The sequence below is a fragment of the Nerophis lumbriciformis genome, linkage group LG18 (genome assembly GCF_033978685.3).
Source record: "Nerophis lumbriciformis linkage group LG18, RoL_Nlum_v2.1, whole genome shotgun sequence".
Taxonomy (NCBI): domain Eukaryota; kingdom Metazoa; phylum Chordata; class Actinopteri; order Syngnathiformes; family Syngnathidae; genus Nerophis; species Nerophis lumbriciformis.
This window is the reverse complement of record NC_084565.2, coordinates 23235714-23307802: the sequence shown is the minus strand read 5'-3', so window position 1 is coordinate 23307802 and position 72089 is coordinate 23235714. Positions and strand designations below refer to the sequence as shown.

The 72089-nt window shown below is 39.3% G+C and overlaps 1 protein-coding gene across 1 annotated transcript; it reads left to right on the top strand.

The window, feature by feature from the left end:
• The first annotated feature begins 14945 nt into the window (after positions 1-14945).
• fsd1 (fibronectin type III and SPRY domain containing 1) lies at positions 14946-52570 on the top strand. Its single transcript, XM_061977871.1, has 13 exons — positions 14946-15154; positions 23657-23752; positions 23838-23969; positions 32441-32542; positions 32751-32773; positions 33113-33234; positions 35586-35795; positions 35872-35970; positions 36043-36190; positions 36803-36885; positions 44174-44425; positions 49996-50084; positions 50166-52570. Exons 1-13 carry the CDS (start codon positions 15140-15142, stop codon positions 50274-50276), a joined length of 1482 nt encoding a protein of 493 aa, XP_061833855.1. The 5' UTR covers positions 14946-15139; the 3' UTR covers positions 50277-52570.
• The last annotated feature ends 19519 nt before the right edge of the window (positions 52571-72089 follow it).

The following is a 72089-nucleotide window of genomic DNA, read 5'->3' as shown; positions in this document are numbered from 1 at the left end:
GTGATTATTACATTTTAACAGAAGTGTAGATAGAACATGTTAAAAGAGAAAGTAAGCAGATATTAACAGTAAATGAACAAGTAGATTAATAATTAATTTTCTACCACTTGTCCTTAATAATGTTGACAAAATAATAGAATGATAAATAACACAATATGTTACTGCATATGTCAGCAGCTAAATTAGGAGCCTTTGTTGCTTAATTACTAATAAAAGACACTTGTCTTTTTGTCTAGTATGTTCACTATTTTGTTTAAGGTCTTAACTGCAATGAGAAACATATATTTAATGTACTAGTATTGAAAGATATGCACTTACCGTATTTTTCGGACTATAATTCGCAGTTTTTTTCATAGTTTGGCCGGGGGTGCGACTTATACTCAGGAGCGACTTATGTGTGAAATTATTAACACGTTACCGTAAAATATCAAATAATGTTATTTAGCTCATTCACGTAAGAGACTAGACGTATAAGATTTCATGGGATTTAGCGTTTAGGAGTGACAGATTGTTTGGTAAACGTATAGCATGTTCTATATGTTATAGTTATTTGAATGACTCTTACCATATGTTACGTTAAAGGCCTACTGAAATGAATTTTTTTTTATTTAAACGGGGATAGCAGATCCATTCTATGTGTCATACTTGATCAATTTGCGATATTGCCATATTTTTGCTGAAAGCATTTAGTATAGAACAACGACGATAAAGTTCGCAACTTTTGGTTGCTGATAAAAAAAAAAGCCTTGCCTGTACCGGAAGTAGCGTGACGTCACAAGTTGAAAGTCTCCTCACATTTCCCCATTGTTTACACCAGCAGCGAGAGCAATTCGGACCGAGAAAGCGACGATTACCCCATTAATTTGAGCCAGGATGAAAGATTCATGGATGAGGAACATGAGAGTGAAGGGTTAGAGTGCAGTGCAGGACGCATCTTTTTTCGCTCTGACCGTAACTTAGGTACAAGGGCTCATTGGATTCCACACTCTCTCCTTTTTCTATTGTGGATCACGGATTTGTATTTTAAACCACCTCGGATACTATATCCTCTTGAAAATGAGACTCGAGAACGCGAAATGGACATTCACGGTGACTTTTATCTCCACGACAATACATCGGTGAAGCACTTTAGCTACGGAGCTAACGTGATAGCATCGTGCTTAACTGCAGATAGAAACAAAAGAAATAAACCCCTGACTGGAAGGATAGACAGAAAATCAACAATACTATTAAACCATGGACCTGTAACTACACGGTTAATGCTTTCCATCCTGGCGAAGCTTAACAATGCTGTTGCTCACGACGCCATTGAATCTAACTTAGCTACGGACCTCGACAGAGCTATGATAAAAACATTAGCTCTCCACCTACGCCAGCTCTCATCTGCTCATCAACACCGAAGCTCACCTGCGTTCCAGCGATCGACGGAGCGATGAAGGACTTCACCCGATCATCGATGCGGTCGGCGGCTAGCGTCGGATAGCGCGTCTGCTATCCAAGTCAAAGTCCTCCTGGTTGTGTTGCTGTAGCCAGACGCTAATACACCGATCGCATCTACAGCTTTCTTCTTTGCAGTCTCCATTGTTCATTAAACAAATTGCAAAAGATTCACCAACACAGATGTACTGTGGAATTTTGCGATGAAAACTGAGCTTTTTGTATTGGATACGATGGCGTCCCAATACTTCCGTTTCAACCATCGACGTCACGCGCATACGTCATCATACCTAGACGTTTTCAACCGGAAGTTTCGCAGGAAATTTAAAATTGCACTTTATAAGTTAACCCGGCCGTATTGGCATGTGTTGCAATGTTAAGATTTCATCATTGATATATAAACTATCAGACTGCATGGTCGGTAGTAGTGGGTTTCAGTAGGCCTTTAAAGGGGAACATTATCACCAGACCTATGTAAGCGTCAATATATACCTTGATGTTGCAGAAAAAAGACCATATATTTTTTCAACCGATTTCCGAACTCTAAATGGGTGAATTTTGGCGAATTAAACGGCTTTCTAATATTCGCTCTCGAAGCAATGACGTCACAATGTGACGTCGCATCAGGAAGCAATCCGCCATTTTCTCAAACACCGAGTCAAATCAGCTCTGTTATTTTCCGTTTTTTCGACTGTTTTCCGTACCTTGGAGACATCATGCCTCGTCGGTGTGTTGTCGGAGGGTGTAACAACACGAACAGGGACGGATTCAAGTTGCACCAGTGGCCCAAAGATGCGAAAGTGGCAAGAAATTGGACGTTTGTTCCGCACACATTACCGACGAAAGCTATGCTATGACAGAGATGGCAAGAATGTGTGGATATCCTGCGACACTCAAAGCAGATGCATTTCCAACGATAAAGTCAAAGAAATCTGCCGCCAGACACCCATTGAATCTGCCGGAGTATGTGAGCAATTCAGGGACAAAGGACCTCGGTAGCACGGCAAGCAATGGCGGCAGTTTGTTCCCGCAGACGAGCGAGCTAAACCCCCCTGGATGTCTTGGCTCACACCGTCCCGAAGATGATCAAGAGAAGAATACCGACCCTAGCTTCCCTGGCCTGCTGACATGAGGGTATGTCTACAGAATATATTAATTGATGAAAATTGGGCTGTCTGCACTCTCAAAGTGCATGTTGTTGCCAAATGTATTTCATATGCTGTAAACCTAGTTCATAGTTGTTAGTTTCCTTTAATGCCAAACAAACACATACCAATCGTTGGTTAGAAGGCGATCGCCAAATTCGTCCTCGCTTTCTCCCGTGTCGCTGGCTGTCGTGTCGTTTTCGTCGGTTTCGCTTGCATACGGTTCAAACCGATATGGCTCAATAGCTTCAGTTTCTTCTTCAATTTCGTTTTCGCTACCTGCCTCCACACTACAACCATCCGTTTCAATACATTCGTAATCTGTTGAATCGCTTAAGCCGCTGAAATCCGAGTCTGAATCCGAGCTAATGTCGCTATAGCTTTGCTGTTCTTTCCGCCATGTTTGTTTGTGTTGGCATCACTATGTGACGTCACAGGAAAATGGACGGGTGGTTAAAATCAGGCACTTTGAAGCTTTTTTTAGGGATATTGCGTGATGGGTAAAATTTTGAAAAAAACTTCGAAAAATATAATAAGCCACTGGGAACTGATTTTTAATGGTTTTAACAATTCTGAAATTGTGATAATGTTCCCCTTTAATATACCAGGCACATTCTCAGTTGGTTATTTATGCCTCATATAACGTACACTTATTCAGCCTGTTGTTCACTATTCTTTATCTATTTTAAATTGCCTTTCAAATGTCTGTTCTTGTCGTTGGGTTTTATCAAATAAATGTCCCCCAAAAATGCGACTTATACTCCAGTGCGATTTATACTCCGAATAATACGGTAAACCTAAATCTAGAAAATTGTGCCTGAAAACTCAAACTTCAACTTTTCCTTATTGAATCAAATCTGGCGAGACTTTAGCTCAGTGAGCGTCAAAGGACTAACTGCAAAGATGTTTTTTAATTTGATTTCACTGTCGACCGCAAATGAAAAGTGTGACTATGACCACAGAACCGTAAATGGAACATATAGTACATAAACAACTATGACCATTTTTAACTAACAGTGAAAATGCTACAGTGTGTAAAATCTTGAGCTATGAATTCATCTGTTAAATCGAGAATGGAGACCCCACTGTCCAACTCTTCTACCCTTGAACCGCCTCACCACTACGATGTTGCCCAAAAAAGTACAACACACAGCGGTGTTGTCATTAAGTCCTAAAGTCATGTTGACTAGAAATTTCTCACATTTAACACACAATTTGAGGCCTGACAAGCACATGCGCATAAAATTTTGCAAGATTGGCCAAAAAACATAAAGCAAAACGACAATAGCAGGAACTTGTCTCTTAAAACTACATTTAATGTCATGGATAAATTACTTAAACAACTGTTTACTGTTTTATTTTGTCCCCTTGATTACATTACTAGATCAGTACTGCCTAGTTCCTATTTAACACAATTGTAGTATATTCTATAGCTTACCACTGAGTAACACCAGCGCCAACTCCTTCAGCGACATTTGCATCATCTTCTTCTCATCTTGTCTGCAGCTCTGAGGGATCTAGAAGTCGATCTGTGAGTGGGTGGGTGGAGTTTTTTTTCAACATGAGTTGAGGCTTTGACTGAGGTCGCTGTGGAGACGTGTACAAGAAGTACAGCAGAAAAAAAAGGCATTTTTCACTTACATGCACACATGATCCGGTCTACTTTACACCTAAATGTTGTGTATATAACAATATTTATTATTTACTTTCATTTTTTTTTAACATTTTAGTTGTGATGGTAATTTATTTTGAACATGTTTGAATTACAATTAGATCTACAATTACAATTAAATTACAATAAGGAGCATATTACAGTATGGTTATGCTTGGACAATTACATGTTTTTTTATTTATTTATAGGACATTTTCAAAACATGGCTGCACCACTCCATGCTAATTTTCGGCACATTTAGCATCCACAATTAAAATAACACAACAAATTTTAAAACACATGACACAATTGAAATTAAATAATAAAAAAATAAAAAACATTTTTAAATAAAAGTGCAATACATACAGAAAGTGCACGTTTCAAATGGGTGTGCAATGTTGTCAAGATACAATGTTTTAGCAGCATCATTTAAAGTGCAGTAGTATATAAAGTGCAACAGTTTTTATCAAAATCCACATAACACAGCCTACAGTGTGGTAGCCATCAGATGGTACCCACAAGGGTATCATCAACATAATGAATAATCGTGATTTAAATATGGATTAAAAATAAGGGTATCATACCCCATCGACTGTGTTATGTGGATTTTGATCAAAACTGTTGCACTTTATATACTACTGCACTTTAAATGATGCTGCTAAAACATTGCATCTTGACAACATTGCACACCCATTTCAAACTTGCACTTTCTGTAAGATGGCGTTATTACACTATTAGGCTGGTAGTCATCAGATGGTACCTGTTAAAGTACCAATGATAGTCACACACACACATTAGGTGTGGCGAAATTATTCTCTGCATTTGACCCATCACCCTTGATCACCCATCAAGGGTTGGAATTGGGGGTTAAATCACCAAAAATGATTCCCGGGCGCGGGAGGTGAGGGGAGCAGTGAGCAGTAGCGGTGGCCGCGCCCGGGAATCATTTTTGGTGATTTAACCCCCAATTCCAACCCTTGATGCTGAGTGCCAAGCAGACAGGTAATGGGTTCCATTTAAATAGTCTTTGGTATGACTGGGCCGGGGTTTGAACTCACAACCTACCGATCTCAGGGCGGACACTCTAACCACTAGGTCATATACCCATCAATCCATCCGTCCATCTTCTTCTGCTTATCTGAGGTCGGGTCGCGGGGGCAGCAGCCTAAGTAGGGAAGCCCATACTTCCCTCTCCCCAGCCACTTCGTCCAGCTCCTGCCGGGGGATCCCGAGGCGTTCCCAGGCCAGCCGGGAGACATAGTCTTCCCAACTTGTCCTGGGTCTTCCCTGTGGTCTCCTACTGGTCGGACAGGCCCTATCCTGACCAGATGTCCGAACCACCTCATCTGGCTCCTCTCCATGTGGAGGAGCAGCGGCTTTACTTTGAGCTCCCCCCGGATGGCAGAGCTTCTCACCCTATCTCTAAGGGAGAGCAGACAAAAGTCATTTTGGCCGCTTGTACCCTTGATCTTGTCCTTTCGGTCATAACCCAAAGCTCATGACCATAGGTGAGGATGGGAATGTAGATCAACCGGTAAATTGAGAGCTTTGCCTTCCGGCTCAGCTCCTTCTTCACCACAACGGATCGATACAGCGTCCGCATTACTGAAGACGCCGCACCGATCCGCCTGTCGATCTCCCGATCCACTCTTCCCTCACTCGTGAACAAGACTCAGAGGTACTTGAACTCCTCCACCTGGGGCAGGGTCTCCTCCCCAACCCGGAGACGGCATTCCACCCTCTTCCGGGCGAGAACCATGGACTCGGACTTGTAGGTGCTGATTCTCATCCCAGTCCCTTCACACTCAGCTGCAAACCGATCTAGTGAGAGCTGAAGATCCTGGTCAGATGAAGCCATCAGGACCACATCTACAAAAAGCAGAGACTTAATCCTGCAGCCACCAAACCGGATCCCCTCAACTCCCTGACTGCGCCTAGAAAATTGCCCAAATACATGTCCGGTACAATTAGTGTGAGCAGGACTGGTGGTCTAAAAACCAGTCTTTTGACAGCCTGTGAGAAGTTGTGAAAAATCTGTATTGTTCTTAGGTGTCTGGGTGCCCATTCCAATCTTTGACAGCTATGTAGGAAAAGGCTGATTGGGAGAAGACTTTCTTTTTGGAACATTACAATAGCTCCTAGATAAAGACCTCAACATTTTGCTTTTTAGTTGCGAGTGTAACTGTACATATATAGTTTAGGGGGGATGGGACATCATCATTAAGGATCTTCTTTAACAAGCGGATTTTGGAGAACCTGATCAGGTTTTCATAGCTATAAGTATATCCGTATAATATAAGTATATCCATATAAAATAAGTATATCCAGGAAATCGCAAAAAGCCGCTGCCTGACCAGGGCTCAGAAAATCTGTAGAGACTCCTCCCACCCCCACCAAGGACTGTCTTCACTGCTGGACTCTAGAAAGAGGTTCCACAGCCTCCGTAGCAGAACCTCCAGATTCTATAACAGCTTCTTCCCTCAGGCCATAAGACTCTTGAATTCCCCCCAAAAACGGATTAACTGGCTGGAATACAAAGACAATATAACATACATCCATAAACGTGGATGCATCTGCAAAAGTGCAATATATTTATTTATACAGTAATATATTTATTAATATCCGCACCTTATTGCTCTTTTATCCTGCACTACAACTAGCTAATGCAACGCAATTTCGTTCTTATCTGTACTGTAAAGCTCGAAATTCAATGACAATAAAAGGAAGTCTAAGTCTCTAAGTCTCTAAGTCTAATACTGTATTTTTTAAGTATGTTACAGTAGTGGTATCGCCAAGGCTTTTTATTGAGGATTGTCAGTGCTTCATTATGTAATGATTTAAGAGAATTTTGACTTGAGACAATGATGTGCATTACAAATAATGTGATCGTGGAGGGGGGCGTGGCCTGCGGGCCTGCCGCGGAACGGGGTGTGCCAGGACCGGCCTCTAAGACAGCGACAGGTGCGGATATGGCCCAGGTGGTTCTTGTTATCTAATCACCTGTCGCCTTTATTAGCAGCAGCCGTGATGAGATGAGTTAGTCGGGGTTGGAGGTGCTGCTGAGGGGGCGCAGCAGACAAAGACACTTTGCTGAAAAGCAAAAGCCTCTGCACCTGTTATGAAAATAAAACAGTGTTATACCCTGAAATTCCTGGATCTCCTGGCAGTGTGTGGTGGTCCGAAGGACCCACTAGAAGGCAAATTCTACAGCGATATAATCATTGCATTGAAAAATCATTTTGCTGCTTCCAGTGATAAAGAGCTTCTGCTGTGCTGGAAGTCGGTAATGTTATATTTCAGAACATGATAACATACCTTTTTGACATGATTTTTTAAATTTAGTGCAGGAACCAGTATCACACTTAGTTATTTGACTTCCTCAACATTTTTAATCTTGTCATAGTTCACATAGATATTTGGAAGAACACTCTGATTTTGTTTGTTTGAAAAATAATTTTTTAGACAATTTTATCTGTGTTCACTGTAAGCAAGGACTCCTTGAGCCATCTGTGCACACTAAAACATGCTGGGTTATTTTAATAACCCAATTTATGAGTTACGAATGTTGGGTTAAATTGTTGAGTTATTTTTATAAAGAGAGCAATCAATTTTTTGGGTTATAAGGGTATTATTTTAACTCAATTTCTGGGTTTTCAAAACAAAGAACCATTTTTGGGTTGTTTTTCAATGAGTAACGCATTTTTGGGTATGCTTTTTTTTATTAAAAAGGTACTTTTTTCTTGAAGGGAATTTTATTAAGGAGTAATCTCATTAACATTATTTACAATCAAACATCTTATGTACATGAAAATATGTGAGCATGCTGTATAGAACTACTAAAGTCATAATCCGTCATGTTTGTTTGGTTTTTGACTCTCTCAGTTCTTGTTTTGAGCACCCCTGGGTTTGTGTTTTAGTTGCCATGACTGCAGATTGTTTTCACCTGCCTCTGATTAGTGTTCGGGACGCTCACCTGCTCCTGGGCACTAATCAGAGAGGTACTTATTCCCTGCTTTTCGCCACACTCAGTGTGGCTTTCTTATTTGTTTCCACGCAACAGTTACTAATTTGATTCCTGCGCTAAGCTTCGCCTTTTCGTTTGCCTGTTTACATGCTGATCGTTTCTTGTTCGCTATTCCGTTAGCTTCCCGTGCTATCGGCACGCTGGTGCTCTCTTGTTTGTATCCGGCATGATTTATGGACAATAAATAATTTCCTTACCTGCACCTTGCCAATGGAGTCCCGTCGGCATCCTGGGAGAACGATCCAGGTCTACATGGCAATTCTTCAAAAAATGTAACTCATATCTTGCTTTTGAGTATATTTTAATGAAAGAAAAATAATTTGATCAGTAGTTGGGAAGGAGTAGGACAAACCAGCAGTAAAATTTATAATTTTTAACCAACTATTGGGTCAAGGAGCGTTAAATTGCGCAAAACCATAGTTGGGTTTGGAATAACCCAACATTGTAGTGAGCATAACTCAGCTTTTGTGTTAAATAAATTCAACCCAATAGTTGGGTTATGAATCAACCAACATTGAGTTAGCATAACTCAACTCTTGGGTTAAATAATTCTACACAATAGTTTGGTTGGGAATAACCCAACATTAAATGATCATAACTCAACTTTTTGGTTAAATAATTCAAAGCAAAAGTTGGGTTGAAAAAATTCACCCAAAATGTTGAGTTAAAATAACTCAAATAAGGGGTTCGTCCTTTTCTGAACCAGCAGTTGGGTTATTTTTTTAACCCAACATTTTTTAGTGTGTAGCCGAAACGTGTTGTCAGCATACATTAAGATCTCCACATCACCGCAGATGGAAGGTAGGTTATTGACGAACAATCTGAAGAGCAGTGGTCCAAGAATAGACCCCTGAAGTACCCCTGTGGTACAGGGATTGCGTGGCGAAGTTTTCTCATTTATTAATGTGCGCTGGGAGCGGTCTGTGAGGTAAGATTGAAACCAACAGACATTGGAAATTCAGTTATTTTGACGGCAACACTGAGTGGTTAACTGTAGATCCAGGAAAATATGCCCGAAAAGAAACCAACAGACAGTGGAAATTCAGTTATTTTGACGGCAACACTGAGTGGTTAACTGTAGATCCAGGAAAATATGCCCAAAAAGAAACCAACAGACAGTGGAAATTCAGTTATTTTGACGGCAACACTGAGTGGTTAACTGTAGATCCAGGAAAATATGCCCAAAAGGAATTAGTTTAATTAATCGTACCTCTTCTGCATGCCTCTGCAAGTAGGGATACAGTAGTTTGTTCATGTTATATACTCTTGTGACTGTTTTGGTCTTGTGTTGTTTTTGTTCCTGTGTGTGGTATTTTGAGTTACTGTCCAGTGCTCTTATTTTGTATTGTCACTTCCTCTGTCTTGCCATTGAGCGCTGGCTTCCACATCTGTCTCTGATCCGTTCCTTGCCAATCAGGCTCCTTCCTATACATGCCCTTTTGTTCCAGACAGGGATAGATCGTTGTTCACACAGCTGTTCTCTGTTCCTTGTCTTCGCATCTCCTGGGTCAGGCTACAAGCACGCTTCCTGCGGCTTGTTGCAGTTGACTTTCGATCTTCACTTCCTATTCCTGTTTTATGCACTTCCACTATTTTTGTTCTGACTATTTCAATGAATGTTAAAAACAGATGAATGAGAAATAAATCCCCTTCAAGATCACTCAAGGCACTGTTATTAACACTGCAACTTACACTTTAAAACCATATACTGTACCATTAATGTTTATATGTACATAGTACCGTCAAATGGTTATTTTATTATTGCGGGTTTGATCATCAAGTCCCCCTGTGACCATGTCGAAGTATCCTTGCGTAAGATACTGAACGCCCATTACTCCTGATGCTGTGTCATCAGTAGGTTTTGATTGATTGAGACTTTTATTAGTAGGTTGCACAGTGAAGTACATATTCCATACAATTGACCACTAAATGGTAACACCCGAATAAGTTTTTCAACTTGTTTACGTAGGGGTCCACTTAAATTGATTCATGATACAGATATATACTATCATATATACTATCATCATAATACAGTCATCACACAAGAAAGTCATCAGGGTGTATACATTGAATTATTTACATTATTTACAATTCGGGGTGTGGAGATTGGGCAGGGGGTTAGGTTTGGTTGTTATCATCAGTCATCAACAATTGAGAACAGAGAAATGGATATTGAAACAGTGTGGGTCTGACTTGGTAGGATATGTACAGCAAGTAGTGGACATAGAGAAAGAAAGAGAGATCAGAAGGCATAAGAAAAGTATCTAGATTTGATTGTTTACATTTGATTATTAACAATCCGGGGAGGGTGTTAGTTTAGGGTTGAAGTTGCCTGGAGGTGTACTTTTATTGCGGTTTTGAAAGAGGATAGAGATGCCCTTTCTTTTATACCTGTTGGGAGCGCATTCCACATTGATGTGGCATAGACAGAGAATGAGTTAAGACCTTTGTTAGTTCGGAATCTGGGTTTAACGTGGTTAGTGGAGCTCCCCCTGGTGTTGTGGTTATGGCGGTCATTTACGTTAAGGAAGTAGTTTGACATGTACTTCGGTATCAGGGAGGTGTAGCGGATTTTATAGACTAGGCTCAGTGCAAGTTGTTTTACTCTGTCCTCCACCCTGAGCCAGCCCACTTTGGATAAGTGGGTAGGAGTGAGGTGGGATCTGGGGTGGAGGTCTAGAAGTAATCTGACTAGCTTGTTCTGGGATGTTTGGAGTCTAGATTTGAGGGTTTTGGAGGTGCTAGGGTACCAGGAGGTGCATGCGTAATCAAAAAAGGGTTGAACGAGAGTTTCCGCTAGAATCCTCATGGTGCTTTTGTTGACCAGAGAGGAGATTCTATAGAGAAATCTTGTTCGTTGGTTGACCATTTTGATTACCTTGGTTGCCATTTTATCACAGGAAAGATTAGCCTCTTGAATGGAACCAAGGTAGGTGACCTCATCCTTCCTGGTGATAACAATGTCACCCACTTTTATAGTGAAGTCATTGACTTTCTTAAGGTTGATGTGGGACCCAAACAGGATGGATTCTGTTTTACCCAAGTGTATGGATAGCTTGTCAGCGAGCCAGGTGCAAGTTCTACAGAGTTCAGCACTGTGGATTTTCTCCACCTGTGACTTGTCCTTGCCGGATACCAGCAGGGCCGAGTCATCCGCAAACAAGAACAATTCACAGTCGCATGCTGATGACAAGTCGTTTATGTATTCTAGGAACAGTAAAGGCCCTAATATACTGCCTTGGGGGACTCCACAGCTCACTGAGAGTGGGGGGGGGAGACACGGTGCCGTTCACCTCTACCACCTGTTCCCTGCCGTCCAAGTAAGATGAATGTGGTATTAGTGTCAAAGCCCTTTAAATACCTTGAAGGTAGAAAAGTGTGATACAAGTATAATCTATTTACCATTTAAATGAAATCAAATTAATCACACTTGAATTTGGATTAATCATAATTCATCAAAGGTTACTCGATAGCATAATTTAAATTTAAAAAACAATTATTAGCAAATGTAAATACAAAAATTTAAACAACTTATATTTGGATGCATTCATCTCTCATAAAATCCCCCTGGAGGTCCCTCAAGGCACTGTTATTCACAATGCAATGTATACACTTTTAAATCCATAAACTGTGCCAGTAATGTATGTATATATATATATATATATATATATATATATATATATATATATATATATAAGCACAGAGGCTATTTCATCCCTACAAGCCCGTTTCGCAGGTTTCCCTGCTCTTCAGGGGATTTTATTCAATATAAAATCCCAGGTTTGTAGGGATGAAATAGCCTCTGTGTTTTTTCCTGACCTAACATATATTCCGCTCCACTCCGGTATTGAGCACTGTATAACGGATAAACCACAGAAACCTTGACTATATATATATATATATATATATATATATATATATATATATATATATATATATATATATATATATATATATATTTTAGGGCTGTGAATCTTTGGGTGTCCCACGATTCGATTCAATATCGATTCTTGGGGTCACGATTCAATTCAAAATCTTTTTTTTTTTTTCAATTCAACACTATTCTCGATTCAAAAACGATTTTATTCCCGAATCAAAAGGATTCTCTATTCAATCAATACATAGGATTTCAGCAGGATCTACCCCAGTCTGCTGACATGCAAGCAGAGTAGTAGATTTTTGTAAAAAGCTTTTATAATTGTAAAGGACAATGTTTTATCAACTGATTGCAATAATGTAAATTTGTTTTAACTATTAAATGAACCAAAAATATGACTTATTTTATCTTTGTGAAAATATTGGACACAGTGTGTTGTCAAGCTTATGAGATGTGATGCAAGTGTAAGCCACTGTGACACTATTGTTCATTGTTTTTATTTTTTATAAATGTCTAATGATAATGTCAATGAGGGATTTTTAATCACTGCTATGTTGAAATTGTAACTAATATTGATACTGTTGTTGATAATATTCATTTTTGTTTCACTACTTTTGGTTAGTTCTGTGTGTCCTCTCATTTGCTCTGTTTATTGCAGTTCTGAGTGTTGCTGGGTCGGGTTTGGTTTTGGAATTGGATTGCATTGTTATGGTATTGCTGTGTATTGTTTTGTTGGATTTTTTAATTAAAAAAAAATAAAAATAAAAATATTTTAAAAAATCAATTAAAAAAAAAAAGAGAATCGATTCTGAATCGCACAACATGAGAATCGCGATTCGAATTCGAATCGATTTTTCCCACACCCCTTGTATGTGTGTATATATACAGTGTGGCAAGAAAGTATTTAGTCAGCCACCAATTGTGCAAGTTCTCCCACTTAAAATGATGACAGAGGTCTGTAATTTTCATCATAGGTACATTTCAACTGTGAGAGACAGAATGTGAAAAAATCCAGGAATTCACATTGTAGGATTTTTAAAGAATTTATTTGTAAATTATGGTGGAAAATATGTATTTGGTCAATAACAAAAATTCAACTCAATACTTTGTGATATAACCTTTGTTGGCAATAACAGGTCAAACGATTACTATAGGTCTTTACCAGGTTTGCACACACAGTAGCTGGTATTTTGGCCCATTCCTCCATGCAGATCTTCTCGAGAGCAGTGATGTTTTGGGACTTTCAACTCCCTCCACATATTTTTTATGGGGTTGAGGTCTGGAGACTGGCTAGGCCACTCCAGGACATTCAAATGCTTCTTACGGAGCCACTCCTTCGTTGCCCGGGCGGTGTGTTTGGGATCATTGTCATGCTGGAAGACCCAGCCACGTTTCATCTTCAAAGCTCTCACTGATGGAAGGAGGTTTTGGCTCAAAATATCTCGATACATGGCCCCATTCATTATTTCCTTAACACGGATCAGTCGGCCTGTCCCCTTAGCAGAAAAACAGCCCCAAAGCATGATGTTTCCACCCCCATGCTTCACAGTAGGTATGGTGTTCTTGGGATGCAACTCAGTATTCTTCTTCCTCCAAACACGACAAGTTGAGTTTATACCAAAAAGTTCTATTTTGGTTTCATTTGACCACATGACATTCTCCCAAACCTCTGCTGTATCATCCATGTGCTCTCTGGCAAACTTCAGACGTGCCTGGACACGTCTGGCACTGCAGGATTTGATTCCCTGTCGGCGTAGTGTGTTACTGATGGTAACCTTTGTTACTTTGGTCCCAGCTCTCTGCAGGTCATTCACCAGGTCCCCCCGTGTGGTTCTGGGATTTTTGCTCACCGTTCTCATGATCATTTTGACCCCACGGGATGAGATCTTGCGTGGAGCCCCAGATCGAGGGAGATTATCAGTGGTCTTGTATGTCTTCCATTTTCTGATAATTGCTCCCACAGTTGATTTTTTCACACCAAGCTGCTTGTCTATTGTAGATTCACTCTTCACAGTCTGGTGCAGGTCTACAATTATTTTCCTGGTGTCCTTCGACAGCTCTTTGGTCTTGACCATAGTGGAGTTTGGAGTCTGACTGTTTGAGGCTGTGGACAGGTGTCTTTCATACAGATAACGAGTTCAAACAGGTGCCATTAATACAGGTAACGAGTGGAGGACAGAAGAGCTTCTTAAAGAAGAAGTTACAGGTCTGTGAGAGCCGGAGATCTTCCTTGTTTGAAGTGACCAAATACTTATTTTCCACCATCATTTACAAATGGATTCTTAAAAATTCCTACAATATGAATTCCTGGATTTTTTTTTCACATTCTGTCTCTCACAGTTGAAGTGTACCTATGATGAAAATTACAGACCTCTGTCATCATTTTAAGTGGGAGAACTTGCACAATCGGTGGCTGACTAAATACTTTTTTGCCCCACTGTATATATATATATATATATATATATATATATATATATATATATATATATATATATATATATATACACATTTTTACTGTACGTCAGTGCACAAATGAGTGAGAGACTTTAACTGGTGTGCTCACTGACTGGAGTTTAGATAGAACTGTAACTTAGTTTTGAGGAAAGAGATGACGTAAAGTAAAACGTTTTAAAATGTATACTAAAATGTCGGGTTCTTTTTTAAGATAATTGATGTATAAAGCATATGTATTTTTTTTTATTACAACCCAATACATTTCTTCTTTTTAAATAAAATATAAATTTCCTTAAGGTCCCTGAAGGCATCACCACTCAAAGCCGCAGCAAGGAGACACCACTACCCATAACTCTCCACTGGCGCATGCGCACTACGTTCCGCGGCCCTGAAGGCGTTGCTGCTCGCTTCTGCTGTCCGTTCGAAAGATGCGTCGCTCCCCGGCAGCATCAGTACCAGCTCCGCCGTACTAATTCCCGAAAAACGGGGGGGACGAGACGAGTGACTGCCGGTGCCGTTTGCGGGAGGTCGTCGGAGTACGGGCCGGTGAGATGGGAGACCAGAAGGTGAGCCTGAGCCGGAGGAACAGGTGTTTCCGATTGGGGGAGGACGTTGGAGGGCGTAGCGTACAAAGAAATACGGCAGAGAACCGAACTAAGTTGGGTCTTAATTGGTTCATTACAAGCTTAAATGAACAACTGTTATCCTGCTTTAAATGGCTGTTTCTTCCGTTTGCTTGTTTGTTATCGATGAATTGTCGTAGTCACGGATGGGCGGCCTCCTGTGTACAACATGGACGCAGTGTAATGTCTTCTTTCAGCTTCGGGATGCCAGTCGGGATCCCTCCCGAGTTTTGTGTGCTATTTGCGAGAATATCCGCTCATCTGTATGATTAAATTATGAATGCGCACCCTTCCGGCTGTGAAGTGGCATCCTCTACTGTGAGGTCAGGTGGCAGCACCCAATGAGAGGGAAGATAATCGGTCACGTTTCTAAAAGGAGCCTCCAAGTGACCGTGACTCAGTAGTAGTGAATGCAATGTAAACTGAGGCTGCGCAAACCTTCCGGACATTTATGTAGAATTCAGTATTTTTCAACCTAAAGTGCCGTTGTTGAGTGTCGGTGCTGTCTAAAGATCGGCAGAGTAACCGTGTAATACTCTTCCATATCAGTAGGTGGCAGCAGGTAGCTAATTGCTTTGTAAACGTCGTATCTAATGCTTGAACCAAAAACAAACAAAAAGGCGAGTGCCCCTAAAAAGGCATTGAAGCTTAGGGATGGCTATGGAAAACGAAACTAAAACTGAACGGGCTACAAAGTAAACAAAATCATAATGCTGGACGACAGCAAAGACTTACTGTGGTGCAAAGACGGCGTCCACAATGTACATCCGAACATGACATGACAATCAACAATCGCAAAGAAGGATAAAAACAACTGAAATATTCTTGATTGCTAAAACAAAGGCGATGCGGGAAATATCGCTCAAAGGAAGACAAAAAACTGCTACAGGAAAATACCAAAGAAAGAGAAAAAGCCACCAAAATAGGAGCGCAAGACAAGAACTAAAACATTACACACAGGAAAACAGCAAAAAACTCCAAATAAGTCACGGCGTGATGTGACAGGTCGTGACAGTACACCAACTTTGAGAAAAGAGCTACAGTATATTGATGCATGGTTGGTTATGGTTTAAAGTCTTATCCAACAAAGGCTTTTTACTGTCAACTGAATTTTGTTTTTTAATGATTTCTGCTGGTGGTGTGCCTCTGGATTTTTTCAACGCAAAAAATGTGCCTTGGCTCAAAAATGGTTGAAAAACACTGCGTCTACTGTGAGGTCAGGTGGCAGCACCCAAAGAGAGGGAAGATAATCAGTCACGTTTCTAAAAGGAGCCTCCAAGTGACCGTGACTCAGTAGTAGTGAATGCAAGGTAAACTGAGGCTGCGCAAGCCCTTCGGACATTTAAGTAGAATTCAGTGTTTTTCAACCACTGTGCCTGTGTGCCGGGAGGTTTATGCAAACCAGTAATTATAATCTGCAAATAAAGTGCCCTTGTTGAGTGTCGGTGCTGTCTAAAGATCGGCAGAGTAACCGTGTAATACTCTTCCATATCAGTAGGTGGCAGCAGGTAGCTAATTGCTTTGTAAACGTCGTATCTAATGCTTGAACCAAAAACAAACAAAAAGGCGAGTGCCCCTAAAAAGGCATTGAAGCTTAGGGATGGCTATGGAAAACGAAACTAAAACTGAACGGGCTACAAAGTAAACGAAAACATAATGCTGGACGACAGCAAAGACTTACTGTGGTGCAAAGACGGCGTCCACAATGTACATCCGAACATGACATGACAATCAACAATCACAAAGAAGGATAAAAACAACTGAAATATTCTTGATTGCTAAAACAAAGTCGATGCGGGAAATATCGCTCAAAGGAAGACATGAAACTGCGACAGGAAAATACCAAAGAAAGAGAAAAAGTCACCAAAATAGGAGTGCAGGACAAGAACTAAAACACTACACACAGGAAAACTGCAAAAAACTCCAAATAAGTCACGGCGTGATGTGACAGGTCGTGACAGTACACCTACTTTGAGACAAGAGCTATAGTGATGCATGATTGGTTATGGTTTAAATATCCAACAATTGCGACAAATACTTTTTACTGTCAACTGAGTTTCGTTTTTAAGGATTTCTGCTGGTGGTGTGCCTCTGGATTTTTTCAACGTAAAAAATGTGCCTTGGCTCAAAAAAGGTTGAAAAACACTGCGTCTACTGTGAGGTCAGGTGGCAGCACTCAATGAGAGGGAAGATAATTGGTCACGTTTCTAAAAAGGAGCCTCCAAGTGACCGTGACTCAGTCGTAGTGAATGCAAAGTAAACTGGGGCTGCGCAAGCCTTCCGGACATTTATGTAGATCAGTGTTTGTTCTCATATTAAACTGTAAAAGGGCCAGTACATTTCCAGATACTTGCAATTGAATTCCCTTGATCGACCAATTAGGGAGTTTAATTGTGTTTTACTCAATTTAGGTGGCAAAAAAGACCAAGACTATCTCCAATGGAGTACTTCACTACTTTGGCTCCGTTTACACTAAGCCGGATAAGGTTATCCAGGGTAAATCCCACATAACCTTATCCATGTCCACACACACAATAATGCCACCGTTTAAGACCCCTTCCCACCTCCGTCCGCCGGCGCAACGCGACCTAATACACATGCGCGGAAAATGCACATTTTACATCAATCAATCTAGGGATCTAGATATCTGGTCAGGACACTCCTCACTCTTTTGCCTTCACCTTCATTGTCCATTTGTTTTTGGTGACTTTATATACTCTGGACCTAGACGTTGAGTCCACGACATACATGGTGGACAATAACTGATACAGTCTGCTTTGGCAGTCCAAATGCATTCGCCGTTTTCCATAGTTAGTCTTCCCTCGACGGCCAGGTAATACAAAGCACACGCTACCTTTTTTATCACATCCACGGTAGCCCGCATTCTCGTTGACCCTCTTTCGACAAATGGACAAAGTTTTTCGGTAAGTAGAATCACAGCTGACCTGGACATTCGAAAGTTCTCTTGCCGTCTGAGAAGTGTTGTATCTGAAATAGCTTCAATCGCTTTCTCTTAAGGTATTCATGTGTGATTTCCACAAGCATCTGTACATGTACAAGGATGAGAAACACATAAATACTACTATTCATGCCTATTCATGACTATGGGATGGGTACCTTCCTTTAACACAGACCTGGACAAATTAAGACCCGGAGGCCGCATGCGGCCCGTTAAGCTTTTCAATCCGGCCCGTCGGACATTCCCAAATAATGTTTTTAGATCTTTAAGATTGAAACTGTAGACAGAAAAGGGAGAACGGACACATTTTGGCTTAAAAACTAACGATAAAGGTGAAGCTATAACACTGAAACGCCCAGGTGCTTTAAAGGGGAACATTATCACAATTTCAGAAGGGTTAAAACCATTAAAAATCAGTTCCCAGTGGCTTATTTTATTTTTCGAAGTTTTTTTCAAAATTTTACCCATCACGCAATATCCCTAAAAAAAGCTTCAAAGTGCCTGATTTTAACCATCGTTATATACACACCCGTCCATTTTCCTGTGACGTCACACAGTGATGCCAACACAAACAAACATGGTGCATAGAACAGCAAGGTATAGCGACATTAGCTCGGATTCAGACTCGGATTTCAGCGGCTTAAGCGATTCAACAGATTACGCATGTATTGAAACGGATGGTTGTAGTGTGGAGGCAGGTAGCGAAAACGAAATTGAAGAAGAAACTGAAGCTATTGAGCCATATCGGTTTGAACCGTATGCAAGCGTAACCAATGAAAACGACACGACAGCCAGCGACACGGGAGAAAGCGAGGACGAATTCGGCGATCGCCTTCTAACCAACGATTGGTATGTGTTTGTTTGGCATTAAAGGAAACTAACAAATATGAACTAGGTTTACAGCATATGAAATACATTTGGCAACAACATGCACTTTGAGAGTGCAGACAGCCCAGTTTTCTTCAATGAATATATTCTGTAGACATACCCTCATCCGCTCTCTTTTCCTGAAAGCTGATCTGTTCAGTCCAGTTGGAAATGCATCTGCTTTGAGTGTCGCAGGATATCCACACATTCTTGCCATCTCTGTCGTAGCATAGCTTTCGTCGGTAAAGTGTGCAGAACAAACGTCCAATTTCTTGCCACTTTCGCATCTTTGGGCCACTGGTGCAACTTGAATCCGTCCTGTTCGTGTTGTTACACCCTACGACCACACACCGACGAGGCATGATGTCTCCAAGGTACGGAAAACAGTCGAAAAAACGGAAAATAACAGAGCTGATTTGACTCGGTGTTTGTAATGTGTTTGAGGAATTGGCGGATTGCTTCCCGGTGTGACGTCACAACGTGACGTCATCGCTCCGAGAGCGAATAATAGAAAGGCGTTTAATTCGCTAAAATTCACCCATTTAGAGTTCGGAAATCGGTTAAAAAAATATATGGTCTTTTTTCTGCAACATCAAGGTATATATTGACGCTTACATAGGTCTGGTGATAATGTTCCCCTTTAAGACATGGCTAGCTAGCTAGCGGCTGAAGTCTAGCCCCAGTCGGCAGTGTTTTAGCTACTTCTAAATCACTAATCGTCGCCTCCATGGCGACAAATAAAGTACGTTTCTTACAAGTATCATCCCTGCAGGACGAGGAATAGCTAAACTTTCTTCACTACACACCGTAGCTCACCGGCGTCAAAATGTAAACAAACGCCATTGGTGGATCTACACCTGACATCCACTGTAATGATACCAAATACAGTAGCGTATCGACTAGATACTACTATGATTACGTCGATAGTTTAAAAAAAATGTATATTATGTTTATAAACTCAGAAAATATGTGCCTGGACACATAAAGACTTGGAATATGACCAATGTACCGGTACCAAATATTGGTATTGGGACAACACTAATACAAAGTATTTCAATGGTTGGAATCTGCGCTTTTGCATGATATACTAGTTACTATGGTAATCTAAGTCACAGCAGCTCAGACGAGGCACCAAGCAGTGTGGGCGTGCTTTGTTTCAACAGAGCGTTTCCAGAGCGGCCAGCCTGAATTGCGGGTGGCAGGGACAGACGCGGAATGAGATTATTACAACAAAGTTCTAAAGCTTAGTGATATATCAGATAGTAGGTTTTTTTTTTACCCTTTGCGTTCATATTTCGCTGTTTGTTGCATTTTTGTTCATTGTAAAATATGTCGATCGAGAGGGTTTGTGACGTTCATATGTTGTCAATATTCAGTGTTTTATTGTTCATAGTAAATATTGTAAATCCCACATTCTTTATTTATTAAGGCCGTCTGTCCTAACGTTTTTAGCATTCAGACATTATTGTGAGGTTTTGTATTAGTGTTCCTAAACATAGATATACCGGCCCCCAGGGGGCCATATTTTCTCTAAATATGGCCCCCCCAGTCAAAATAATTGCCCAGGCCTGCTTTAACATTTTGAACCGATGAGGTACCAGTTCGTGGTACCTAGGAATCTATGCTGGTACTTTACGGTACCAATATTCAGTACTTTTGTGTGTGTTCATGTGTTAAATGTTAATATGTTTTATAATAAAATCTCTTTTTTTATTTAACATTTAACAGTGAGCTGATAAGGATAACTGCTGTCCATGTGTTACATATTGTTTGCTTACACTTCTGAGTCTCATTTGCAAGTCTTATATATTGTATACTTTGCATGCAGTTGCAATTCCAAGACCTTTTAATAGCAGCATATAGTATAGACTACGGTGTGTTGCCAAGTCAGGGAGTAGTTTGTCATAAAGTTGAAAGTCTAGTCTTTTGTTGAGCCATAAAACGTGTCTATACTGTAAGTATTGTACTTATTGCACACCAGCTGTTTGATTGTAACGTGCATGTGAGTTGTAGTTTTCGTTACCAAATTTGAAGGTGTTGAAATTGCCATGTAAAATTGCTAATTCTAATCAGTAACATTTATATGACACAGCTAATGTAAATTAGCATCGAGCTAGCACATTGTGAAAAGTAGTGCCTCACTGTTTGTTTGAGCGTTTTCTCTCTGGTATACTTGCTTTGTTGTCATGGAAAATTGCAACATGACCAAGAGAGAGTCCGACTGAGTACTGAGTGTTGGACTACAACTGAATGCATATTTCGATACCATGCAACAAAGGTATCAAAATATGTCACCGGTAGATTTTTCGAGTTTCGATACCTGGTAATACAGACAGATTTTGGTCTTTGCCTATAATAGTACTGAATTTCAGTACCCATCCCTATTCGTGACTGTATGACCTTTGACTCAACTCGGTACCTGCCCAGAAATGACAATCGCTAGATTGTCTGGTTCTTTTTTTTTATTTTCTCCTTTTTAATTGTGAATTGCAACCACATGAGTTAGTCCCTCCCCTTCCGCTATGTAGTCAAAATGTTTCACCATTTGGGGTATGTTATGTGCAACATCCGAGTACTGACAGCGCTCTGCATTTTGTCGTGATTTTTTTGTGTAAACATACTTATGCACTCAAAATGCTGAGTGAATGAAAGTGCGCGAAATGAGATACGGCCTAAGTAACTGGAGTAATGTTGCTCAACATCACATAGTCGATTTCATCTTTTTGAGGCAGAGGTGCGTCTGCTGGTCAAAGCCAAGTTTTTTGATTGAATTACTTTTTTCAAGAAACTATTTTTTCCCTACAACTATATTACACAGTAAATTCAAGAAACTATTTTTTCCCTACAATTGTATTACACGGTCATGTATACTTTTGTTTTATTCCTCGTAGTGCCAGAGCACAACAGAAGTCATTAAAGCATACTTTACTTATTTACAACAAGACTACTAGATTCTGAATAACCTTATATTCTGTGTCTTATTACACAAAGGCATGTCTTTTTTTGTCTCTACTCTCTACACAGTCGCACGTTAACAATTCTCCTTGACACTACGTATTGTGTGTGTTCACAAAAACGATTGCATTAGGGATGTTCCAATCAGGGTTTTATGCTGCTGATTCCGATACGGTCATTTATGAGTGAGATACCAATCACGTGTATTAACTGTAAATTTGTCATTGTATTTATGGTGAGTGCAATTGACAATGTAACAATGTCAACACGTTATTTACACTAGTTCCTTATTCTCTTCTTCTTTGTGTCATATGTTCAGCCTCATCCTTCAGTGACAATGATACTTAAGATACAAATAAATACAGTTTATTTGCCGTAATGGGGGTAAATATTAGCTAAGAGGAGCGGCTCCTCGCTGTGTATCTGAGACACATAATTCGCTGCTTGCTGCTTGTCACCCGGGGAACTAAAACTAAATACAGTGTCAGCCAGAGGGGATCAGCATTTGTGATCGGCAATAAAATGCCTTAGTCTGCAATGGCGAATACTTTTTTTTCACAAAAATCGGCAGGTACTGATGGGCACATTCCTAAATTGCATTGATTGTATGACAAGTTTGAATTTGAGTTAGCGTGGCACATGTTTTGACTTTGTGAATTTAGTTTGCACCCTTTCAATTGATTTATTTTATATAAGGTAACAGTTATCTTGTATAGCTGGCAAAGACCAAAAACATTACAATTATCACAAAAATACTGTAAGTCCAAACTAAATATACAACATTTTAGGTTTATAGTTTTATTTGTTAATAAGTAATCAAATGTTTTTAATTGAACAAAATAAATAAATAAAAAATCACTATTACCGGGTTCAAATGTGGTGGTGAAACTACATACCTGGTTGTGTGCAAAGTTTTTAGAAATTAACTGTTCATGGGACTGCAGATTCTAGGTACAAAGTAAAAATTTTACTAAATTTGCATTTGGTCTACAGTATTTAATTATTTGGCAACATGATGTTTTTTCTCAACTATAATTAAGACTAACCTGTTTATTTCCATTACCGTATTTTTCGGAGTATAAGTCGCACCTGCCGAAAATGCATAATAAAGAAGGAAAAAACATATATAAGTCGCACTGGAGTATAAGTCGCATTTTTTGGGGAAATGTATTTGATAAAACCCAACACCAAGAATAGACATTTGAAAGGCAATTTAAAATAAATAAAGAATAGTGAACAACAGGCTGAATAAGTGTACGTTATATGAGGCATAAATAACCAACTGAGAACGTGCCTGGTATGTTAACGTAACATATTATGGTAAGAGTCATTCAAATAACTATAACATATAGAACATGCTATACGTTTACCAAACAATCTGTCACTCCTAATCGCTAAATCCCATGAAATCTTATACGTCTAGTCTCTTACGTGAATGAGCTAAATAATAATATTTTATATTTTACGGTAATGTGTTAATAATTTCACACATAAGTCGCTCCTGAGTATAAGTCGCACCCCCGGCCAAACTATGAAAAAAACTGCGACTTATAGTCCGAAAAATACGGTAATTATAGCATATTCATATTTATTCTTATGTCCCGGGGATTTTGCAGCTTTAGTCAAATTGCCAAAATGAGGTTCAACTCTTGTCTTTCTTGTAGGAGTCTCTTCGTAAGATCACCCACACCCTGGCCACCAAGAATGAGGAGATTTCCAATTTCATCTGCAGCCTCAAACAGAGCCTGGACAACCTGGAGGTGTGGACACACAACTGGATGCATACACGAGCATTTAGAGAAACCATTTTACCTGCGATTGATCATTTCTCTTCCACAATACCAGGCCAACTCCACCAGAGTCCAGGAGGACCTGGAGTCCGAGTTCAACACCCTCCACTCAGTTCTGGATGGGATGAAGGAGAACATGTTGACACGCATTAAGCAGGAGCGAGCCAGCCGCACCTACGAACTACAGGTATAGCTGCTTAAAACTCCAGTGCACTCACCAGACACAACATTAATTTGAGGCTAGACAATTAACCAAATTTAAATTTCGATGTTGATTTTGGCTTCTCACGATTATAAAAATATATTAATCGAAAAAATAACTATTAATGGGCCGTTCAACGTGCATGAAAATTCTGGAGCTTGTGATGGTGAAACGGATGAGTTGTGAGTGAGTGAAAAAGAGCATATCTACTAGAAGTTAGGGATGTCACCATGGTTGCTACTTTTTATTTAACACAGCGCTTGTATTCATAGACAACAATCACTAAACGCAACAAAAATATAAGGCATATGATTTTCGCGTTCATATAACTGCGGACAAAGTCACTTTATTACCCAATATCCGCTGATAAAAGCAAAATGATATCAGGAAAATTGACATAATTGTAAGTGAAATGGTGTTATTGTGAGAAGAAATCCAATCCAATCAAATCCCCTTTATTTATACAGCGCTATTAATAACAAACAGAGTGCTGCACATAAAAAGAAACAATAAAAAGTAATCACATTACAAGCATTTAAAAAGAAACAAGTAAAAACAAATACAAAAAAGTTGAATAAAAGAATAAAAAATACAAATCAATAAAATACACAGAAGAGCACAAGACTCGCGCCAATTTAAAAGGAAGAGAATAGAAGTGGGTTTTAAGACGAGACTTAAAACATTCAACAGTGGGGGCCATTCTGACATGAGGACCATTCCAAAGTTTAGGGCCAACAACAGAGAAGGCCCTGTCTCCCCTAGTGTTAAGCCTCGTTTTAGGCCCCACAAGTTTGAACTGACCCTCGGACCTCAACGCGCGATGTATGGGGTCTGTGATGTACTTCGAGGGCCAGTCCATTCAAAGCTTTAAAAACAAACTAACATTTCAAAATCAATTCTAAAACGAACAGGAAGCCAATGCAGAGAAGCGAGAATCGGAATGATGTGCTCCCTTTTATTGGTTCTGGTTAAAAGTCGTGCCGCAGAGTTCTGGACTAACTGTAAGCCTGACAGTGCATTTTGACTTATTCCAGTGTAAAGTGCATTACAGTAGTCCAGACGTGATGAGATAAAAGCGTGCATGACCTGTTCAAATTGTTTAAAAGATAGAAAATATGTCATCTTTGATAAAAGCCGAAAGTGATAAAAACTTGGTTAAACAACGGCGTTGATTTGTCAAATTTAAAACAATGGTCTATAATGACTCCAATGCTGGTGGCCGTGGGACGTACAGAGTTCTTAAGAAAGTGCAGGTCAAGCAGAGGGTCACTGTTGCCCAGCAGCACAACTTCAGTTTTTCCTCGTTTAGCTTTAAAAAAATTCTGCGCCGACCAGGCCTTGACATCATTTAAGCACTCATGGTACGATCATTTTTTGAAATTGGTAAATATATTTGGCAGTCATCTGCATAAAAATGATAAAAGAATCCATGCTTTTTTTGTTTGGGAAAATAATGTGTCCGGTACCGCTCATTTATCCCCATAACACTCAACCGCCCCATCCTGTGCTAAACAATCTCGAGATGGTCACTAGAAACAGCCACTAAACTACAAAGCTAAAGCTAAGTAAGAACAATCCATACACCCACAACACATCTCAACTGCTTGCGTTGTTGTGAACGACATCATAGATGTCACATCAACGTACAAACAGTGTTAGCAACTTGAAAGACCGTCTCTTTTTTTTTTTTTTAACAGCAAGTCGCCTTTTTACTCGGCAAGCTGAGAACAACACAGCACACTTCCCACCCTTTCACAATAATAGCGTGGTGTGCCACAATCGGTCTGACTGTAATAAAATTAAGGTTTCAAAAAAGTACCTTACACAAGCATAATGTACTTAAGCACTTACTGGTACATTTACACAATTATTATGCTTTGGTCCAAAGATATATTGCACCAAAAAATTAAAAGGATTTTTGCATTTAATTAAAAACATTTTAATACATTTTATTTGACACAAAAAGCACACACTCTATCGTGGAAAAATAAATGAAAAAATAAAAAACTGAATTAGGGATGTAACGGTAAACGGTGTAATGATAAACCGCGGTAAAATTCCAGACGGTTAGTAAAACTGTTAAAATTTAATTACCGAAAAAATTTCATTTATTGCATTTTAGGCAACACTGCTTACTTCCTGGGAATGGAAACGGCGCAGCACCGGTGCATGAGCACTAGCGCCGCTAGACTCGAGAAAAAATGGCGGCAACTACGCGTACTTTGCTTGACAACTTTGCTCTGCAGATGTTCCCGCCGAGTAAACGGAGCCCATTGTTTCGTTTGACTTTATTTCACTCGCTTCTACTTCCGTGGAGTGTCGGGATGCATTTAAGAGCGCACTGCTATTATTAGATGACACTGGCGTGGACAGTATTTGGAGACGGACGCTTTTGTCCCACATTAAAATTATATTTCGGAGGAGAGAAATATTTGTTGTTTCAGTTTCATTTTGAAATTGCAAAATAGCGTCCTCATCTGCTGGGACTGAGTTACCATGCAGCAGGTGTGTCGGGAACGTTGCCACAGCTTGTTTATAAAGTCTTTAGTTTGTTAACTGGGATGGTCACTTGTCCTTTATTTCACTGTTGACTTTGTCAGTGTTCCAGTAACATCAACACTAGCTCAAATGTTTTGTTGTTATGGGTTATACTTGTATAGGGCTTTTCTACCTTCAAGGCATCTCATCGAATTGAACGCAGGCTGTGTTGTCAGTAATATTGTGTATTCGATTTAGGGTTGGGCGATATATCGAAAATACACGATATATCGCGGGTTTGTCTCTGTGCGATATAGAAAATAACTATATCGTGATACTCGAGTACACGTTCTCACGCAGTTGCTTTTAGCTGCGGGCATTACACTACAGGCGTTTTTCACTCTTTCTTGTCTCTCCTTCTCACAGAGACATAAAACAAGCGCACCTTGTTACATACGTCACATACTGTCACACTCGCAATGTCATACGCCCTCACCAAGCAGAGAGGTAGCGGCCTAGGTAAAGTTAGCTGTGATGCTCGCGGAGCGGTGCTAGTGGTAATACGACATAAAGAAGGCGCCAATCTGGTAACACATGAAGGAATAATTAATTCCCAAGAAAAACAGCAGGGGGTGCATCGTCTGCCGGTGGTTTGGCTTCAAGCGGGAGTATGTTGAACAGACAACAGTAATATGTCAAGTATTCGGCAAAAGCGTTGCTACAAGCATCATTTTAAAAGTCACCCGCTAGAGCAGTGGTTCTCAAATGGGGGTACGCGTACCCCTGGGGGTACTTGAAGGTATGCCAGGGGGTACGTGAGATTTTTTTAAAATATTGTAAAAATAGCAACAATTCAAAAATCCTTTATAAATATATTTATTGAATAATACTTAAACAAAATATGAATGTAAGTTCATAAACTGAACATCAAATCAAGTAGGCTATTCCATTCATTACCATAAACCCAGAGTTTCCCCCCATGCCATGTTGGTTTGACTCTCACTAAAATGTCTGTCAAAAAGAACTGTGAAAAGAAATGCAACAATGCAATATTCAGTGTTGACAGCTCGTTTTTTTGTGGACATGTTCCATAAATATTGATGTTAAAGATTTATTTTTTTGTGAAGAAATGTTTAGAATTAAGTTCATGAATCCAGATGGATCTCTATTACAATCCCCAAAGAGGGCACTTTAAGTTGATGATTACTTCTATGTGTAGAAATCTTTATTTATAATTGAATCACTTGTTTATTTTTCAACAAGTTTTTAGTTATTTTTATATCTTTTTTTCCAAATAGTTCAAGAAAGACCACTACAAATGAGCAATATTTTGCACTGATATACAATTTAATGAATCATAAACTGATGACATAGTGCTGTATTTTACTTCTTTATCTCTTTTTTTCAACCAAAAATGCTTTGCTCTGATTAGGGGGTACTTGAATTAAAAAAATGTTCACAGGGGGTACATCACTGAAAAAAGGTTGAGAACCACTGCGCTAGAGAATGAAGAGTGCTTGAAACTCTGCATGTCAACATCTCGGCCGGTGCCACACCATCAAAATGCCGAAGCAACCATTTCCAGATCAACAACGTATGAAAAAAATAGTCTAAAACAGAAGGAGATAACGTCCGCAGGAACCTACCACATAGCGAAGGACATACACTATTTGATTTCATATTATGCAGCTAATTTTTATTTTACAGTTATTGAAATATCTTGTGTGACATCATGCACAAAAGTGCACTTTATTTGTTTTATAAAACATTGTAGTGGCGTTCTGTACAAAAAGTGCACTTTAATTTAGTGTTGTTTTGATATGTCATCTTAGTGACATAATTCACAAAAGTGCACTCATAGCTTGTTTTAAAATGTCTCTGACAATCTTGCACTTTCTGTTTTGAAATGACATGAATGTTTGTGCCACTGCTTAATAACTGTTTAATAAATACAGTTTTGGTCAATTGACTTAGTTGTGATTTCCCTCTCTGCATGAAAGTTTAAAATGAGCATATATTAATGCAGTATGAACAAGAATGTTTTAATGTAGACACATAGAATCATCATACTGCTGTGATTATATGCATCAAGTGTTCATTCAAGGCTAAGGCAAAATATCGAGATATATATTGTGTATCGTGACATGGCATAAAAATATCGAGATATTAATAAAAGGCCATATCACCCAGCCCTAATTCGATGTGAGCGCTATCACTCCTGTTTATTTTTGTTGCCCAAACTGTTGCACTGAACCGCATGGTGTTGTTGATAATGAACAAAAGCTTGTTTATTATCTTCATTAGCCAAACTGCTTTGTGTTTTATAGTGATATCAAAAAGTAAACGCCATGTTTTTTTCTTTTACATTTCTTGTGGGTTTTTGTAATTTTACAAAGATATTACTTTGGAAAAACATTCATGTGACATAGCATTCTGTTAATGTTTTATGGTGTATAGTTATTTCCAAACTCTTAATGGATCTGTCCCGATACAGCATGTACATGTAAATCAGGGGTTTCAATCTCATTTTAGCTCAGGGGCCGCATGCAGGAAAAGCTTTTCCCACGTGGGCCAAATAACTTAAAAGTACAACTACGACAACTTCAGATTGTTTTCTTTGTTTTACTTTGGCCCAAAATTAGAACAAGCACTTTCATAAATAGTACATATTACAAAAAAATCCCCCTGACAAAACACTTCAAATTAGTTGGATATTTTGAGGAAAATATTGGTAGAGCTGCAAAAAACACCATGCAGAACACAACAAACTTAGATTTCGTCTCAGTGTATCTACAAAACCATTAAACTGTAAGTCACAACCCATCTAGGATTGAATAAAATACAAAATAAATGATAAATAAAAAGTCTTCTAGGTATCAAATACCTCATTTGTCGTTTTCACGAATTAATCCTATGCGGACTCAACAAACAATACCAACTGAGGTAGAAAGTTCAGTTGAGTTACTCCCTGCCTTGGAGGCATCACTGTGTATTAATAGAAAAATACAAGCTGTGCAATGTGTGAACAATTTCAGCAAGCCAAACGTATGAACTTAAGAGACTGACAGTATTGCAGTAAATCATACACTGTTTACTCTCTTTAAATTTCCACTGAAGACAATTATTTTCATAGAACTATATTAAGGTGCAGTGTCTAATGGAGCATTTTAAGTGGGGTTACCAATTGTTTATTTTACTCCTGAAACCTGGCATCTTTAAGCTTTCACAAGCGCATCAATATCAGGTGTCATATCTTGAGTGGCAGACAATTTTAGGATGTTATCCAAGTGGTTGTGCGTGGTCGTTGGGCGGAGCTATGTTTTATTGATGCTCATTATAGAGAAAACTTGCTCACAAAGATGTGATTTCTGTGAATAAATAGGAGGATGATAATTTTCTTGGAACACCCTGTACTCTGTGTCTACTTTTTTCTATTTTGACAAAGGCATTTTGTAGAAATGAGGATGCCAAAATCACGATATGTTGAAAATAGAAGGCATAAAATGGCTTTACTGTGTACCTCGCTTGCTCAATCCCGCATAAACCATTTACCGTATTTTTGGGACTATAAGTCGCAGTTTTTTTCATAGTTTGAAAAAAACTATGAAAAGTATAAGTCGCTCCTTATACGTAGGAGCGACTTATGTGTGAAATTATTAACACATTACTGTAAAATATCAAATATTATTTAGCTCATTCACGTAAGAGACTAGACGTATAAGATTTCATGGGATTTAGCGATAAGGAGTGACAGATTGTGTGGTAAACGTATAGCATGTTCTATATGTTATAGTTATTTGAATAACTCTTACCATAATATGTTACGTTAACATACCAGGCACATTCTCAGTTGGTTATTCATGCCTCATATAATGTACTCTTATTCAGCATTCTTTATTTATTTTAAATTGCCTTTCAAATGTCTATTCTTGGTGTTGGGTTTTATCAAATACATTTCCCCAAAAAATGCGACTCATACTCCAGTGCGACTTATATGTTTTTTTCCTTCTTTATTATGCATTTTCGGCCAGTGCGACTTATACTCCGGAGCGACTTATACTCCGAAAAATACGGTACTTTCCTAAAAAAAGAATGCTTTTGTGACATCCAGTGGACACATTGAGAACAGCAGTTTCTTTTATTTAAAATTGCATCTTATTTTTACACTTAGCAAACCTATCCCCTAGGCCAGACTAAACCCGTTATCCGGCCTGCGGGCCGCATGTTTGACATTCCTGATGTAAATACATTAGTATATGTAAATGTACATAACTCAAAAGAAAATACCTCTCTCTATGAAAATTTGCAAATAGAGATAAAAGCATCGTGCAATGAGAAAAAATGTACATGTTGATACTATTAATGAACAAAAACACAAATATTTGTCTTTAAATATAAGGATAACATTTGTCTATAGCCTAAACTGAATCAAACATTAAAATGAAAAAAAATTGTTATTGTTTTTTATATTGCTGTTATTTAAATGTATTATTATTTTACTTGTGGTTTATTCGTTTCCAGGGTTTATTTAAACTACATTTAAAATTGAGTTTTGGTGGTACAATAAATAGCCATATTTTAAAATTATTGAATAATCATGTAATTAATCGGGATTACAATATCAATCAAAATAACTAGGGATGTCCGATAATGGCTTTTTCCCGATATCCGATATTCCGATATTGTCCAACTCTTTAATTACCGATACCGACATCAACCGATATCGATATCAACCGATATATACAGTCGTGGAATTAACACATTATTATGCCTAATTTGGACAACCAGGTATAGTGAAGATAAGGTACTTTTTAAAAAAATGAATAAAATAAAATAAGATAAATAAATTAAAAACATTTTCTTGAATAAAAAAGAAAGTAAAACAGTTACATAGAAACTAGTAATTAATGAAAATTAGTAAAATTAACTGTTAAAGGTTAGTACTATTAGTGGACCAGTAGCACGCACAATCATGTGTGCTTACGGACTGTATCCCTTGCAGACTGTATTGATATATATTGATATATAATGTAGGAACCAGAATATTAATAGAAAGAAACTACCCTTTTGTGTGAATTGGGGAGGGAGGTTTTTTGGGTTGGTGCACTAATTGTAAGTGTATATTGTGTTTTTTATGTTGATTTAATTTAAAAATAATAAAAACGATACCGATAATAAAAAAAACGATACCGATAATTTCCGATATTACATTTTAACGCATTTATCGGCAGGCCGATATTATCGGACATCTCTAAAAATAATCGTGATTAATATTTTTGCCATAATTGTTCAGCTCTACATTAGATACACCGTCCTATGCCATCCAAAGACATCCAATACAAAAGCAACTTAGACCTGTCACACATACTTGTACAGCATGTAGTCACATTCTTCAGACATATTTGTAGTAATATGTCAAAATGACATAAACCCAAAACTAATGTAATCCTGGGAGTACAGTAAATATTATAAGCCAGCATCATTTACAGGGACTAACATTCTTTGTAATTTTTTTCATTTCATCATCATCTGATACATCATAATCCAGTGTCAAAACATTATTTTTTCTTTAAGCTATTGCTAAAATAATGCTTTTCAGTTTTACTCTAGAAGTAAACACTTGCCCACCAACAAACTGCACCTTTTGTTTGTGTGGAGTGTAAAATGCACAACACTAACTTGTGCAACCTTTTGATATAAAGAAAATAATTACAAAATCTCCATCCATCCATCCATCCATCCATTTTCTACCACTTGACCCTCTCCTTAATACATTGCACCTAATCTTGAGTGGATTTTATTAAAAAGTAACATTAATATAAATTAAAGTAAGTTATTGTTGGTATTTTAGTGTTTTCTGTGGTCTGCTTGTGTCAGTTAGTGTATATTGTAGCGTATCTGTATTTTAATTATTTTCATCAAATAGTGGAGAAAACATAACATTCCTATTGTTTCTTTTTCATGATGTTTTCTCCAAGAGTCAGCTAAGCGCGTGTTCCAAAGCACTGGAAAGTTCGGAGGAGCTGCTGGAGCTGGCCAATCAGACGCTTTGTTCCTCCCAGACCGATGGTTTCACACAGGTAATGCGCCGCCCCCCCGTCATGCAACCTAGCTGGTCCTCTGTACGTAATTAAAAACAATCTGTCCTTTTTGTGGAGTTACAAAGCCTCCAGCAATATGTTTTATAGATTAGATTGTTTGATGTAAATGTGACATAAGAAAAGATGGCCGCCAAACTCAGTTTTGTCTTCGCTCCGTATCTCTTCTCTCCTCTTCCTTCCCCTGCAGGCAGCCAAAGACATAAAGGATAGGTATCGTACTCAAGCTATCCATTGCTTCCATTTTGTTCTTTTGACCCATATAACCTGCCATTTCGTCTGATAGCGTGCATGCTTTGAAACATGTCACCCTTTTTTTAGACCATAAGCACTGTGGTAACTTTGCAGTCAAGAGCCTTTTTGTTGTGGTGTAGTACCGTCCTGTGTCAGCCCACCCTCTCTCCGTTCCTCCCTGGATGAATGCTCCCCCTACCTCTGCCTTTCCAGCGCAGGGTGATGAGCTCAGTGGTAGTCACAGAGTCCTGGCTATTGTCCACACTGTGTTATTGGTTTTCTCCTTGTCTGCCTGTGACGTGTCCCTCTTGTCGACAGTGTGACGATGGCTCCGGCCTTCCGCCTTTCCTTGAAGGCCAAGGCCAGCGACAACATGAGCCACTTGATGGTGGACTTCAGCCAGGAGAAGGACTTGCTGCAGGGCCTAAAGTTTCTCCCAGGTGTGCAGCCCCATTTTGTAGTAAAATACAGCAAAGGGTAAAATCCTGAACAGGGATACCTAAAATATATTTGCATGATGCAGGATTCTCCTCCACTGCACCAAATTTGTCATTCAGATTGACAAAATAATTCCTTAAATAGTGATCAGTCAGTGCCTTTATTACCCTTAATAACACTATAGAGGATGCTTTAAGTACCGTATTTTTCGGACTATAAGGCGCACTTAAAAGCCTTTAATTTTCTCAAAAATCAACAGTGCGCCTTATAACCCGTTGTGCCTAATGTACGGAATAATTCTGGTTGTGGACACCGACCTCAAAGCTATTTTATTTGGTATATGGTGTAATGATAAGTGTAACCAGTAGATGGTAGTCCCACATAAGAGATAGTGTAGACTGCAGGATGAAGCTTATAAACAACACCACAACTTTAAATGTTCCATTGAGAATATAGAACATTACACGCAACGCTCCAAAATCTGTCAAAATGTTGTAGTACGACTTTGGTAAGCTATGAAGCCGTACCGCTTGATAGATTGTCAACATACGAGTATTATTATGGTGTGTGTATAAGGGAAAACATTATCTGGCGTTTTGTTTTGCAATATTATGCAAAAGCAACTTTTCTTACCTTCTGGTACCTGCTGATGTGTATTTGGGATCTGCATAACTCCTGAAAATCTTCGCCGGTCCGCCATTGTAGCCACTGACTTCATTACAGTCAGATTTACAAACATATGAACCCTAAAGAGTATCTTATTCACCATTTGATTGGCAGCACTTAACGGGTTATGTTTAAAAGCTCATACCAGCATTCTTCCCTGCTTGGCACTCAGCATCAAGGGTTGGAATTGGGGGATAAATCACCAACAATTATTCCCGGGCGCTGCGCCGCTGCTGCCCACTGCTCCCCTCACCTCCCAGGGGGTGATCAAGGGATGGGTCAAATGCAGAGGACAAATTTCACCACACCTAGTGTGTGTGTGACAATCATTGGTACTTTAACTTAACTTTAACTTTACACATACAAACTGTAGCACACAAAAAAGCACATTTAATAAAAAAACTTTATTATGGTCTTACCTTTTCTTATAAGTGCGGGAACAGTGGTGTTCGTGTTGGAGGAGTTGTGAATGAATGAAATATGAAATCCGTGCTGCAGTCTGCAGGTGTACCTAATGTTGTGTTCCCGCAGTCGTTCACGGCTCCTCCGGCGCAAGCAATGTTGTTTTTGCACTTTTTGGCTTCTTGTTAAGTGACTTTTTTTGGGTGGATTCGGTCTTGCACGTATAGGGTTTGGGTGTGGGCTTTGGTTGGTGTGGCGCTCCCGTCGGGGGGTGCAGTCTGCGGCGGAGGTACAATAACCGGCACCGGGAGGCGGGGTTACGCGAGCCTCACACAGTGCGTCTTCGCAGCAGTTTTATGATTGCTCAGCACAAGAAATACGTTACACACATACAATTGTTGACAAAATGCACTGTACATTATATACCTCAGCTAACTAAACTATGGAAATGTATAATATAATTCATATAGCAATACGGTCTCACTGCACAGCAGGCCAGCAGTTAGCCGAGTCCGCAATCCATGTTGAGGCACAACTGAGTGACGTGCCTCAACTGGCTGCTGTTCACCTCACCGTCTCTTCTCAGTATTTGAACGGCAAATGTGAAAATTCAGCGATTTTGAATAAAAATAATCTAAAACTGGTGAAGTTAAACGGAAAATAACTTTATAGTATAATCACTGGATACATATAACAATTTAATTACTTTTTTTTCTTTTTACATTTTTTTTCTTTCCATGATGGCAGGTGAGGCCCCGCCTCCAGTGACCGCACGTCACTGTGTCGCACTAAGTTCCATTCTTGGTTCTATGGTAATCATTACACATTTACCATTGCAATAACAAGAACGCCACAGTGATTACAATTCAAAAGTATTGTAAAAAGCAAAACACAAGTGACAACATGCAAAAATCCACACTTTGATGCGTTTAAGAGACTGTTTTTGTATCTGTTTTGTTTAACAGTTCACAGATGACAAGTCTGCGGTTAGCTCATTAATATTTGTGTATGAACTGAGGTAATTAGTAACTGCCCTATTTTTCTTCTGACAGGAAAAGTTTATTTTTTTCAAGTGGATGATGCACCCGTCGGCTAATTGACTAAAAACATTTATTAGTGGGGTGACCAGAATTTAGCAAAATATACGCCTATAGCAAGAATTCAATCTGGATCCTTTCCACAGTTTAATTTGTACACTACATTGTGTCAAACTTTTAAACCTTAGGTTGAGATCTCGCGCCTTTGTAAGGCTATCTCTAACTTATGTTAATTTCTGTCCTGGCAGTTCCGGCCACACCAGAGATCCACGTGTCCGAGTGCCAGGTGTGTGACAACACGGTGACTGTCGTTTGGACATTAGCAGAGCCTGACAGCAAAATAGACCACTACATCCTGGAACACAGGCGTACAAACCATGAGGGGCCGCCACGCATTCGAGAGGACTACCCCTGGATGGTGTTGGAGGGGATAAAGGAGATGGAATACACGCTGACAGGTTGGTGTAGGCTGATGAAGACGTACATAAAGCATTTTTACGGAATCAACACTGATTTTTGTGTTCTTATCACCAGGTCTGCGCTTTGACACTCGCTTCATGACGTTCAGGGTGAAGGCATGTAACAAGGCCGTGGCGGGGGATTTCTCTGAGCCTGTTACTCTGGAAACCCACGGTAAATAGTACAGGTCAGAACACCATCACGAATGTCCATTACATTCCCCGTTTTTATTTCTCCATTCTCCAGCATTCACTTTCAAATTAGACTCCTCGTCGGCCCACCAGAACCTGAAAGTAGAGGACCTGAGTGTGGAGTGGGACGGCAGCGGAGGAAAGGTTCAGGACATTCGCAAAGAAAAGGCCCGAACCGGCTCACCCATGCAGTCACCAGCCAGGTGATCATGCTTACTAATACGCTTCAAGGTTTTGTTGCACCACTGCTGTGTTCTTGAGTGACTACAGCAACTCAATGCAACTTTGGCAGGCAACAGCAGCCTCTGAATTGCAGAATGCATAAAACAAGATTTGTTTTTGACTCAAATGGAACCAGTGCTAATTTTGTTGTCTAATATTTAATAATGACAGGTGAGTTATGAAGTAGATCCAATAAGAAATACTGTCTTTGTGAGGGCTGCAATGCTGTTGGAGTTTCAACACAATACCGCATGGTGTAATACTGTACACAGTTTTCATTATAGCATTCAGGAAGTGTCGGGTAAATCAGACATATGTCATGATTACAATTACAACTCTTCCTAAATATGCAGGGGGATTTTTAAAAGCTATTATTTGTATTATGTTAGTTATACAATGTCCATGTGCTACATTGTATTAGTATTTATAACTGCAGAGATAAATTCCTTTTCAGCTGGAGTAATAAAACCTATGCCTTACTGCTACGTAATGGTGCCAGGAAACTGAAAAATGCAGCATGAACACAGTGCTGTGTTCTTTAGAGGGATTTGATCATGTTCCTGGTTTTTACCATCTATCCCCTGCGTAATCAGGTCAGCGTTGATGTCACCGAAGAGAGTACCAACAGCCCGGCCCAGCAGAGACCGCTTCACAGCAGAGTCCTACACGGTGCTCGGTAGGTTGACGTACAAGTAGGGATGGCAATTGATAAGATTTTTACAATTCCATTTTTGATTCTGCTTAACGATAGGGTAGGGCTGAGCAATTATATGATCGGGATTGTTGATCGCAATTAATTTGAGTTTGATCACGGTGATCAGCTGGTTGCATATTTCCCCAATCAAACATGGCAGAAATGTCTGTTAGAAGTTACCGCAGTAGTAAACCGTAGGGAAGCAACGATGCACGTAACAATCCACCTTTACTGACCGTGATCCCGTGTGCGTCTGTGAATGTTTGTGTGTTTGTGTACGTTAGTGTGAAAGTGTGTCCGTGTGCTCGACCATCTCGTTCCACCGTCGCGGAAGTCAGTCTCCTCACAACATAGTTAATGTTCAATCGCGTTGTCTCGTCCCTTTACACAGCTGGAAGTGCAACCCAGAAGAACAAAATAAAGAAATAAATAATAAATATGACTAACACTAGCATATACGTTGAAACACAACATTTACAAGGCACAGCGACTTTAGTTTCACAATCTGCTTTAGTTCGCCAGTAATCCCGCCCTGAATGCGGACTTGCAGGCACTCAGAGAATATCTATGTGACTGTATTGGTCCCGACTGGGAGAATCAACACACCCACTAATCTAATCAGAAAAGGCATTTTTAAATCTAAATATTTTTTAATCGGACTTTTTGTTTGTGTCTGCAAACATTTTACTCCTCGGATATAATGTGCTAAAAACAAAATGTTTCCCTGCTGTTGGAGTAACAAGCACAATAATACTGGTACATAACAAAAAACAGCTCACACTTTGTGTACTTCTTGTTTGTTTGTGGATGAAAAAAACATTTCGTTCCTGACATATTCATTAAACATGTTTTATGTATTGGTACACATTATTTTATAGTACCTCAAATTCAAACTGCATTTTAATGTATTTACATTTAATATAAGATACAACATTTTAGTTTTAAAAACTCCACAATGTGGTTAATTGCTTGCTGTTTGCCAAATCCCTGTTGAGAAGCATAGTATACAAGTAATTAAATACAAATATTAATTTACCATTTAAAAGTGTTGTTTGGTAAATGTTAACTTGAAATAAAAGTATTATAGTATTCCCTACACCAATTATACTTTTTTTTACTGTAGAAGGTTTGTGATGAAAAGCAAAAAAAACTAAAGAACTTTGAGGGGGAAAAAAGTTGTTCTCTTTACCCCCATAAAACGTACCGAAAAAGAAGCAAAACTGTGGCAAAATGACAGCTGTTAGCATATTCTACTTTGACAGAACATGGCAGAAATGTCTGTTACAGGATACTGCAGTAATAAACAGTAGGGATGTGGTAAGCGGTATAATCCTGGAAGGGAAAATCCGCTTTAACAAAAAAAAATATGTTGATCGGATGTTATGAAAAAATTAACAGTGATGAAGTAGTCGTCTCTCATGAAGTCTGCCATGAGTAGTATTGATTGTTGAAGGAAATAGCAAACGTGCTGCGTTTGTGAAATGAATGCGCCGCCATATGCTTAAAATGACCAAAATACGTAAATATTACATGTTATGAATGTGCTGTATTACATATATACTTACAGCATGTATATAAAATGTTCATGGAGGTTTTTGGATGTTTTTTTAAAGCACTTTATTGGCAGAATAGAGCGACTCACATTAGCTTTTATTATGTTTGTTGGCTCTCATGTGTAATTATCAGTGATGTAGTAAAAAAAAAAGGCAACGCTGTGATGCGTTTTTTTAATTATTCTTAAAATACGTAAATATTAAATGTTGTCATACATGTGCCTGTTGCTACATTACATATATACTTGCATCATGTATATGAAACCTTGAATGTTTTAAGGGCTTTATAGGCTCTCGTAAGCTCCATTGTAAGATTACTTTTGAAGGCATTTATTTAATATTTAGAATACATTCAAAAAAATACATCCGCCGCCATGTCTTTCAGAATGATTTGAACGATAGGCAAACTTCCCCAAAAAGTTCAGTTCCCCTTTAAAAGTATATGAATCCACTCCATCCCATTTAAAATATTTTTTTCATGATCGCTTTTATATTTTCCTCTAAACTTTTTTAAATATGCCCAAATCTGCACTGATGCAGGTAAATAAACGGTCGTCTAATGCAGTGGTTCTCAACCTTTTTTCAGTGATGTACCCCCTGTGAACATTTTTTTAATTCAAGTACCCCCTAATCAGAGCAAAGCATTTTTGGTTGAAAAAAAGAGATAAAGAAGTAAAATACAGCACCATGTCATCAGTTTCTGATTTATTAAATTGTATAACAGTGCAAAAGATTGCTCATATGTAGTGGTCTTTCTTGAACTATTTGGAAAAAAAGATATAAAAATAACTAAAAACTTGTTGATAATAAACAAGTGATTCAATTATAAATAAAGATTTCTACACATAGAAGTAATCATCAACTTAAAGTGCCCTCTTTGGGGATTGTAACAGAGATCCATCTGGATTCATGAACTTGATTCTAAACATTTCTTCACAAAAAAAAGAAATCTTTAACATCAATATTTATGGAACATGTCCACAAAAAATCTAGCTGTCAACACTGAATATTACATTGTTGCATTTCTTTTCACAGTTCTTTTTGACAGACATTTTAGTGATATTAAATGAGATATTGTAATTATTGGCCTGTAGCATCTGCTGTAGGTGCAATGGATAAGGGCTATTTTTGTGAAAAAGATCAATTATTTGTATAGGCACGGGGGAAACTCTGGGTTTATGGTAATGAATGGAATAGCCTACTTGATTTGATGTTCAGTTCATATTTTGTTGAAGTATTATTCAATAAATATATTTATAAAGGATTTTTGAATTGTTGCTATTTTTAGAATATTTAAAAAAAATCTCACGTACCCCTTGGCATAGCTTCAAGTACCCCCATTTGAGAACCACTGGTCTAATGGGACTCTAGACCATCGCCTAAAACCCGGACGTGCCTCTAGGTCACATAATTTCAACCCAGCAATTGCCTATGTCATCACAACATCCTGTTTCAGCAGTGCTGATCAAAGTCTTTTGCCTGCTTATGAATTTTCGGTGCATCACTGGTCATTAGTGCGCAAATAATAGGCTATATACAGGTAAAAGCCAGTAAATTAGAATATTTTGGAAAAACTTGATTTATTTCAGTAATTGCATTCAAAAGGTGTAACTTGTACATTATATTTATTCATTGCACACAGACTGATGCATTCAAATGTTTATTTCATTTAATTTTGATGATTTGAAGTGGCAACAAATGAAAATCCAAAATTCCGTGTGTCACAAAATTAGAATATTACTTAAGGCTAATACAAAAAAGGGATTTTTAGAAATGTTGGCCAACTGAAAAGTATGAAAATGAAAAATATGAGCATGTACAATACTCAATACTTGGTTGGAGCTCCTTTTGCCTCAATTACTGCGTTAATGCGGCGTGGCATGGAGTCGATGAGTTTCTGGCACTGCTCAGGTGTTATGAGAGCCCAGGTTGCTCTGATAGTGGCCTTCAACTCTTCTGCGTTTTTGGGTCTGGCATTCTGCATCTTCCTTTTCACAATACCCCACAGGTTTTCTATGGGGCTAAGGTCAGGGGAGTTGGCGGGCCAATTTAGAACAGAAATACCATGGTCCGTAAACCAGGCACGGGTAGATTTTGCGCTGTGTGCAGGCGCCAAGTCCTGTTGGAACTTGAAATCTCCATCTCCATAGAGCAGGTCAGCAGCAGGAAGCATGAAGTGCTCTAAAACTTGCTGGTAGACGGCTGCGTTGACCCTGGATCTCAGGAAACAGAGTGGACCGACACCAGCAGATGACATGGCACCCCAAACCATCACTGATGGTGGAAACTTTACACTAGACTTCAGGCAACGTGGATCCTGTGCCTCTCCTGTCTTCCTCCAGACTCTGGGACCTCGATTTCCAAAGGAAATGCAAAATTTGCATGGTTGGGTGATGGTTTGGGGTGCCATGTCATCTGCTGGTGTCGGTCCACTCTGTTTCCTGAGATCCAGGGTCAACGCAGCCGTCTACCAGCAAGTTTTAGAGCACTTCATGCTTCCTGCTGCTGACCTGCTCTATGGAGATGGAAATTTCAAGTTCCAACAGGACTTGGCGCCTGCACACAGCGCAAAATCTACCCGTGCCTGGTTTACGGACCATGGTATTTCTGTTCTAAATTGGCCCGCCAACTCCCCTGACCTTAGCCCCATAGAAAATCTGTGGGGTATTGTGAAAAGGAAGATGCAGAATGCCAGACCCAAAAACGCAGAAGAGTTGAAGGCCACTATCAGAGCAACCTGGGCTCTCATAACACCTGAGCAGTGCCAGAAACTCATCGACTCCATGCCACGCCGCATTAACGCAGTAATTGAGGCAAAAGGAGCTCCAACCAAGTATTGAGTATTGTACATGCTCATATTTTTCATTTTCATACTTTTCAGTTGGCCAACATTTCTAAAAATCCCTTTTTTGTATTGGCCTTACACAATATTCTAATTTTGTGACACACGGAATTTTGGATTTTCATTTGTTGCCACTTCAAATCATCAAAATTAAATGAAATAAACATTTGAATGCATCAGTCTGTGTGCAATGAATAAATATAATGTACAAGTTACACCTTTTGAATGCAATTACTGAAATAAATCAAGTTTTTCAAAATATTCTAATTTACTGGCTTTTACCTGTATATCCATTCATAATGTGACGACCTGCTGGTGGCAATGCCCATCTATCCATCCATTTTCTGCCGCTTGTTCATTTTGGGGTTGCGGGGGGTGCTGAAGACTATCTCAGCAGCATTCGGGTGGTAGGCGGGGTACACCCTGGACAAGTCGCCACCTCATCGCAGGGCCAACACAGATAGACAGACAACATTCACACTAACACACTAGGGCCAACTAAGTGTTGCCAATCAAGTTTAATGATAATGTGGTTTTTATTTGATGTTCATTGTGAAAAATGTTTCTTTAACAATAAACACATTGTTCACGCCTGTAAGGGGATTGGCAAATAATGGGAAAGTGGTTGTTGTGTGCCTGGGGAAGCACACAACAGTGTGTGCACAGGGGGGAATGCATGTTGAAATCGGGCCGGTTATAAGCATAAGATTAGCAATAAGAGTCAAAAATAGCATCAGACTTTTGACTTTGTCTGGAGACTACAATATATTATATTACTTTGTGGTAATTTCTTTTAGGGTAAAAAAAACATTATTTTTAAGGTGTGGTGGCTTTAAGTTTGCCGTGGCAGTGCAACATGATCAGTTACATAAAGGGGAAACCCTGGTGTGCTTGTCTCAAAGATGGATTGTGAATGATAAGCAAAAGTCCCATAAAATGTGCAGTTCTACTTTGAGGCCCACAGCCTCAATAGGGTTCAAGGGTCAGGGGTTCCCCAGGAAAAAAAAATCAAAAAAAAAAATCATTAATACAATAAAATTTATATTCTACTATAGAAATACACAAATTAAATACAATTATTGTTCTTAAAAGAATATGTGAGCTGACCACTCAAAAGTAAGTAAAACCACGTCAGCCAGTGACAAACACAAGCAAGTAGAGACGACTGGAACTGTGTATTGTGTGAATCTGCAACCATCATCTATGACCAGTAACCATTATTTTACAGAAAAATAAGCATATATGTTCTTTTAGGAAGGAGACACAATTTTTCCGACTAATTATGGTGTCTTTGCTGAGTCGGGTGTGGAGATTGAGAACACCGCTCAGACAAGGAGGAAGCATGCAGCCTCCAAGTCAGACTCTGTCCGTTTACAATAAAGCGCTAATTAAAGGTGGGAATCGTTGGGCACCACACGATTCGATTACGATTACAATTCAGGAGCTACGATTTGATTAAAAAAACATTTTTGATGCATCTTTCATTTATGGTATGTACAGTCTATTGATGCAGTTTTACATTTCTTTTCGTTTCACTAAATAAGCGTTGATCACTTGCAACTAAAAAACAACAATTTATTTGGAAAAAACCATCCATCCATCTTCTTCCGCTTATCCGAGGTCGGGTTGCGGGGGCAGCAGCCTAAGCAGGGAAGCCCAGACTTTCCTCTCCCCAGCCACTTCGTCCAGCTCTTCCCGGGGGATCCCGAGGCGTTCCCAGGCCAGCCGGGAGACATAGTCTTCCCAACGTGTCCTGGGTCGGACGTGCCCTAAACACCTCCCTAGGGAGGCGTTCTGGTGGCATCCTGACCAGATGCCCGAATTACCAATAGTTCACAGTAGCACTATACATAATCATAATACCAGGGCGTCCAGCGTCCAGTGAGGGGCATTTTGTACTCCCTCGTCCCAGGAAAGAATGCTTTGCGGAAATCTTTTATTTATAGATCTTTATCGCTCTGGAATAACCTGCCTCAAATTCTCACCGGCATTGAAAGTAAACAGGTTTTTAAAAAGAAATCGACCGGTAAATTGAGAGCTTTGCCTTCCGGCTCAGCTCCTTCTTCACCACAATGGATTGGTACGGCGTCCGCATTACTGAAGACGCCACACCGATCCGCCTGTCGATCTCACGATCCACTCTTCCCTCACTCGTGAACAAGACTCCGAGGTAGGGAGGAAAAAAAACACTTAAATTAATTCCCACATTTATTAAATTAATGAAAATGTGTGCAAAACTGGACAATAAGTGCCCGATAGTAAAGGAGCTGGTCAGATCTCTCATTGAGGTGGCTCGCTGTTGTCAGCCAAATTTTGGAACTGTCTGCATTACTTTATTTCAAATAAATACATCGATTATCGATTATTGACTTTCACGAATCGATTCTATAATCGTCCATGTCCGAATTGCGATGCATCTAAAAATCTATTATTTCCCCTACCTCTAGCGCTAACATGATAGGCAGTGTTGGTTAGTTAGTTACCTGCAATACTAAGAGCAGACTGCAACCTGACATTACCGCTTTTGCTGCTTGTGGAGATTCACTTCCAGTCCAGACGGTATCAAACGCTTCATTCATTCAAAGTTGTCACATGCAATGTGTGCTCATGTTCATGGTGGCATTTACACTCTTTGATGAAATAGCCACTTTGCAAGTATTGCAAGTTGCACTGTTGTCATCCTTTGTCGTGAATAACTCTCCAGTGTTTGTGCCACTTCCACGCTGTACGGGGTGAAGTCATGCACATGAATCTATTAGGGTAACAAAACTGGTGAATGATTCCTAAGACTCAAAACATTGGTTTTTGATTCCCATCCCTACGTAAAAGGCAGACGAAAGTTAGAGAACGTATCTAATTGAGCTTCAATCCGCAGCTGACACCGCCATCGATGCAGGCCAGCAGTACTGGGAGGTTCGCTTCGACAAGGAGAGCAAGGCCTTCGCGGTGGGCGTTGCTTTGCGCAGCCTTGGACGCTTTGACCAGCTGGGAAAGAGCGCTGCTTCCTGGTGCATTCACCTGAACAACTGGCTACAGCAGAGTCTCACTGCCAAGCACAACAACAAGGCCCGAACGCTTGACTGCGCCATCCCAAGCAGAATAGGAGTCTTCTGTAACTATGACGAAGGTAAGTGTGTGAAATAATTGAACCCCCGCCCAAAAATCATGGACCTATTGTGGACTAGTTTTGAAATCAATGTCAGTTTAAAAGGAAGATCACAGGTTGATCTAACTTCTGATCATTTCACCATAGTGCGACTCAGTACTTCGTATGGTCTCGACCTGGCTGTATTCATTCAATGTGCACACAACGTGCTAATGGGACAAAGTTGTAACTGGTCGACATTTATTTATTTATCTTAATGTGTTTTAGTATTTAGTTAGGTGCAAGCATTAGGAGCAACATAAGAGTAATAGCTAAAGGGGACTCGTAAGTGCTGGGGTTGTAGGTAGGTTTGGCTCACTTGACTCTCTGTGGCAGCGAGGTAAAGGGATGTATATCGTTAGGATAGAATAGGAAAGACTTTTATTTTATCCCACAATGGGGAAATTACCTTGTTGCAGTGCAGGTTTTTACATACAGTAACAGAAGTAAAGCGTAATTAGAAACAAATAAATACTACATATTGCTCATTAATATGTATAGATACAAGATAAAATGCAACAAAAAAACCCGTTAACATCCGTACTGCACACCACAAATAAACATCACAGTTATCACATAAGTACCATGTAAACCTACTCAGTGGCCTAGTGGTTAGAACCCTGAGATCAGTAGGTTGTGAATTCAAACCCCGGCCGAGTCATACCAAAGACTATAAAAATGGGACCCATTACCCCCCTGCTTGGCACTCAGCATCAACGGTTGGAATTGGGGGTTAAATCACCAAAAATGATTCCCGGGCGCGGACACCGCTGCTGCTCACTGCTCCCCTCACCTCCCAGGGGGTGATCAAGGGTGATGGGTCAAATGCAGAGAATAATTTCGCCACACCTAGTGTGTGTGACAATTAGGGCTGCAGCTAACGATTATTTTTCTATCGATTAATCTATAGATTATTTTTTTTTCGATTAATCGGTTAATCTATAGATTATTTTTTCGATTAATCTATAGATTATTTTTCCTTTTACCGATTATTTTTTTTATTTAAAATGAAGAGGAAAAAATAAATGTAGGCCAGTTTTTTCAAAAGGCATGGCTTTTATTTACAAAAAAAAAGGTATGGCCACTCAGTCAACATTGACAACAACATGACAAAATATTCTGTAACAATGTAAACATTTAAAACTTTTAACATTTAACAAAATTAAAAGTATCTTATTTGCTTTTTAATGTGCAAATATAAAAGTAAACATCCAATGCAAATCTTAATATTCTGCTATAGTATAAGCATTTCAAAAGTAAAAGTATTGCTTATTTTGCTTTAAAATGTGCAAAAATAAAGATAAACATCCAATACAAAAAAGTGTACAGTGTAAACATTTCAACAAAAGTAAAAGTATTGCTTATTTTGCTTAATAACACAACAATGATAGTATGATTAAAGTGAAAGTTAATTGTTGGTTTGTACATAGTATATGTAACTGTTAATGTTGTAAAAGGTATTTGCACAACTAATTAACGTTAGCGTTTGTGACACGTCTTGTGCCGTGGGGTTCTTTCAGGACCGACAGACTGAACGCCAGACGGCTTTGCCAGGTTTACAATCTTTTAATTTTACACAAAATCTTTTCTCTTCCAACTCTTTTCTCTTTCTTTCCTCGCTTTTCAGCTCCTCTTCCTCGCCTGCTCGTCGTCCTCTGTCTCTGGCTCTCCTCTATGGCGTCACATTAGTGCCAAAAATCCGAGCACATAAAAACTGTTATCGCGCGCTAATTCTCCACTTCGTGCGCACGCGCGACACCATTTTGCGCGCGCGTGGTGCCTTTTGCGCGCGCGTGGTGCCTTTTGCGCGCGCGCGATGCCTTTCTGTGCGCGCGCGGTGCCTTTTTGCGCGCGCGTGTGCGCGCGCAACACCTTTCTGCGCGCTCTCTGTGTACTCCTGGCATCTCTCCTCGCGCTGTCATGTTTCTTTTTGGCACTTTGGGGGCGGGTATGCTTAGACGGCCCCTCCTTTCTGATTGGCTGTGAGCATTTTTCATATGACCAATCATTCTCCAGTGTAGCAACGTTGTAGCCATCTTACCTCGGACATCTAGCCTCAATCATTACATTGATGTCAATGGTACATGTACTAATTAAATTACCATAACTTGCTCGATTTTCGACCAATTTACAAACGGTTTGCCTTGTTACAAATCTTATTACATGTAGATATGACATAGGATGCTGTACCTGTTGAAATTACCTCTTTCGCTTTAAAAAAAAAATGACTTAATTGTGCAACATAGTTGTGTAGGGTCAGTGTTAGTCAGTTCTCTGATTATTTTAAACTGTTTCAGAATACATTATTAAAAGCTATTTTTAACATTTTAAAAACAAAATTCAAAGATTATTTCATTAATTTTATGGCTGAATTAAAAGAAATTCCATAAATTAGAAAACAAATGTTCAAGAAGAAGTGAAAATATAAAATAATGTTATTGCTGGTGGACCAGTTCTGGCTGAAAGATGTGATTATGGTGTTTGTTGTGTTATTATTTATTTGGGTCACAGTTTGTATTACCCTGTATTGTGTTTATGTGGTATGAAATAACCTTCATCAGCGCGCAACATTTTTTTATCCACTTCTTCCTCCGTAAATCTTGATCCATATTGACGATGACCCGCCCTGCTATACTTCTGATTGGCTCTGAGCATTTTTCAGCGTTTTTCGCCTGACCAATCAGAAAGGAGGGGCCGTCTAAGCATACCCGCCCCCAAAGTGCCAAAAAGAAACATGACAGCGCGAGGAGAGATGCCAGGAGTACACAGAGAGCGCGCAGAAAGGCGTCGCGCGAGCGCAGAAAGGCACCACGCGCGCACGAAGTGGAGAATCAGCGCGCGATAACAGTTTTTATGCGCTCGGATTTTTGGCACTAATGTGACGCCATACTCCTCCTCTCTCGCTCCACGTCAGCTTCACTTTGGCTCCTTCCAGTCTCTCTTCCCTCTCTCTCTGCTGCTCCGCTTTTCTTCAGCGAGAGGAGATTGGATGATCGTGCCCAGGTGCGCGATTGCAGCGTCGCTCCCGGCGCGCCCCGCCTCGCCGCTCGCACGCCGGCCCCGCCTCTCCACAGCGTTAAAGAGGAGCGCGTCTTTTTAAACACTGAACAGGCACGCCAAACGCGCCTCTCAGAGCGAAACAGTGTTTTAGTTTATGAATTTACAACGCAGATACAAATGACACATCCATGTTTTTGTGTAATGATGACAACGTATACTCACGCGGACGATTGACTAGTTGATGGTGATGGCAAGAACGCTGTCGGGTGTTTTCTTTTCAAATGTTCGTTCATAGCCGTTGTGCTGCTATGATAGGCCATTTCCGCTCGACACAGTGTGCATACAACAACATTATTAGGCCGTTTATTGAAATACTCCCACACTTTTGACGACTTTTGGCGTGCTTTTTTCTCCTCGCTCGCATCGTCTGCTTTGCGCTCCGCCATGACAGTAGTGTGACGTAAATATGCGACGCGTCGACGCACAAAAACGACGTAGACGTATTTACGTAACCGATGACGTCGACGCGTCGTTTCAGCCTTAGTGACAATCATTGGTACTTTAACTTTAAAGTCTTAAGGCTGTCCCTCTATAATGGACTAAATCAGTCACTCCTCCACAATGCAGCTGCTCGCCTCCTCACTCATACTCCCAAAACATGCCCATATTACCCCGGTTCTCTTTGCTCTCCATTGGCTCCCAGTATGTTTTGGAATGTATTTAAAAAATCCTTCTTTTTGTTTTTAAGGCCATCAGTGGTCTGACCCCAGCATACTTGGCTGATATTTTAACTATTTGCTACCCACCAAGGAATCTGCACTCATCTTTACATACATCTTTGGAAGTACCAAGGACTAGACTTAAAAAATGGGGTGATCGTTCTTTTTCCGCATCCGCACCCAAGTTATGGATCTCCCTCCCACCTGAGTTGCGCGCCATCACGGAGCTAAAGGTTTTTAAATCTATCCATCCATTTTATACCGCTTATTCCCTTTGGGGTCGCGGGGGGTGCTGGAGCCTATCTCAGCTACAATCGGGCGGAAGGCGGGGTACACCCTGGACAAGTCGCCACCTCATCGCAGGGCGAGGTTTTTAAATCTCAACTAAAAACATATTTGTTTAAATTGGTTTTTAACAAACAATTGCAATATTTATTATTACTGTTTTAATATGTGTGGTTTTACTTGCTTTTAAGTTATTTGTCCTGCAAAGCACTTTTTTGCACCATTGTGATGTTGTAAGGTGCTATACAAATAACCCTTGATTGATTGATGGCTGTGGGTAGAAAGGACCTGTGGTAGCGCTCCTTCTTGCACTGTGGATGTAGCAGTCTAATGCTGGAGATAATTCATACCCTTCTTTTCATACCACTATGATACAAATGTGCGTAGCCGCTAAAAGCGACGAAAAGCATGAATGCTCTTAAGGCATGCACATGGTGATTTATTGATGCTGGAAAACTTACCGACTTTAATTTTCATTTATCTTTTGGTTGATAGACTTATCGAATATTGGCCCAGGCCTAACCAACACTAGGTTAAATTAACAAAAGGAAACCTTTTCTGCTGTCATTTTTAAAAATTAAATTTTGGCATGTTTGTTTACTCTTATTCTTGGGTAAGCACAAAAATGAGTAAGTATTATTTTCGGAGAGGTAGCTTTTGTATGGTGTCGCTTCCTTATTTTTTATTATTTCAAGCTGATTATCTTCTACCTGTGTCTTTTTTTAATGTGTAGCTTCAAGTGAATGTTACAGTGTGTCACAATTACAAGAGTCAGCTGGATAAAAAAAATACAGATAGCTGTATAATTTGTCCAAAATTTTAACGGTCTTCCTGGACCGACCCATTTAGAGACTGGTACCAAAGAATAGCTGTATAGATAGATAGATAGTACTTACATCCCTAGCAAGGGATACATCATACTTGCCAACCCTCCCGGGAGACTCCCGAATTTCAGTGCCCCTCCCGAAAATCTCCCGGGGCAACCATTCTCCCCAATTTTTCCCGATTTTCACTCATAGACAACAATATTGGGGGCGTGCCTTTAAGGCACTGCCTTTAGCGTCCTCTCTCACCTGAAACCTTCACCCCTTAACAGCCTGATGCTGTCCTCACTCAGGTCCGTATGCTGACTTGAGGACAGCCTGACGCCACGTCCGCTTCTCCTCCATAAAAACAGCGTGCCGGCCCAGTCACATAACATTTCACACACCCAAGTGAATGCAAGGCAAAATTGGTCAAAAGCCATACAGGTCACACTGAGGGTGGCCGTATAAACAACTTTAACACTGTTACAAATAGGCGCCACACTGTGAACCCACACCAAACAAGAATGACAAACATATTTCGGGAGAACATCCACACCGTAACACAACATAAACACAACAGAACAAATACCCAGAACCCCTTGCAGCACTAACTTTTCCGGGACGCTACAATATAAACCCCCCCGCACCCCCATCTCCCGAATTCGGAGGTCTCAAGGTTGGCAATTATGGGATACATGGATACATCATGTCTCGTCACTGACGTATTTGTGGTCGCCTTCAGGCGTGCTCTCTTTCTTCAACGCCAAAACAAAGCAGTTGATGCACACCTTTAGGACCAAGTTCCAGCATCCAGTCATCCCGGCGTTCATGGTAAGAAACCGCTGCTCAAAAACAATGCCCTGATTTTTTTTTTCTTTGTTGTTCATCTAATGTCATGCCGATGATTCACAGGTGTGGAACGGCAGCTTCTCGGTTGTGACAGGCCTGCAGGTCCCCAGCATGGTCCAAAGCGGCCAGAGGAGGAACAGCGGCACCAGCAGCTCCAACGCCAGCCTCACTTAGAGACCCAGCACTTCCCAGCGTTCGGCCCTGCACAGCCAGCTCGGCAGCCTCACCTTGCGGTCGACAGCGCAACAGTTAGTGGCTCATGAGATACTGTGCGCTCCTCACACGCAAGGGGGTTGGTTTCTTCAGTCTTCTTGCATGTCAAGCTCAGTCCTACGAATTAGCGCTGGCCGCTTCTCTTCTTGAACCCCTTCACCCTTCCTTTACTGCGGTCATATCTGCTCTCTCCCTGTGCCTTTCTTCTCATTTCCACATCACTGCTGCGAGAGAGACACCTCCCCATTTCACTTAAATGTTAGTGTCTAATGTGTCTTCACGTAGCTTATTGATCATTATGCGCCTCTATGGCTATTTACCCAAATGAAAAACTCTGTTCACTACCCAATTCAATGTTGCTTGTTTATTGGCATCCATAGGGCCTTCCTGTTGCTGCATTACAGGTTGCCAATCAACTTTAATCAAAGACTACTTATTTTGAATGGTGCATGACACGAATGGCTGAAGTCAAAGAGTAGATGTGCTCTTTTCAGAGCTCTGCTGCTTCCACTTTTCTCTACAAGGATCTGTTCATCCTGGTGTTGAACGTCTGAGCCGAGATGTGCTGGGTGGCTAACTAACTAACCTTGCTACTAATCAGTAAACAACTTCTGATTTCTAGTCGAATCCAGACTTGTTCAAGTTCATATTTTCGAGCCGAATTTCACATTGAGGAGGTGATGACTTAATATAAATAAATGATAAATGGGTTGTACTTGTATAGCGCTTTTCTACCTTCAAGGTACTCAAAGCGCTTTGACACTACTTCCACATTTACCCATTCACACACACATTCACACACTGATGGAGGGAGCTGCCATGCAAGGCGCTAACCAGCATCCATCAGGAGCAAGGGTGAAGTGTCTTGCTCAGGACACAACGGACATGACGAGGTTGGTACTAGGTGGGGATTGAACCAGGGACCCTTGGGTTGCGCACGGCCTCTCTCCCACTGCGCCACGCCGTCCCAATATACAGTGGAACCTCAAAACTCGAGCGCCCCCAAAGTCTAAAAAAAATAATAATCAAAAGTCAAATGTGACTCGAGGTCGAAAATAATATAATTCAGTTTAGGGATTAACTCTGTGACTGTGAGTTGCTCAACCAGTGTTGAGGAAAAGTGTGATGATAACCATAGAACAGGAAATGTAACTTACTATGACATCTAATCAATACCATATGGAACAGCAGTATGGGCAATACTAATAAGTAGACAGTTAAATATGCAAATTACCTTTATTTTACATTGAATATATATTATTATTATATGTTACAGAACTAGTATTAATACCACAACCAAACGACTGTTTTCTCTCCATTACATGTCACTCAGGATGACTAGTTTAAATGTATTGTAGATGTTTTTAGTTTCATAATGCTAGTGTTTTTTTTTTTTTTATAAAAGGTTAAAAAGCATTTTAAAATCTTATTTTAAAAGTTAATGTGTTTTATGAGAGCGGCATTTTGAGCCTGTAACAATTTAATGCGCTTTTCATAATTTCATAAGGGAAAAACTTGGAAGTCAAACAGCATGTTTGAATTTAGTGGTTCCACTGTACAATTGTGAATATTCCATGCATGTTCACTCAATCACCTCCCCTCCCCATTGTTGCTTTGTCTTAAAACAACCACAGCTTCATCTTTGTAGCCTCTTTTTTTTCTACGTAATTGTTAAATTTACTTCACAATAGTGTCAGTCATTGTCATCGAAAAATAACCTCTGTCTTCCAAGCCCCTGCTAACAAGACGCTTAGTGATCTGATGATCTGCCACCCGGCTGACAAACGAATTGATGAAGTGTTGACAAGTGTACATGTTTACTTCCTCGTGACTACAACACTTTGTTTGCACCTGAAAAATATGTGTAGGCGCTCTTAAAAAAAGAAGGGAATCTTTTTGGTTCGTTTACATGCTAATGAAATGTCACAACCTAGTGTGAATAGTCATTTTGTTTTCCAATATAACCTCATCAATCAGTGACCTAATAAAGGAGTGAGAGCACTTAGACTCAAGTGTCTGTTTGAGAAGCAATGCGGCTTAGCTAGTACAATAGGAAAAACTATAAACTGATAAGTATCGTATTTTCCGGACCATAGGGCACACCGCATTATAAGGCGCACTGCAAATGAATGGTCTATTGTTGATCTTTTTGCATATATAAGGCGCACCGGATTATAGGGCGCAATAAAGGAGGCATATTATTATTACTTTTTTCTAAATGTAAAACACTTCCTTGTGGTCTCCATAACATGTAATGGTGGTTCTTTGGTCAAAATAATGCATAGATCTTCAAGACGCTTTCTGACAGTCGCTTCCGAATGCGCCGTTTTGTGGGCGGTCTTATTTACGTGGCTCACCTTTGACAGCGTCTTCTCCCCGTCATCTTTGTTGTAGCGGTGTAGCGTGCAAGGACAGGAGTGGAAGAAGTGTCAAAAGATGGAGCTAACTGTTTTAATGACATTCAGTCTTTACTTAAATCAATAACGGAGCAGCATCTTCTCATCCGGAAACAACAACACCGGAAATGTGTCCCGTGAAAAACCGTCCGACCGGAACTCTAGTAACTAAAGTTCCTTGGGTGAATAATGTAAACTCACTACACTATCACTATCTCTTTTCTCTTTCTATCCTCTCATGCTCCTGCACCAAATGATAATATAAATACATTTAATAAAGTCAAATACAAATAAGGCAACAAGAGAAGTATCCTACACTTCTCTTTTGTAAAGTAAATCTGAACAGCCGATATGGGCATCTACATCAACTATATGATTTGCCTGAGAAGCTGGACAGGACAAAAAAAACAAAAAACTCACTACACCGGTATGTTTTAGCGCTTTCATGGCGAGTTTACTGACAGATATAAGTAAGAACTTTACACTACTTTATATTAGAAATGGCAACAGCGGAGGGTGAATGTGCCATAACAAGAAGATAGAGAAAAAGAAGAAGCTCATCGATGGACTACAAAGGCGGACGCGTGCAATTTTTCCGGATTTATGCGGATCCCAAATACAGATCAGCAGGTACCGGAAGGTAAGAAAAGTTTCTTTTGCATAATATTGTGAAACAAAAAGCCAGATAATGTCTCACCTTATACACACACCATTATAATACTCATATGTTGAAGCACATCAAACGGTGCAGCCTCCACTTATCTCCTTATGTGTGACTGCCATCTACTGGTCCCACTTGTCATTACACCATGTACCAAATAAAATTGCTTTGAGGTGGGTAAGCTCAACCAAACATATCCCTTACATTAGGCGCACCGGGTTATAAAGCGCACTGTCATGTTTTGAGAAACAAAAAGGATTTTAAGTACGCCTTACAGTCCCCCTTCCCCCCACCCCTACCCAGCTGTAGAGTAACAGACGTGTTCACCAATCAGAATTATTGAGCTTTGTGTCCTTTTGCTTCCTGGCCGATCAAAGGTGTCTCTCTCTCTCTTCAAACACGGAGGAAGATGTCTGACTTTGTAAATTGCTCAACAGTAGAATTAACTGAACGCAGTGAGCCCTCTTTTCCGTCATTCACAACCTTTGTATGTGTGGGCGGAAAGCGCAGCGCCAGCTTACACACACAGATGGAAGCACGGACAGAGTGCCTCGCGACTAACTTTAATTACCAGTATGTGTGAATATTGAGCTTCCACACATAATTTAAATTTTGCTTACAGAAAGGAGAATTTTTTTATTTTTTTTTTGTTTATTTATCAGAATCACAATCATCTTTATTGGCCAAGTATGTAACACACAAGGAATTTGACTTGGTACTTTGCTCATTTTGTTATTTAGGATAAAGTTATTTACCTTCCAATTATAGTTCAATAGTAAACATATCTACAGTAATAGAAAATACAAGTTGATATCCTTTTAAATGGTAACTTGCATTATTGTTATACTGTATATCATGATTAATTACTGTATGGTTTTTATCGGTTATTTCTTCAGTTTAAAAGCATGATATAGACAAAAGCTCTGAGTCCGCACAAAGCCAAATATTTTTGAAAGTAGCATATTGTTCTAATGTGTGGCACCTCGAGACAAGAATATGTTGCTTGATAATCTAAAAGTAACATGTCTTCTTTCACTTGTTATTTTCACATTTTTATGTATAAAATATATAAACGGCAAATTGAATCGCAATTTTGGAGATCGCGCAGCCTTCGAGCACATACTGAACCGAATGTGAATCAGCACCACATTGCACCCACCTCCTTTTCAGGTGAATTGATTAGTCATAGGATTAGTTTTTCATAGGAAACGTCAAACGTTAACAAATAACATTCATCAACAGTGACGGCAGTGAATGGCAGACTATATAATTATGTTTTATTCAACCCCTTAGTGAGAACTCACTTTTCATTCTTGATTTATTCTTGGAATCCATAACCGGAATCTACTAAACTCAGCTCATGTTGATGTCTGATTCAGTTATTAATTCTTATGTAACACCGAGAAGCTGACTGGAAAAATGCAAAAAATAAAGCAAAATGTCCTACACCTGCAGTGATCCAAATTTTATAGAGACTGCTTTACCCGTCCATTGACCGTGTCATGGATTTTTTTGTGGTTTTTGCCTATTTGTTTCCTCGCAAAACCAACAATAATGTAATCCCACCCCAAACCAGAGGTATTAATTAAATGCTTTATTTATCCCTTTAAGTAAATGTTTGATTTATTAATCTTTGGAATCTTCTAAGTTCGTACTGTCCCAATTTGGATTGAATTGTGTTATTAAATTGGACACATAGTGATTCAAATCTACATTTAAAACACTTTCTTGTGGTATAGATGAGAGATTCTCAAACTGTGGTACTAGTACTCGGGTTTCATCTAGTGGTTTGCCAAAAGAATCACTGAATTAAATATTGAAACACATTGTTACTGTTCAAACTGTGTGTAATGTTACAGTGGCCAAAAATATTAAATATACTTAGTAATTAAAACATCAGCCTCATTTTTAATGAATGCGTAAGCCAACTACGCTAATGTATTTTAATGTTGGTCAATATGGTGGTACTTGATGAAACGAAAGAAGTTTGAGAATCACTGGTGTAGACGATATGTGTGGTGTAAATGTTGCTCCAGAGTCCCATTTATAACCCGTTTTTAAGAGACTTGTCTGCAAGATGTTCATTTGTGGTGGTGTTCCAAGAATACAATTAAAAAGTATCAGAATTTATCATATGAAAATATATAGTGTTAAATACATACCGGTAAATATACGGTACAGGCCAAAAGTTTGGACACATCTTCTCACTCACAACACAACTGTTGGTCCCAACCCCCATTGATAAAGCAAGAAATCCCACTGATCAACCCTGGTAAGGCACACCTGTGAAGTGAAAACCATTTCAGGTGACTACCTCTTGAAGCTCATCGAGAGAATGCCAAGAGTGTGTGCAAAGCAGTAATCGGAGCAAAGGGTGGCTATTTTGAAGAAACTAGAATGTAAACATGTTTTCAGTTATTTCACCCTTTTATTGTTAAGTACCGTATTTTTCGGACTATAAGTCGCAGTTTTTTTCATAGTTTGGCCGGGGGTGCGACCTATTCTCAGGAGCGACTTATGTGTGAAATTATTAACACATTACCGTAAAATATCAAATAATATTATTGATCTCAATCACGTAAGAGACTAGACGTATAAGATTTCATGGGATTTAGCGGTTAGGAGTGACAGATTGTTTGGTAAACGTATAGCATGTTCTATATGTTATAGTTATTTGAATGACTCTTGCCATAATATGTTACGTTAACATACCAGGCACATTCTCAGTTGGTTATTTATGCCTCATATAACGTACACTTATTCAGCCTGTGGTTCACTATTCTTTATTTATTTTAAATTGCCTTTCAAATGTCTATTCTTGGTGTTGGCTTTTATCAAATAAATTTCCCCCAAAAATGCGACTTATACTCCAGTGCGACTTATATATGTTTTTTTCCTTCTTTATTATGCATTTTCAGCAGTTGCGACTTATACTCCGGAGCGACACCGAGGTACATAACTCCACATGTGTTCATTCATAGTTTTGATACCTTCAGTGACAATCTACAATGTAAATAGTCATGAAAATAAAGAAAACGTATTGAATGAGAAGGTGTGTCCAAATTTTTGGCCTGTACTGTACATCACTGCTAGTTTTTTTCAATCATGGTTGAAAATAAACTTCATAAACCTTTTATAGAATCTCCGGTACACCTACCCACTCATAGGTTTAATCCAGTTCTGCATAAAAAAGGTATTTTTAGCAGCGTTCATGGCACTGCATGTCACACATCAGTGTTATTATGCGCATGCCACGATTAAAATAAAATACTGTAATACTTAATCCTACCTTATCTTGTTTCCTCAAACCAAGTCATAATGTCGCCCTATTTTTCATTTTTCCTTTAGTGTTCTAATGTTTAATCCAATTCCGTGGTAGCTCAAATGTTGAGGACAAACACGGAAACATTTATTTTATAGACCTTGAGCATGAAACGAGAAAGAATGTACGAAAGCTCCCGCGGTAGCAGTCTCGCTCAGCAAAAAAGGAAGGAGGCTTGCTGACACAGAATGTCCAAGAATGGACACATGTCTGACCACCTCACTGTGATGTCACAATGTAGCCAATCTTAAAAAAAAAACACCTCAAACAGAGGCATTCAAAACTGAGTGCAAGCTCCTGCTAGTGTTGTGCGGTATACCAGTACTGGTACTAATGAATCAAAAACGGTACTATACTCTGTTTGAAAAGTACCAGTTCCCGGGCATGATGGTGCGTCGTCACGTAATGACATTGCTGGTTTACGAGCATAGGAGCATGTTCAGCAGCGCACAATCACGGAGTACTTACAAGCAGACACAGTGTGTAGACAGAAAAGGGAGAACGGACGCATTTTGGCCTAAAAACTAACGATAAAGGTGAAGTTGTCATGATCTGTGGTCTAGATCAGTGGTCCCGGTCCATGGACCGGTTGGTACCGGGCCGCGGCCGCACAAGAAAAACATTTTTCTATTTATTTTTTTTATTTTTTATTTAATTAAATCAACATAAAAAACACAATACATACATTATATATCAATATAAATCAATACAGTCTGCAGGGATACAGTCCGTAAGCACACATGATTGTATTTCTTTATGACAAAAAAACTAAACCATAACCCCCCCCCTACCTCCCGGTCCGTGGGACAAATTTTCAAGCGTCGACCTGTCCGCAGCTACCAAAATGTTGGGGACCACTGCTCTAGATCATGTTTTGTTTAGTTATGTTCTGTCTGTTTGACTCCAATAGTTCCTGTTTGCGCTCCCTTGTTTGGTTTCCATGGCTACTCATTGGTTTCACCTGCCTTATGCACGCACCTGTTCTAATCATGAGATCACTATTTAAGTCTGCCGTTGTTAATCACTCGTTCTGGCTTCATTGTTTGCGTCACGTTCATGCCGAGTAAGTTTTGTTCATTCCTTGCTATAGCCTACGCCAAGTCCTAGCTTCACGTGTTTTAGGCATGTTTGTCTTTTTTGTTCTTTGCCTGTGTTTTTGGTAGTTGGGTGATTTATGTTTAATAAATCAAATCCTACCTTTACGCCTTCGTCCGGAGCCGTCAGTGTTGCATTGGGAGAACGAACCGCAGTGAGCTGCGAACCCCCACGCGACAGAAGTTATAACACTGAAACGCCCTCAGGAAGAGGTGCTTTAAGACATGGCTAGCTAGCTAGCGGTGAACGTCCATCCACAGTCAGCAGTGTTTTAGCTACTTCTAAATCACTAATCCTCGCCTCCATGGCTACGAATAATGTTCGATTCTTACAAGTATCATCCCTGCAGGACAAGGAATAGCTAAACATGCTTCACTACACACCGTAGAAGGATACAATAGCTAACTGCCAACAGAAAGCTAGCACCCCTGAATGTAAACAAATGCCATTGGTGGATCTACACCTAACATCCACTGTAATGATATCAAGTACAGGCACGTATCTAGTCGATACTACCATATTTTTCGGACTCTAAGTCGCAGTTTTTTTCGTAGTTTGGCCGGGGGTGCGACTTATACTCAGGAGCGACTTATGTGTGAAATTATTAACACATTAGCGTAAAATATCAAATAATATTATTTAGCTCATTCACGTAAGAGACTAGACGTATAAGATTTCATGGGATTTAGCGATTAGGAGTAACAGATTGTGTGGTAAACGTATAGCATGTTCTATATGTTATAGTTATTTGAATGACTCTTACCATAATATGTTACGTTAACATACCAGGCACGTTCTCAGTTGGTTATTTATGCCTCATATAACGTACACTTATTCAGCCTGTTGTTCACTATTCTTTATTTATTTTAAATTGCCTTTCAAATGTCTATTCTTGGTGTTGGGTTTTATCAAATAAATTTCCCCCAAAAATGCGACCTATACTCCAGTGCGACTTATGTTTTTTTCCTTCTTTATTATGCATTTTCGGCAGGTGCGACTTATACTCCGAAAAATACGGTACTATGATTACATCGATATTTTTTATCGTCACAAAATCTTTTTTCCTTTAAAAAAAAAAAATCCTATTATGTTTATAAACTCAGGAAATATGACCCTGGACACATGAGGACTTTGAATATGACCAATGTATGATCCTGTAACTACTCGGTATCGGATCGATACGTACATTTGTGGTATCATCCAAAATTAATGTTAAGTATCCAAACAACAGAAGAATAAATGATTACATTTTAACAGAAGTGTAGATAGAACATGTTGAAACGGAAAATAACCAAATATTAACAGTAGATTAATAATTGTGACAAAATAGAATGAGAAATGACACAATAGTTTACTGCATATTTCAGCAGACTAATTAGGAGCCTTTGTTTGCTTACTTACTAATAAAAGACAAGTTAAGTTGCCTTGTATGTTCACTATTTTTAAGGACAAAATTGTTCTTCGATTGCAATAAGAAACATATGTTTAACGTACCGTAAGATTTTTTGTTAAAATAAAGCCAATAATGCCATTTTTTTGTGGTCCCCCATACTTAGAAAAGTATCGAAATACATTTTGGTATCGGGACAACCCTAGCTCCTGCCCAAATGCATGAATCTTATGATTTGACACTTTGGCATTGTTTAACTTGAGTATATTTTAACATTGAAAAGACAGAAATACTCCTAGTTCCCCTAAAGATTCATTGATTATTCAGTGAGAAACAGAGGAAAAATAAACAAAGAAAAATATAACTGGCTTACGCCGCAAGGTTGTAGAAAATTTTGTAAGGTTTGTTGTGGTTTTGGCTCAAACTTGTTTTCTTGCAACACCAACAAATGCCGGTAACATGAAAAGTATACTCCATAAAAGAAGTCATAAATAGATGCTTTATTTACCCCATTCAGGTCACTCTTGATTTATTAATTATGGGAACTTTCCATGGTTAAACCTTCATAATTGAGATCAGCACCAAATTGTCACCTTTATACATACACACATGATGTAATTCAGATTCATGCATTATTCACTGAAAAACGCACAGGATTGTTTTTTTGTTTTTTTCGACGGTGCAAAGTGCACACCGATAAATGTTTTAAAAAATGTATAAGTGAAAATATGTCACAATGTTTTGTTAAAAAAAGCAAAAGTAATGTCAGTGTGAAAGTCTCAAGTTGGTAATTACCAGATATAACCACCTGAACAAGAAAAAGCATGATGAGCACCAATGGATGCATGAACGGAAATATTCTGCAGAACAAAATTGCGCTTAAACTCATTTTAGATCGGGGGCCACATGGAGAAAAATGTACTCCCAAGTGGGCTGGACTGGTAAAATCACGGCACGATAACTTAAAAATAAAGACAACTTCAGATTGTTTTCTTTGTTTGAAAATATAACAAGCACATTCTGAAATTGTACACATCATAAGGTTGTTGGGTTTTTTTAACACTTAAATGTTGCTGTTAATAGTGTCCTCTCTTTATTTGTCGTTATTTATATTTTCTGAATAAATTATGTGATGATGGTGTTAATTTTCAATCTATCAAGATAAAAAAATAATATCAAAATCAATTTAGTTTGTTATTTATGTAGTTTGATCATTTTCCTCGACTGATGTACTAACATCATGCGGTTTATTTTGTACATATGTAGCATCATCTACAAAAATACAAATAATTGTTATTGCGACATCTAGTGGACACATTTAGAACAGCTGTTTCTTTCATTTAAAAAATTTCAGGTTAATTTTTATACTTAGCAAACTCATCCGGCGGGCCGGATAAAACCTGTTCGCGGGCCTGATCCGGCCCTCGGGCCGTATGTTTGACACCCCTGACTTAAACTGAGCCCAAATCCGGAATAAGGTTCACACAATTACATTTATTGTAAGAGAGAAAGTAGATGGATGATTAGGAGATGAAACTATTGTTTCCATATGAGTTGGGAAATTGTGTTAGATGTAAATATCAACGGAATACAATGATTTGCAAATCCTTTTCAACCCATATTCAGTTGAATGCACTACAAAGACAAGATATTTGATGTTCAAACTCATAAATTTTATTTTTTTTTGCAAATAATAATTAACTTAGAATTTCATGGCTTAGTGGAGATTGCCTCTTTAACTAACCATGACAGATTGAAGCCCGTATTTAAGAGTTGTATTATTGGTGACTGTAATAACAAATGCTAAAATGATGTAGTGCCAGTCCTCCAAGGGGCTTAGGTCTTTGCAAATATTGTTTCCAATGCCTGTAGGTCTTTTTATTGCAAAATTAGACTTGTAAATGTAATTTACAGAAGAAAGACTGGAGGAAAAAAAGAAAAAGTGGTATATATAAAATGGCAGAAGTCGTTTAATTTCAATAGAGTTAACGTCAGTTACTGCAGATAAATAAAACAAGGGCTTGCAGTCAAAGTAATCCTTGATTTTAGTTATCAATAAAACAAAGTTGGATTTGTAAAGATCTGCAAATGTGTGTATGACGTAGACACCCAAATATGTAACATTCTGCAAGGCAATTCTAAATGAGTAATTGTACAAAAAAAATCACCCTTGGTAGCAGAATTTATGGGAAATATCTCACTTTTTTTTTAAAGTTTAGTTTGCACCTAGATTCAAAGTAGTTCGAAGGCTTGAGTGCTTAGAGCCGGACAGAGACGTCATCGTTATACAAACAAAGGTCATCTATGTAAAAATAAACTTGTAAAACATGTTTGTGGTTTCAGCCCAACAATTCATGAACGCACCACACCCTCCATACAAGAAGTGATCATTTGATGCTTTATTTATCCCTTTCATTTCATTATTGATGTATTTATCATCAGAATTTTCCAAAGGTAAAATCCTCCTAATTTGGATCAGCATTAAATTGTCACGCGGGATGTGTATGCTTGGATTGTGTCATTAATATTTATTTATTGATTATTTGCTGACAAACTGAGGGGATGGATGGGGGGAATACTGTTGATATTCTTTTATATCAACAGTTTTCAAAAAATGTGTTTAGTTTCTGGACAATTTTAGTCAATCACATGTAAATGTTACTGTTTTCAAAAAAACAAGCACAAACAAAACAAATCGGTCAGATGACATGTCAATCTGTCAATATGTAATAAAATCAAAGTTGTCTGGGGACGGCGTGGCGCAGTGGGAGAGTGGCCGTGCGCAACCCAAGGGTCCCTGGTTCAATCCCCACCTAGTACCAACCTCGTCATGTCCGTTGTGTCCTGAGCAAGACACTTCACCCTTGCTCCTGATGGGTGCTGGTTAGCGCCTTGCATGGCAGCTCCCTCCATCAGTGTGTGAATGTGTGTGTGAATGGGTAAATGTGGAAGTAGTGTCAAAGCGCTTTGAGTACCTTGAAGGTAGAAAAGCGCTATACAAGTACAACCCATTTATCATTCATCATTTATTTCCTAGCTGCCACAATGTTTCAATCAGGGCTGAGTTGAAGATCAGTCTCATGAGCAAATGTAAGATAAGGATCCCATGTTTCTCGTAATGTATTAATATAAATCCATTTAATAAAGTCAAATACAAATAAGGCAACAAGAGAAGTATCCCACACTTATTTTTTTGTAAAGTAAATGTGTACAGCAAATATGGGCATCTACATCAACAATATGATTTGCTTGAGTAGCTGGACAGGACAAAAAAAACACTCCTGAATAGTCTGCCCAGAGCAACTCTATTGGGTTCAAAGGCTCAGGGTGTAAAATACAAATGTGATAACATTTATGTAATTGACCCCTTTTGCGTTGGGAGTGGTGGTAATAAAAAATCCAGAGCTGTGTCAGTTCATAGGAAAAGGGCAACAAACCTGTAAATATCAACAACAACAAAAAATATATATATATATATGTTATAATAAAATATATTTATATATGTGCGCAAATGAATATCCGAAAGGGACAAGCGGTAGAAAAATGGATGGATGGATGGAGATTGAACTTATTTAGTCAGGTTTGGGACAGATGTGCTGCTGGTGTAGACACAGGGAGTTTTTGTGTTTACTCACACACATGAAAAATTAGAGGGAACATTGTTGGTGAGGTCAGGAGATTAAGCAAGATTAAAACGGGGCAATATTTCTCTGTAAGAGAAACGGGAAGAACATGCTTTAAATTCTCTCTTATTCAATTTTTAATTTAAGCTTACAGTATGGGCCTGATTCTCTAAAATGCAAATACCACGCGCTAAACAGCGTGTGGAATTTATAAAATAGCGTGTACTATTAGTGGGCGATTTACTAAGACTGTGTGCAATTGTAGAATGGGGCAGACCGCCTTATTTAAATGAGGCTTCACCACAGAGGCACTCATTTACTGCACATTCATGTTATCTTGCTATCTGTGGCGGTTTGCTATGTTTTCAAACAAGCAAGCGACATGTACCACATTTTATGGGCATTTTAGCAGCAGTATAGATGGATGGATGGATGGAGTAGCAGTTGTGCAGTGCATCTACATTGAATACACCCACCTCATTGGCGAGAGGCTGCACTTAGTCCGCTCAAGACGCAAAAAAATGCACACAAATATATATTTTTTCCATATAAGAAATATTTTGATAATATACACTCTATTTGAAAAAAACGAACGCCATTAAAAAGATACTTAAGGACACCAAAACGCATCAATTGAATTTGTTGTAATCAGCCCCTGAAAGGGGAACTGCACTTTTTTGTGGAATTTTGCCTATCGTTCACAATCATTACGAAAGACATGACGACGGATGGATTTCTGTAATGCATTCGAAATATTAAATAAACGTAAATAAGAGTCTGCTTATAGCGGAGCCAATGGGAGCTCCACTATTCCACCCATAAAAGCCGATAAATAACCATTCAAAAAGCGCCAACAATACCTCATTTACAGTTCCTAATTAGAATTTTACTGTATTTTAGAGAAAAAGAAGAAGCTTATTGACTACGGTGTCGGCACAGTTTACAGTGGCGGGCGCTCGCAAGTTTTCAGGACGTATGCAGATCCCAAATACACATCAGCAGGTAACAGTAGGTAAGAAAAGTCGGTAATGTACAATATTGCAAAACAAAACGCCAGATAATATGTCTGCTAATAGGTGCCATTTTGTGGTCCTTATACTGTACACACACCATAGTAATACTGTATGTTGAAGCACAGCACGTCTGACTACTGTAGCCGTGATGCTCTGACAATCCATCAAGCGGTGCTGTTTCGTAACTTGCCAAAGTCGTGCTAAAACATTTTGACAGATTTTTGAGCGCCGTGCGTAATGTTCTATATTCTCAAAGGAACATTTAAAGTTTTGGTGGTGTTTACTAGCGTCATATTGCAGTCCACACGTATCTTGTATGTGTGACTGCCATCTACTGGTCACACTTATCACTACACCATGTACAAACAGTATTCCATACATTAGGTGCACTGTCGATTTTTGAGAAAATGAAAGGATTTTAAATGCGGCTTATAGTCTGAAAATACGGTGTATATATACGAGTATTAGTGATATTGTTAACATAAGCGCTCACACAAACGAACTATTTATAGCGGCGACGTAATCACTTCCGTGTGTGCCTGCCTATGTTTACATCATCGAGTTGGCTGTTGTTTCTTCTTGTCCCTGCTCCCTGTAGGTTTATTGTCATGCATCTCACCTGGACATGAGATGTCTGAGTAGGTAATCCGACATGTTTGGGACACTTTGACAGCCAATGTAGAACCTGAAACTGGTAAGAACGACAAAAGCACTTGTTCCTCACACACCAACCCCGTTTTTTTTTTTGTGCAAGGATCATGATACATTCTTCGCCTAAATGGGAATATATGAACATCCCAGCAGTTGGCATCCTAATGACTGCAGACATGGTACAGTAAGGGATGTTTTATTATGTTCGTTGGCTCTCATTAAGTCTGCTGTGATTAGTAATCAGTGATGAAGGGGGAAAAAGTAATTGTCCTGATTAGGGATGTCCGATAATGGCTTTTTGCCGATATCCGATATTCCGGTATTGTCCAACTCTTAAATTACCGATACCGATATCAACCGATACCGATATCAACAGATATATGCAGTCGTGGAATTAACACATTATTATGCCTAATTTGGACAACCAGGTATGGTGAAGATAAGGTACTTTAAAAAATAATAATAATAAAATAAGATAAATAAATTAAAAACATTTTCTTGAATAAAAAAGAAAGTAAAACAATATAAAAACAGTTACATAGAAACTAGTAATTAATGAAAATGAGTAAAATTAACTGTTAAAGGTTAGTACTATTAGTGGACCAGCAGCACGCACAATCATGTGTGCTTATGGACTGTATCTCTTGCAGACTGTATTGATATATGTTGATATATAATGTAGGAACCACAATTTTAATAACAGAAAGAAACAACCCTTTTGTGTGAATGAGTGTGAAGGGGGTGAGGGAGGGTTTTTTGGGTTGGTGCACTAATTGTAAGTGTATCTTGTGTTTTTTATGTTGATTTAATTAAAAAAAAAAAACAATACCGATAATAAAGAAACCGATACCGATAATTTCCGATATTAAATTTTAACGCATTTATCAGCCGATAATATCGGCAGGCCGATATTATTGGACATCCCTAGTCGTGATGCATTTAAAATAGAATACAATAGAATGGACTTTATTGTCATGCAACGAGATTAAGGACTCCAATTTAAGGTGCGGTAGTGGAAACAAATATGGAATAAGAATAAATCTCACAAGTAGTAATAAAGATAAAAAATAAGAATAGATTTTTTAAATGAATGTGCCGCACATGCTTAAAATGATCAAAATACATAAATATTAAATGTTATTATAAATGTGCCTGTTACTACATTACATATATGTAAATAAAACCCTAATAGAGGTATTTGAATGTTTTTTCGGGGCTCTATAGGCAGAATTGAACAGCTCCCATAGGCTCCATTGTAAGCTGACTTTTGATCGCATTTATTTAATATTTAGAATGCATGAAAAAAAAATCAATTCGTCGTCATGTCCCTCATAATAATCGTGAACGATAGGCAAAATAAAATAAAAATAAGTGCAGTTCCCCCTTAAGTCCTGTCGTGTTTTAGTACATGCAAACTTTTAGTAAATCTTGAGTAAATTTTAGTAATGTGTCTGGCCGTGAGCAAGGAATTGGAACCGCACATTAAGTGCTTTGCTCACACATCAAACCGACATGGCCACTTTTCTACATTTGAGTTTCACCGCCGAGTATGTCCAAGCACGCTAAAATGTCAACATGGATGCTGTTGCGTCAGACCAGTTCTTCCTCCCAGGGAATCTAAGTTACTGGTCAATCCCAAGTTCTTTAGATAACATATATGCTGAGTAAGAAGGACCGTCAAGACCGTTTTGGAATATTATCAAGTTTTACTGAAAGTTTCAGGAGAACCACCTAGACCAATACATTCATACCGGCTTCCTAAGTTGTTTTGGCATTCCAAGGAAAAAGGCAACTAATTTCACACAAAGAATGCCCCCCCTCAACACTGATAAGAAGAGAGACGTGGGGGTTCTCTTCACATTCCGATGGTTTACGACCCTGTCTAAAGAAACTGGTAGAATACACCGAGGAATAGTACTAGCTTCTCTGAACATGGCTATGTAAAAAGAAAGAACTCTTAATCATATTTGCATCCTTTCCACAATGCATAGGCGCTACAGAAAAGTAGCCCTTACACACTGGACACCAGTTACAAGCTTATGCGTTTTGTGACCCAGGCTAATTAAAAAAATGTTCTTTGTGCAATTCTTGTACTCGAGTCCCTTAAAAACAGGGGCACTGTCAGGAATTTTGGGACCCCAGGTCTCCCCACCTGCACCACTTGCCAGTGCAAGTGGAATTATCCCCACTTTACCTTCCCTTTAAAGTTAAAACATCGTCTCCTTCTGACATACCTAATAGTGTCATCTTGTCTCGTGAGATAAGTGTATTATGTGTATTCTAATTTGGATTAGCACCAATTACACCTTTTATACATGCACACGCGACGTGTAGGCTTGCGAAATGTGTCATTCCGATCGATAATGATGAGAATGAGAGGGGAAAACACAATAGAGCGAAGTAATTAGAAAAGAAACAGCCTACGCCTCACTGCTTTTGTAGAGTGATTAACGCGGCACGACGTCAAAAACAAACAAAGGAGGTCAAATACGTAAAAAGAAACTTGTAAAAAAATGTTGTGCTTTTTACCTCAAAGTGTTTCTTTGCAAAACCAACAATTAATGAAAGCACACTCCATACCAAAGGTAATAATTAGATGCTTTATCTGTTCCATTAAGTTCATTCTTGATTAGGTCATTGGAATCTTTTATGGTCAAACCATTCTAATTTGGATTAGCACCAATTACACATTTATAGATACACACGCAATGTCTCTGCTTGAATTTTCCTTTATCAGGAAGAACTCCCTGAGAAACAGGGAACATTTTAAGTAAAGAGAAAATTAAATGTTTGTGACTTTTAGCCCAGGGGTTGACCGCCTTTACTGTCAAAAGAAACATTTTGCCCCCTTTCCTATGTAAGAAATACAGCTTGGAGCTGCAAAACATAACTCTAGATAACAACATATTAGTTGTAATATTTTATTTGACTTTAGCTTCTACAACAGATTACAGGTGAAACTCAAAACATGTTTGTAGAGGCATCTCCCCTCCGGGTTCTTCGGACCACCAAGTACTGACATGACAGCTCCTTTTCAGGATTGAACACTGTTTTATTTTTAGTCTTTCTGGTGCTTTTGAGCAAATGTCTTTTTGGTTCGTCTGTCTCTGTCTCGCTTTCGCTCGTGCTCCACCTCCAACTCTCCTCTCCTCCCCGGCTGCTGCCTTTTAACAGAGCGACAGGTGATTCGATAATCAGGCCCAGGTGGGCCATCTATGCACCTGTCGCTGATCTCGAAGCCGGTCCTGGCACACCCCACTTCGCTGCAGGTCCGCAGGCCACGCCCCCCCCACACAATGTTCATATCATGCAAGGGTTTGTTTATTCCAGCAATTCGATATACAAGACAAAACTAGTAAAACAGAGGCTCATAACATGCAACTTAAGGTATTTCAGGCCTTCTTTTGACATAATTTAGATGATTATAGCTTACAGCTTATGAAAACCAACCAAAATGCAAATACCTCTCGCTGAACAGCGTGTGGAATTTATAAAATAGCGTCTACTATTAGTGGGCGTGCTGCGTGCGATTTACTAAGACTGTGTGTGCAATTGTCGACCGCAGACCGCCATATTTAAATGAGGATTTTTGTGTGTACTATACAAGGCATCACCACAGACACACTCATTTACTGCACATTCATGTTATCATGCTATCTGTGGCGTTTTGCTATGTTTTCAAACAGGCAAGCGACATGTACCACTTTTTATGGGCATTTTAGCAGCAAGATGGATGGATGGAGTAGCAGTCGTGCAATGCATCTACATTGAATACACCTTTTTTTTGTGTACCGTCGAAAGTACGCTCATTGGCGAGAGGCTGCACTTAGTCCGCTCAAGACGCCAAAAAATGCATACCGTATTTTCCGGACTATAAAGCGCACTTGAAAAAAATAAAAAAATTCTCAAAAGATATATATTTATTTAACATTTAGAAATTGTCGTCATGTCCCTCATAATGATCGTGAATCATAGGCAAAATAAAATTAAAAAGTGCAGTTCCCCTTTAAGTCCTGTCGTGTTTTAGTACATGCAAACCTTAAGTAAATCAGGCTCTAAGTGTCTGGCCGTGAGCAAGGAATTGGAACCGCACATTAAGTGTTCTGCTCACACATCAAACCGGCATGGCCACTTTTCTACATTTGAGTTTCACCACCAACACGGCGCCAGAATGTCCAGACACGCTAAAATGTCAACATGGATGCTGTTGCGTCAGACCAGTTCTTCCTCCCAGGGAATCTAAGTTACTGGTCAATCCCAAGTTCTTTAGATGACATATATGCTGAGTAAGAAGGACCGTCAAGACAGTTTTGGAATACTATCAAGTTTTACTGAAAGTTTCAGAAGAACCACCTAGACCAATACATCCAACGTGGCACGAGTATGTCCAGGCAGGCTAAAATGTCAACATGGATGCATAAGCGCTACAGAAAAGTAACCCTTACACACTGGACACCAGTCCAACAGTTACAAGCTTATGCGTTTTGTGACCCAGGCTAATTAAAAAATGTTTCTTTGTGCAATCCTTGTACTCGAGTCCCTTAAAAACAGGGGCACTGTCAGGAATTCTGGGACCCCGGGCCTCCCCACCTGCACCACTTGCCAGTGCAATTGGAATTATCCCCACTTTACCTTCCCTTTAAAGTTAAAACATCGTCTCCTTCTGACATACCTAATAGTGTCATCTTGTCTCGTGAGATAAGTGTATTATGTGTATTCTAATTTGGATTAGCACCAATTACACCTTTTATACATGCACACGCGACGTGTAGGCTTGCGAAATATGTCATTCCGATCGATAATGATGAGAATGAGAGGGGAAAACACAATAGTGCAAAATAATTAGAAAAGAAACAGCCTACGCCACACTGCTTTTGTAGAGTGATTAAGGCGGCAGGACGTCAAAAACAAACAAAAGGAGGTCAAATACGTAAAAAGAAACTTGTAAAAAAATGTTGTGCTTTTTACCTCAAAGTGTTTCTTTGCAAAACCAACAATTAATGAAAGCACACTCCATACCAAAGGTAATAATTAGATGCTTTATCTGTTCCATTAAGTTCATTCTTGATTAGGTCATTGGAATCTTTTATGGTCAAACCATTCTAATTTGGATTAGCACCAATTACACATTTATAGATACACACGTGATGTTGCTGCTTGAATTTTCCTTTATCAGGAAGAACTCCCTGAGAAACAGGGAACATTTTAAGTAAAGAGAAAATTAAATGTTTGTGGCTTTTCGCCCAGTGGTTGACAGCCTTTACTGTCAAAAGAAACACTTTGCCCCCTTTCCTATGTAAGAAATACAGCTTGGAGCTGCAAAACATAACTCCAGATAACAACATATTAGTTGTAATATTTTATTTGACTTTAGCTTCTACAACAGATTACAGGTGAAACTCAAAACATGTTTGTAGAGGTATCTCCCTTCCGGGTTCTTCGGACCACCAAGTACTGACATGACAGCTCCTTTTCAGGATTGAACACTGTCTTATTTTTAGTCTTTCTGGTGCTTTTCAGCAAATGTCTTTTTGGTTCATCTGTCTCTGTCTCGCTCTCGCTCTTGCTCCACCTCCAACTCTCCTCTCCTCCCCGGCTGCTGCCTTTTAGCAGAGCGACAGGTGATTAGATAATCAGGCCCAGGTGGGCCATCTATGCACCTGTCGCTGATCTCGAGGCCGGTCCGGGCACACCCCACTTCGCTGCAGGTCCACAGGCCACGCCCCCCCACAATGTTCATATCATGCAAGGGTTTGTTTATTCCAGCAATTCGATATACAAGACAAAACTAGTAAGACAGAGGCTCATAACATGCAACTCAAGGTATTTCAGGCCTTCTTTTGACATAATTTCGATGATTATAGCTTACAGCTTATGAAAACCAACCAAAATCAAATCAAATCAAATCAAATCAACTTTATTTATAAAGCACATTTAAAACAAATCAAATCAACTTTAAATTGCAAATACCTCTCGCTGAACAGCATGTGGAATTTATAAAATAGCGTCTACTATTAGTGGGCGTGCTGCGTGCGATTTACTAAGACTGTGTGTGCAATTGTCGACCGCAGACCGCCTTATTTAAATGAGGATTTTTGTGTGTACTATACAAGGCATCACCATGGAGACACTCATTTACTGCACATTCATGTTATCATGCTATCTGTGGCGTTTTGCTATGTTTTCAAACAGGCAAGCGACATGTACCACTTTTTATGGGCATTTTAGCAGCAAGATGGATGGATGGAGTAGCAGTCGTGCAATGCATCTACACTGAATACACCTTTTTTTTGTGTACTGTCGAAAGTACGCTCATTGGCGAGAGGCTGCACTTAGTTTGCTCAAGACGCCAAAAAATGCATACCGTATTTTCCAGACTATAAAGTGCACTTAAAAAAAAATTATCTCAAAAGATATATATTTATTTAATATTTAGAATGCATGAAAAAAAGAAAATTGTCGTCATGTCCCTCATAATGATCGTGAATGATGGGCAAAATAAAATAAAAAAGTGCAGTTCCCCTTTAAGTCCTGTCGTGTTTTAGTACATGCAAACCTTAAGTAAATCAGGCTCTAAGTGTCTGGCCGTCAGCAAGGAATTGGAACCGCACATTAAGTGTTCTGCTCACACATCAAACCGGCATGGCCACTTTTCTACATTTGAGTTTCACCGCCAACACGGCGTGAGTATGTCCAGGCACGCTAAAATGTCAACATGGATGCTGTTGCGTCAGACCAGTTCTTCCTCCCAGGGAATCTAAGTTACTGGTCAATCCCAAGTTCTTTAGATGACATATATGCTGAGTAAGAAGGACCGTCAAGACAGTTTTGGAATATTATCAAGTTTTACTGAAAGTTTCAGGAGAACCACCTAGACCAATACATTCATACCGGCTTCTTAAGTTGTTCTGGCATTCCAAGGAAAAAGGCAACTCATTTCACACAAAGGAAGCCCCAATACCCCACCTCAACACTGATAAGAAGAGAGACGTGGGGGTTGTCTTCACATTCCGATGGTTTACGACCCTGTCTAAAGAAAGTGGTAGAATACACAGAGGAATAGTACTAGCTTCTCTGAACATGGCTATGTAAAAAGAAAGAACTCTTAATCATATCTGCATCCTTTCCACAATGCATAGGCGCTACAGAAAAGTAACCCTTACACACTGGACACCAGTCCAACAGTTACAAGCTTATGCGTTTTGTGACCCAGGCTAATTAAAAAATGTTTCTTTGTGCAATCCTTGTACTCGAGTCCCTTTAAAACTGGGGCACTGTCAGGAATTCTGGGACCCCAGGCCTCCCCACCTACACCACTTTCCAGTGCAATTGGAATTATCCCCACTTTACCTTCCCTTTAAAGTTAAAACATCGTCTCCTTCTGACATACCTAATAGTGTCATCTTGTCTCGTGAGATAAGTGTATTATGTGTATTCTAATTTGGACTAACACCAATTACACCTTTTATACATGCACACGCGACGTGTAGGCTTGCGAAATGTGTCATTCCGATCGATAATTATGAGAATGAGAGGGGAAAACACAATAGAGCGAAGTAATTAGAAAAGAAACAGCCTACGCCACACTGCTTTTGTAGAGTGATTAAGGCGGCAGGACGTCAA

Bases quoted from the DNA above. Each gene is read 5' to 3' on its own strand.
- fsd1 (XM_061977871.1), top strand. The intron at 33,235-35,585 runs GTGTGCAGCCCC...CTGTCCTGGCAG, and splicing joins GGGCCTAAAGTTTCTCCCAG to TTCCGGCCACACCAGAGATC. The intron at 50,085-50,165 runs GTAAGAAACCGC...GATGATTCACAG, and splicing joins CAGTCATCCCGGCGTTCATG to GTGTGGAACGGCAGCTTCTC.